Raw genomic sequence first — 72,089 nt, 5'->3', positions numbered from 1 at the left:
GGACAGTTTCAGTAGGATCATGTTTTCCATGATATGTGAAGCTCAGAGAAGTTTGCAAATCTGAGTTACTGTAGATGGAAGGGCATTGAAATGTGGAAAGGGACTCAGAAAAGAGAGGTCGGACAGAAAAAGCAAAGTTCCAAGCATTTTACACATTTGCTAAGCCTTACTAACTTACTTGTTCTGTTAAAAAAAAAAAAAAAGTGTTTCCTAAAGTATATAAGTTGCTCTGTAACCAAATATATTCACATTCAAATTAATCTTCTTAATACTGCAACGGATATTCCTGTTTTGAATATTAACAATACCCATTCACATAGTTAAGTTCATTCTATTAAGAAGCTTATTTCAAATTATTTATTTCAAATTTCTCAAATGTATTTGAATCACAACTTTTTATTTATCACAAAGGTTCAGACCAATAAATTATTACTTTTTGAAATACTTTTTAAAACCCTGTATTCGATCATAGGCCTCCTGTGATTAGGTACTTTTGTCTATAGAATCATGAACCATTAGTGTTGGAAGAAATTTGAGCACATTTAATCCAGTCTTGTGTCTAAGGCAAGGAATTTTTCTACAGGAGGAATTCCTCTTAACACATGAGCACTTAGGGTGTGCTTGAATATTTTTAAAAATCCTACCTTATGAGGCCAGAAGGCTAATGGAGGAAAGCTTCAATTTTTGGAAAGAGATTCAGACTGAGTGAAAATTTTGGTTTCTGATCATTTTTAGACAATGACTACACTTTCCCTTAGGACTCCTCCCCATTCCTTTACTTATTTATTTTAAAAATATATATATTTAAGGTATTTTTTTTGACAGGCATTGCTGTAGATATTGGGGATATTTCAGGGAGCAAGAATGACAAAGTCCATGCCCTCACTGAACTTACATTCATTAGTGAAATCAAATAGGAGGTAAGCAAGTATAGTAAGTCCCCTATGTACGAACCTTCAATTTGCAAACTTTCAAAGATGCGAACATGCGTTCCCATGTCCAATCACATAAGTTAGTTCACGTGTCTGGTGTACATTGTCACATGTGTGCATCCTCTACAAGTGGTTGTGCTCTTGTGTATTGATACTTTACAGTACAGTATAGAGTACAGTAGTAGTACAGTATCTTTATTTCAAGCTAGGTCTGCAAGAGGACAGCATCACTGAACTCCTTGCTGTGCAACACAAGGAACTTACTAATGAAGATGTGATGGAATTGGAGGCCCAGAGAAAAGACAAAGAGAGACAAGAGGAAGAAGAAGTAACTGCAGAGCCGAAGGGATCCACAATGCAGGAAATGACAAGGGGATTTTCTTTATTTGAGGAGTCACTCTTAGTTTTTGAGGCACAGGAACGGTACACGAAGGTTGCAGCAGCTGTTCAGAATGTGCTACCATGGCATCTATGATAAGAAAAAAAGAGCTACTACCCAGACCTCACTGTATAGTTTTTTCAAGAGGTTGATGGAATTGAATCTAGCAAGGAAGCAGAACCCGTGCCATCAACGTCAGGCGTAAGTGAAATTGCAGCTTGCCCTCTGTCTCCTACTGCTGGTGATCCTTCAGCTCTACCATCTCCCACCTCCTCTCCCTCCTCCAGTCAGTAACTCTTCTTGCCTGTTCACTCAATGCCAGCCCCTCTATGCCAGCTGTTGTACCATACTACTGTACTTTTCAAGGTACTGTACTGTGAGATTAAAAATGTTTTCTTCATATTTTGTATTTGCTTTTTATGTATTATTTGTGTGAAAAGTATTACAAACCTATTACAGTACAGTACTATATAGCTGATTGTGTTAATTGGGTACCTAGGCTAACTGTGTTGGACTCATGAACAAATTGGCCTTAAAAATGTGCTCGTGGAACAGAACTTGTTTGTATGTGGGAGACTTACTGTAAGTTGATAAGTAATATAACATCAAGAGATAGTAAATGATATGAAAATGTAATAAAAGAATTTTAGAGATAGAGAAAGAAGAGGGGAAAGAAGGAGCCTGTCTTTAGTAGTCTGGTTAGGAAAGTCCTCTCTGAGCAGGAGATGTTTGAAGACACTAAAAGGAAGTAAGAGGAGAGTGGGTTGAACAGCAGGAATGAAGAGCAAGTTCCAAAGGCGTGAATGAGCTGGGTGAGGTGGAGGAGTAGCAGAAAGGCCCTGAGTGGAAAAGGGAGGAGATGGAGATGAGGCTGGACAATTGTCAGAGACCAGACTGCAGACCTGTGGATAGGATACCAGGTAAGGCCTGTGGATTGTGTTCAAAATGGGATGGAAGCCACTGCAGGATCTGGAGACAATGAATGGTATTTTTAACCTTAAGTTTCCAAAGGGATCACTCTGTTTGGAGACTAGACCATAAGGTCAAGCAGGGAGCCAAGCACAGAGACCATTGCCAGGGTTGGATACTCTCCCCAGACCCCTTGTCCTTTGTGGTCTTTTGCCCATGTTCCTCTGCATGTCCTTGGACTATAGGTCCAGCAATTTTCAGTGGACTTGGTTGCTTACAAGCTCATCTCCACCACTCCTGATAAACCATCAACTCTGTAGAGGCAAGGACAATTAATTCTTCCTGTCCCTAGAACCAAGTCCAGTATTGGGCGTATGAACGCAAGTAAAGCCAGGCAGAATTTCGCTACTCCTTACAAGTGTCATCACTTAAAGATCTGCATTTAAAGGCAATCATGTCAATGTCTTTACCTAACAAGTCACTTTGAGTTCTGCCCCACCTGCCACATATCCACATACAGGTAAAGCCTACCCTATCTTATGAGGCTATCCATAACTTTACCTGTATTATCTGTGTTAACAAAGATTTCCCTACTTTGCTTACAGTTTCTTGTGTCAGTAATCAGACTTTTTTCATTGTTCTTTCCCAGAGTTTGTGGCCATAGAAAATGCATATATGCATCGCTTTATCCCCAGACCCTCAAGACTAACCCAAAAAGTGATTAAGCAACGCTTACCAAGAAAATGAATTTGAGAAATCGAGCAGTATGTACAATATCATATTATTAGGATCCTTTAATATAATAAAAAATTCTTCTATTTTTAAGAGCGGGAGTTAAATGATATTACACTGTTTTATAGTAGCTAAAAGGATTTGTATTATAAAAAAAATATGGGGGAGAATGGTCAATCTACCTAGATGAGAAGACAAAAGTATAACATGAGTTTCTTAGTATAACTAAGGTTTCCTGAAGGGAATGAAGAGAGAAAACACATTAGAAAATATTTAATAAATTTGATATAGCTTTGAAAATGCTCCTTCAAAATATAGTCATGTAGTCATATTGGACTGACTTAGTGGAGAGTAGTTCCAGAATCAGAGAATTATTTGACACAGATAAGTGGGAGTGTGACAAGTGAGGTCCAAAGTAAATCAGAGGTTACAAATAGTATTTGGTATTTTGAGAATTCTAAAGATTAGTAAAAAAAAAAAGAAGAAGAAAGAAAAAAACCCAAACTTCTAAAACATGGGTTCAAACATCAGTAGGGTTCAAACATCACTAAGATTTTTCATTCAGTAACTTAGCTTCATGAAATTCTTGACATTTAGTTCAAAAGCTAGAAGTTTTTGACAGGAAATTGATCATGTAAGTTAAAAGTAATATGGAATAATGTATCTATTAATAATATTTGTGGCTGCATTTAACTAGATTTCAAATCCACTGGCCGATTAACTCCAGCCATTTTTTTTTTTTTTTTTTTGATTTCTCAGGGTAGAAACCAGCTGAGCTTTTAAACCAGTCAAGGGAAAGTATATTATTTCTATCCTCTTTTTAAACACTCTATAAAGAACTCTTCCGTTCATAATAGCTTTGTTTACTGCATAGTACAGCATGTTCTAATTATCACCCCTGCCTCACTAACCACACGGCTTATGTTCCCACACTCATTAGTTATTTTTATACCTCCTGCAGAAATGAAGAGAACATTAATAAGAATAATACTTGGGGGATAACATTTTTGATAAAATTAGAAACAAATATGCCTGATAGTACAGGAAATCAGAGCATTTCAGTTAAACTAAAAAGACCCATTACTAAGAGCTTACTTTCTTTTCTGTTTTCATTTGTGATTTGCCTCAGTCCCTAATCTGATTCTTTCCCTCTTTTCTCTAATAATTTATTTGGTTATTATTTGATTTTTCCATTTATTTTTCCCTGTCAGAGTGTGCTTCACTCTTTTCTCACCTTTAACTTGAGTATGTCTTCTATCTTTCCTGTACTCTGTATTTGGGAATTTTCTCTTACTTCCATTTTCTTTTACTTTATATTCTTCTCATTTTCTCCTTTGCTTTTTTTATCTCCCTCTTTCCCCCCTCACCTTCTATCTTCTACTTATAATAACTTCTCTAATATATGCACAAGAAGTATCTTTTTATACCCTTGACTGGCAAAAATGTATATACATATATATTGATATGGGAATTAATAAATTTTCAACACAAGAAATGGGACCAGCAGGAATGTCAAATGGCACACTAAAACATTTTAAAATCACCACATAAGCTGAGTAAGGCTTAAATAATATTTGCATGACAAAGAGTCTAAATAAAGGAGCAGGAACAACTAAGTAATAGAAAGGAAAATGGATATAAAAAAGATTATTTCAAAAAATAATAGATTCACACAGAATCGAAAAAAATCTTTCCAATCTGCAAAATGTGGAGTCAATATGCTTTTTTCACACAATCTTTCCTAAAATATCTATGTGCTCAAATATTTCATAGGAGACTGAAGGGGCAACAGGTCTCACCTCATTAAGAACCACATTTGCTGTGCTGTTGATTTCACCATTCAAATAGCAGTTAATGTTTGTGGGAATCTTTTCTAGGATAGAAACTTTAAATGGATGGAAAAGAAAACATACATACACACACACACAAGCGGGGAAGATTGCTAATTAAAAGGGAAAGGAACAGCAAGGCGAGAATCAGTCTGTGGATATAAACATTTTCAGTGATGACTCAGGAACACTTTTGGATAGATTACGTCAACTCTTCCCTCAATAGTTGAATATAATCATCCCTGTGAATTGATTGAAGTTTGAAAAAATAGCAACTAAGATGTCTTTCACATGCTTATAATCAGCTTTTGTAAATGTCCCATTTTAGATAAAATGGTTACCAGGAGAACATTGGTATGATGCAGAAATACCCCAGTTGACTACATATGGATTAATAGCATTTAGGGCTGAACACCCCGAGAAGCCACTTATCCTAGTCCTTAAAGGTGGAACCACTTTGCTAGGGTGGAAATCATAGCTTTATATTGCCTCTGTCCTCTCCATCCACTGTCAGACCCAGCACAAATTTTAGCCCTGCTTCCCAAGGCTCACAGTATTTCTAGCCACTTGTTTCTCCATCTTAAGTGAACCTCCCATAAAGGTTAGTGTGATACAAATAAAAGAAGGGAGCAGCATCTCCCTTGTTCCTGGAATCTCCTTGACTTAAGACAGCCATCATCCTTCTTTGCTTCCAGAGCACATGTCCCAGAGGGGATGTCCTGTGGAGCTGAAGAAGGTACAATGTAGATGGACAGACCACAGACGGACAGTAGTCTCCCATCTCAATGCAAACAGTAGGTATGTTTAATGGATTTGGGACACAAAACTAACAAAAGCAATTCTGTGCTTTGTTTTACTTTCTGTGTTCTCTTAGGACAGGTGCATTAGGGTGTCTCAGCCATGATGATGTAAAGAAATAAGAGGGAGCTGAGGTTATCAGAAAGCCCACTCACCAGGTCACTAGCTAGAGTTGACTTCCAGGAGAGGTCATCTGCACCCACAGGACCCATGGAAAGTAAAACTCTCAGACCTTGCTCCCAATAACTCCATACACAGCAAAGCCCCCACACAGCAAAGCCATGCAACAGCCAATATTTAAGAAATGAGATTATCTCTCTCTACCTGCATTTATGCCTTGTCAGACATCTTTCAGTGGGGAGAGATGGAGTATCTGCCAGTGCTAGAGATGGTCATGCTCAATTCCTAGTTAGGAGGGGTAGTTTGAGAAACTGGGGCTGGGATAGGAGAGTATGGGGTAGAGCTAAACCAGCCCTATAGCTGAGGACAAAATTGAGTGAGGGGTTAATGACTGAGGTGATGATAAGTGTTCAGGGTTCCTGTGGAATCAGGACCTAATTGTCAGAAAGGAGAATTGGCATATGTTTGCTTAGGGAGAGGGACATTACAGAGATGGGGAATGTGAAGGGGGAAGGGGCTGAGAATAGCAGCTCTATCTGGGAACTTAGCTTTTGTGCCTGTGAGTGTCATTCCAGTTCCTACAGATTTAAGTCAGTGTAGAAACATGGGGGGCCAGTGTATGACAAAGACAAGAAGAAAAAATGCAGAAGTTCTCCAAGGTCCACCCTTGTAACATGTGGTATGAAAAGGACAAATTACATACCATAGCCAAAGCCTCCCCTTCCCTTCCCATCTTGAAACAGGAGTTCCTATCAGGTCCCATGCTATTTTTCCTGCCTTCTCCCAAATTAAGACACTAGAGAAGAAGCTTGTTGTTGCCATGGTTATGTAAAAGCTAGTGCATCCACACAGCCACATGCCTTTGAAAACATCCTCAGCTGCAGCACATCAGGTTGGTTTGCAGAGGAATCTATAGCACCTTAAAGACATTTATGGAGAAGAAAATGCTTGTGTGTTAAACTTGGTGATGAATTGTTGCTTTGCTCTGCTTTGTTTTGGCAAAGAAAATCATTTCCTGGTTGTATACATAGAAATAGAAGGTTTCTCTCACTATAAAATCCAAGCATTTGTCCAGCAGAGCTCAGCATACGTCCCTTTAGCCAGTAGATGGCATATTGAAGGAAGTACATGATATCGAAACAAAATCTGTTTGTTCCTGCCCACCCCCAATGGTTGAGACCATTAATGACATCATTACTCTCTTTCCCTTATTTTCTACCCAATCAAAATCAATTTTTGGCCTATAAGAGAGAACTTCTCATTCCACAGGAATGCTCTGGCAAGCAGTTCTCATGCTAAAAAGTCAAAGGATAATACATTCTGGTATTTTAAATTAAAGGGCTTATCAGGAAACATTTTCAGGGTTTATTTTTCAAAAGGAAATAAATGTATCCTCTGTAATTTCATATACTTTATAAAATATAAAGAAAAACCTTCAGTTCACTCTATCCATATGCAAGAACAGTCATTTGTAAGAAAATGTTTTTTCTCCTCTATTAAATACAGTTCAGTTGCTTTAGGTATTTTTTCCCTTTCTCTCCTCAGGTTTTGCTGTCAGCTGTTACTATCACCAATGATTAAACACAGCAAGCATTGTGATTCATCAAGAACTGATAGATTCATCACTGATATAAACATTCTTTAGTCCCAAGGTCAGATCAGGTAGGAAGTCAGGGCAACTTCACACACAGATCTATGAAGCTTACTTTATGAAAATTAATTTATTGTCATATCATCACTGAACAACGTGCAGGCACACACACACTTACATTGAAACCATCATTTGATGAAATACAGATTCTTGGAAAGGAATTATTCAGTTAGGTATAAAATTGTTTGTTTTCTAACTTCTTTTTTTTTTTTTTTTTTTTTTGCAGTACGCAGGCCTCTCACTGTTGTGGCCTCCCCCGTTGTGGAGCACAGGCTCCGGACACACAGGCTCAGCGGCCATGGCTCATGGGCCTAGCCGCTCCACGGCTTGTGGGATCTTCTCGGACCGGGGCACGAACCCATATGCCCTGCATCGGCAGGCGGACTGTCAACCACTGCACCACCAGGGAAGCCTGTTTTCTAACGTCTTGAAACTTCAGACAAAGACACCAAGAAACTAACAGTTTACCTGAGTAATTCAGCCTTCTATCTCACCAGCTTTCTGAAGCTGATACAGAAATCTTCCAGTGAGAGCACAATTATATTATATGCTGCCTCCAAATATGCATATGTAAAGCTTAAAGCTCAGCAAGATACATAGGAAACTATTTTCTCTTAAACGTCAGAGAACAGAAGAGAGTTGACCTTGGGACTATATATTGAAAACTTCTCTTTGGATCTGAGTAATGAATCCAAATCAGTTTAAAAGTCCTTAGAGTTGACCCCCTTCACCCTTCTGCATCTTGAAATTGCAATCTGAGATGTAAAGAATTTCTGTCTAGTTTTCAATCCTGGACATTCTTTTGAAACTCTCTCCTCCTTTAATTTCTATGACTCAACACTTCGGATTCTTCTTACTCCTTCTCAATCTTGCCTTTCTTCTCCTTCTACCATAATATTTTATATGCCCTGTGTACTAGGTTCCTATTGCTACTCTAAAATCTTACCACAAATTTAGTGGTTTAAAACAACAGGAATGAGGAGGAGTCAAGACGGTGGTGTGGAAAGATGCGGAGTTAGCGTCTCCCCACAACTAGCGTGCCTGCTGGCCACTGGTGGGGGACTCTGACTCCCAAGGAGATGGGAGGAACCCCAGAGTGTGGCCCACTCAGGGTGGGGAGCCTGTTGAGCTCCCAAGCTGGTTCAACCCCTCCCAAGCCTCATTCAGGCCACGTGGGTCCTGGGGGCATAAGAGGGAGGCTGGGGATATCAGGAGAGGAATGAGGGAGGGGTCCTCTGGGAGGAGCAGGAGAGGAACAGAGGGTGACTGCCCTGCCCACTCAGGCCTGGGGAGCCTGCTGAGCTCCCAGGCCAATCCCCTGACCTCCAAAGTCCCCACAGGTCACAGGTCCTTGTGGGCATAGGAAAGAGGTCAAGGGGAGAGCAGAACAGGCAGGTGAGAGGGGTCCACTGGGAAGAGTGGGAGAGGAGCAGAAGACAACTGCCTTACTCACTTGGACCCGGGGAGCCTGCTGAGCTCCCAGGCCGGCCCCCTGCCCTCCAAGGTTCCTCATTCTCCCAGGTTGCATTGGTCCTGAGGGCATAGGAATGAGGCTGGGGAGATCAGGAGAGCCAGGTGGGAAGGGCCCTCCCAGACCTCAGACTGGAGGAGCAGGAGAGGAGACAAGGGCATTTTCCCTGCCCACTAGAGACAGGAAGCCTGCTGGGCTCCCAGGTGAGGTCCGCTGCCCTCTGAGACCAGGCATGGGAGCCATGCCTGGGCGCCTTCTGTTCCTTGAGCCTAAGCCCCACCTCCCACAGCCCCCAGGACCTTTTCTAGCCCTGTGAGTCCTGAGAATTGGCCCCACCCACTGCCCAAACCTCGCTCTTGCTTAGGCCCTGCTCTCCACAGCCAGGGCTCCCGCCAACCTTTTTTTTTGTTTTTCTTTTCCCTCCTCTTCTTTTTTACTATTGTGGTACTGATGTACCTTCCAGTTGTTGATTCATCTATATTTTTATTTTTACATTCTTTCTAAAATATCTGTTAGTTTCCTAGTCTAATTTTATTTTTTACTTTGTTATTGTCCTCTTTTTTTTTTTTTTTTTTGCCACCCCATGCAGCCTGCAGGATCTTGATTTGCAAGCCCAGCATTGGGCAGAAGCTCCTGCGGTAGGAGCTCTGAGTACAAACCACAGGACTAACAGAGAACCTCAGACCCCAAGGAATATTCATTAGAGTGAGGTCTCACAGAGTTCTTCATTTCAGCACCAAAACCCAGCTCTACCCAATAGTCTACATACTACAGTGTTGGAAGCCTCAGGCCAGTAAAACAGGAACACAATCCCACTCATAAAAGAAAAAAAAAAAAAATTGAGATGGCAAAAATATAAGTCACAGATGAAGGAGCAAGGTAAAAACCTACAAGACCAAATAAATGAAGAGGAAATAGGCAATCTACTTAAAAAGGAATTAAGAGTAATGATAGTAAAGATAATCCAGAATCTTGGAAAAAGAATGGAAGCACTGATTGAGAAAATACAAGAAATGTTTAACAAAAATCTAGAAGAACTAAAGAACAAACAAACAGAGATGAACAGCACAATAACTGAAATGAAAAATACACTAGAAGGAATCAATAAGAGAATAATGGAGGCAGAAGAACGAATAAGTGAGCTGGAAGACAAAATGGTGGAAATAAATGCCAAGAGCGGAATAAAGAAAAAAGAATGAAACAAATTGAAGACAATCTCAGAGACCTCTGGGACAACACTAAATGCACTAACATTTGAATTATAGGGGTCCCAGAAGAAAAAGAAAGGGTCTGAGAAAAATTTTATAGAGATTTAAGAGATTACAGTGGAAAACTTTACTAACATGGGAAAGGAAATAGCACCCAAGTCCAGGAAGCACAGAGAGTCCCATACAGGATAAATTCTAGGGAAAACACACCAAGACACATATTAATCAAACTAACAAAAATTAAATTCAAAGAAAAAATATTAAAAGCAGTAAGGGAAAAATAAAAATAAAAAAAACATACAAAGGAATCCCCATAAGGTTATCAGCTGATTTTTCAGTGGAAACTCTGCAGGGCAGAAGGGAGTGTCAGGATACACTTAAAGTGATGAAAGAGAAAAACCTACAACCAAGATTACTCTACCCAGCAAGGATTTCATTCAGGTTTGATGAAGTCAAAAGCTTTTCAGACAAACAAAAGCTAAGAGAATTCAGCACTACCAAACCAGCTTTACAACAAATGCTAAAGAAACTTCTCTAAGAGAGAAATGCAAGAGAAGAAAAAGACCCATAAAAAAAAACCCAAAACAATCAAGAAAGTGGTAAAAGGAACAAAGATATAGATAATCTTGAATTTAAGTGGATTCAATGCCCCAACCAAAAGACACAGACTGCTGAATGAATACAAAAACAAGACCCATATATATGCTATATACAAGAGACCCGCTTCAAACCTAGGGACACATATAGACTGAAAGCTAAGGGATAGACAAAGATATTCCATGCAAATGGAAGTCAAAGGAAAGCTGGGGTAACAATGCTCATATCAGACAAAGTAAACTTTAAAATAAAAACTGTTAGAAGAGACAGGAAAGAACACTACATAATAATCAAGGGATCAATCCAAGAAGAAGATACAACAATTATAAATGTTTATGCACCTGACGTAAGAGCACCTCAATACATAAGGCAAACACTAACAACCATGAAAGGAGAAATTGACAATAACACAATAATAGTAGGGGAATTTAACAATCCACTTACATCAATGAACAGTTCATCCAAACAGATAATAAATAAGGAAACACAAGCTTTAAATGACACAATAGACCAGATACAACTAATTGATATTTATAGAACATTCCATCCAAAAGTGGCAGAATACACTTTCTTCTCAAGTGCACATGGAACATTCTCCAGGATAGATCACATTTTGGGTCACAAATCAAGCCTCGGAAAATTTAAGAAAATTGAAATCATATCAAGCATCTTTTCTGACCACAATGTTATGAACTATGTTCATATCATAGAACTACGTAGGAAATCAAGTACAGGAAAAGAAAAAAACTGTAAAAAAAAAAAATACATGGAGGCTAAACAGTGTGCTACTAAATAACCAAGAGAGCATTGAAGAAATCAAAGAAGAAATTTAAAAATATATAGAAACAAAGATAACGAAAACACGACAACCCAAAACCTATGGGATGCAGAGCAGAAATAAATGAAATAGAAATGAAGAAAATAGTAGCAAAGATCAATAAAACTAAAAGCTGGCTCTTTGAGAAGATAAACAAAATTGATAAACCCTTAGACAGACTCATCAAGAAAAAAAGGAAGAGGACACCAATCAATAAAATTAGAAATGAAAAAGGAGAAATCACAACTAACACCACGGAAATGCAAAGGTTTATAAGAGACTACTAAAAATAACTATATGCCAATAAAATGGACAACCACAAAGAAATTGAAAAATCTTGGAAAGGTACAATTTTCCAAAACTGAACCAGGAAGAACTAGAAAATATAAACAGACCTATCACATGTAATGAAATTGAAACCATAATTAAAAATCTTCTAACAAACAGAAGTCCAGGCCCAGATGGCTTCATAGGTGAATTCTATCAAATATTTAGAGAAGAGCTAACATCCATCCTTCTCAAATTCTTCCAAAATATTTCAGAGGGAGAAGCACTCCCAAATCCATTGCACAAAGCCACCATCACCCTGACACCAAAACCAGAAAAAGCTAACACAAAAAATGAAAATTATAGACCAATATCACTGATGAACATAGATGCAAGAATCCTCAACAAAATACTAGCAAACAGAATCCAACAGCACATTAAAATGATCATACACCATGATCAAGTGGGATTTATCCCAGGGATGCAAGAATTCTTCAATATACGCAAATCAATCAGTGTGATACACCACATTAACAAATTAAGGAATAAAAACCATATGATCATCTCAATAGATGCAGAAAAAGCTTTTGACAAAAGTCAACACTGATTTATGATAAAATCCCGCCAGAAATTGGACATAGAGGGAACCTACCTCAACATAATAAAGGCCATATATGACAAAACCACAGTCAATGTCATTCTCAATGGTGAGAAACTGAAAGCATTTTGACTAGGTTCAGGAACAAGACAAGGATGTCCACTCTTGTCACTCTTATTCAACATAGTTTGGAAGTCCTAGCCATAGCAATCAGAGAAGAAACAGGAATAAAAGGAATACAAATTGGAAAAGAAGGAGAAAAACTGTCACTATTTGCCGATGACATGTTACTCTACATAGAAAATCTTAAAATGTCACCAGAAAACTACTAGAACTAATCAATGAATTTGATATAGTTGAAGGATACAAAATTAATGCATGGAAATCTCTGGCATTCCTAAACAACAACAATGAAAAATCAGAGAGAGAGTTAAGGAAACACTCCCATTTACCATTGCAACAAAAAGAATAAAACACCTAGGAATAAACCTGCATAAGGAGGCAAAAGACTTGTACTCAGAAAACTATAAAACACTGTTGAAAGAAATCAAAGATGACATAAACAGATGGAGAAATATACCATGTTCTTGGATTGGAAGAATCAACATTGTGAAAAGGGCTATACTACCCAAAGCATTCTACAGATTCAATGCAATCCCTATCAAACTACCAATGGCATTCTTCACAGAATTAGAACAAAAAAGTCTTACAATTCATATGGAAACACAAAAGACCCCAAATAGCCAAAGCAATCTTGAGAAAGGAAAATGGAGGAATCAGGCTCCCTGACATCAAACTATACCACAAAGCTACAGTAGTAAACACAGTATTGTACTGGCACAAAAACAGAAATATAGGTCAATGGCACAGGATAGATTGCCCAGAGATAAACCCCCACACATATGGGAACCTAATTTATGACAAAGGAGGCAAGAACATACAATGGAGAAAGGACAGCCTCTTCAATAAGTGGTGCTGGGAAAACTGGACAGCTACATGTAAAAGAATGAAATTAGAACACTACCTAACATCATACACAAAAATAAACTCCAAATGGATTAAAAACTTTAATGTTTGACCAGACACTATAAAACTTTTAGGGTAAAACATAGGAAAAATACCCTTTGACATAAACCACAGCAAGATCTTTTTTAACCCACCTTCTAGAGTAACAAAAACAAAAATAAACAAATGAGACTTAAAAGCTTTTGCACAGCAAAGGAAACCATAAACAAGGCAAAAAGACAACACTCAGAATGGGAGAAAATACTTGCAAATGAAAAAACAGACAAAGGATTCATCTTCAAAATATACAAACAGCTTATGGAGCTCAATATCAAAAAGCAAACAATCCAGTTAAAAAATTTGCAGAAGGCCTAAATAGACATTTCACCAAGGAAGATATGCAGATAGTCAAGAGGCACATGAAAAGATGCTCAACATCACTAATTATTAGAGAAATGAAAATCAAAACTACAATTAGGGATCACCTCATGCATGTCAGAATGACCATTATCAAAAAAGCTAGAACCAATAAATGCTGGAAAGGGTATGGTAAAAAGGGAACCCTCCTACACTGTTGGTGAGAATGTAAATTGATACAATCACTATGGAAAACAATATGGAGTTTCCTTAAAAAAATAAAAGTAGAGCTACCATATGACCCGGCAATCCCACTACTGGGCATATACCCTGAGAAAACCATAATTCAAAAAGAGACATGCACCACATTTTTCATTGCAACACTATTTACAATAGCCAGGACATGGAACCAATTTAAATATCCATTGGCAGATGAATGGATAAAGAAGATGTGGCACATATATACAATGGAATATTACTCAGCCATAAAAAGAAACGAAATTGAGTTATTTGTAGTGAGGTGGAAGGACATAGAGTCTGTCATACAGAGTGAAGTATGTCAGAATGAGAAAAAACAAGTACCATATGTTAACACATATATTTGGAATCTAAAACAAAAAAAGAAAAAAAATGGTACTGATAAACCCTAGTTGCAAGGCAGGAATAAAGAGGTAGACATAGAGAATGGTCTTGATGACATGGAGTGTGAGGGCAAAGTGAGAGTAGTATCGACATATATACACTACTGAATGTAAAATAGTTAGCTGGTGGGAAGAAGCAGCAGAGCACAGGGAGATCAGCTTGGTGCTTTGTGATGAACTAGAGGGGTGGGATAGGGAGGATGGGAGGGAGGCTCAAGAGGTAGGGGATATGGGGACATGTGTATGCATATGGTTGATTCATTTTGTTGTGCAACAGAAACTAACATGGTATTGTGAAGCAATTATACTCCAATAAAGTTCTATTAAAAAAAAATAAAGCAAGAAGAATTTATTCTCCTGTAGATCTGGAGGCCAGAATTTGGAAATCAGTTCTCACTGGTTTAAATTCAAGATGTCAGCAGGGCTGGTTCTTTCCAGAGGTTTTGGGAGATATTTTGTTCTTTGATTCTTCCATGTTCTAGAGGCTGTGGGCATTTCCCAGCTTGTGGCTGCATCTCTCCAATCTTTGCTTTCATTGTTACACAGCCATCTCTTCTGTAGTCAAATCTTCTTTTGCCTCTCTCTGAGAACAGTCATGATTACATTTACAGTACACCAAGATAATCTCCCATTTGCAAGAACCTTAAGTTAATCAAATTTGCAAAGGCCTTTGCCATAGATAGTAACATTTGTGGGTTCCAAGCCTCAGAATATGGATATCATTGGGGGCCTTTATTCAGCCTACCACACCCTGCTTTCTCTGCTGTTTTGTTTTCTACCTTCTTGTGGTAATATTTGCTCTACCTGATTGCCTTCTTTATTCAGGGAACTTCTATTCTAAATGTGTTGTGTAGAGCTTTGCTTTACCACTCAAACTTGACACTCCAAGTAGCTGTTATACATTTCCAAGCAGACGGTGTGCTTAAAACAAACAGAAAATACCTAGAATTTAACTCAAAGAGTCCTTCCTCTCTTCTCCACAGAGATAAAAAGGTATCTATCATTGTCATTATTAACTGTATTCGAACCTAGAATAATATTGACTTAGACCTTTCTTTTCTCCCCGTATAACTTCTCTCTCCTATAGTCTAGTCTTCCTTTGATGTACTCTTGTGTTCTCTGTCTTGTCTTTCCAATGTCTATCATGCTTGAAAGCTCTCTTGTGTTAAAACTTACATTATTTTAACAATCTTTTAATAAATTTTCCTTCCCCAGTTTCTCCCCATTCTGGTTTATCAATACATTTTGCTTCCAAGAGTTGTCCTTCCAAACTACTTTGATTGGTGTCATTCTCTTCCTCAAAGTATTCAGTGGGCTTTTCAATGACCCGAGTCCAAACAGTTAAGTCTTCATCCAGCTAAAGTGGACCCAACCATTTTCAGATGCACATGAGTTTCTCCTAATGATCATCTGTATGTATGAGAATCAAGTCTCCTAGTTTCCCATTTTGTGAATTTACTGATGTCATTCTTTCGCCTTGACATGCCCTCTTACAGCCCCTTCCTTTGGAGAGCACCTCAAATGCCTCCTCATCCATTATGCCATGCTTGATCACTCAAGTCAGTTACCTCTTTCTTAAAGTCAAAATTATTTTATGACACACTCTCCTATGCCCGTTTATATGAATGTTAGGTATTCAGAACATACTTGTTATGTAGATTAACCAGCTTTTCATAGAGAAGGAAAACACGTAAGATATGATTCACAAAACCTTTACTATTGCAAAAGTGTGTAATGTGTATTTTTTGAAGACAGGTATAATTTTCTTACAGGAATATTTAAAAATTCTCTCACATGACTTTTTAAAATTATATCTTAACTTTCTTGGGCAACAGTTTCTCAACTTACCTTCATCCTGCATTTCAGAAGCAGGACAGAAACTTCAAAAAAAAAATCAAACTTCTTTCTTTTCTTTTGCACATTATTTGAGTTTGATGGATACCAAGAGACATATATCAGATCCTGAACAGGATCCCATTGAGAGTTCCCATGGCACTTCAGTCACTTAGTCATGATCTATGCTCTCAACAGTTGAAGATAATGACTTCAGGAACAATCTTTCATGGGTTTCATATTAAATGAGACGAAAGTGCAGGCACGGCATTAGAGCACCTTGTTATTTGCAGAGTAACCTTAAATATGGAGTTGATCAAATTTCATAACCTTTAGTTTTAATTCTTCCATCGTATCTTCTTGTACAATTCCTATTTTTAATAAAGATGTGCGTGTGTATGTGTGTGTGCATGTGTGTGTTTCTGCCTAAATTAACCCAGACACTTAATACAACATTAACACTTTAGAGTTAAATACAGAGCCAGGGAATTAAAATATAAATATGCTTATTTTTATGGTAAGCTTATCTATATTACCTTCGGGACTGTATACTTTAAAGAGACTATTATTTTTAAAGTGTGCTAGGGGCACATTATAATGCTAAGAGCCTCCATCTTTGATTTTCTTTATGCTGATTTGCATATTTCAATTTAGAATAAAATGTAGAGCTCATTAAGTTCTATTTTTGACAAGATGTTTTCTTTTAACATTAGTCCTAATAGAAAGCTCTCCTCTCCAACAATGAAATAACTTTCTCCAGAGTATAAAATAGTCCCCAAAAGATGGTGGAAGAATTTGAAAAGAATAGAGCCTAGGGGAATGAATATATGCATATTTTCCCAGAAAGAACCATAAATCCTTGTTAAAATTCATAAACATGAAGCAAATAACCACAGATAACTTCTGATACACTAATATTCATAGGTGCACTTAGAATCACCAGGAGAAGGTATCATGTCATGCACCTGAGGAAACTAATATTCCTCAAGCTCTATTCCCAGTGAAATCTGGGGAATGTGAATTTCCCCAGGAAAATACTGGAATAAATAACATCTTGTGTTTGAAGACCTCTCTGACTAACTCAACCTAATTTCATAGAACTTACATGCTGCCTGCTGAAAGTGGGTCCTACAATAGCACTTTAGTTTGCAGAAAGTGTCAGTGAATTAAAAAGAGACAGAGAAAGAGACAGCAGTAAACCTGAGTTGACCTAAATAATAAATAATTTCTTAATCCACCCAAAGTGGAAACTAGTTTGGCTGCCTTCTTGGCTTTTCAATTAAGATTCAAGAAAAGGTCAAATGTCTAATTATTTTTGTAAATCTGGCTCATCGTTTGCCCTTCATTTATGCTACTTCCAAAGATAACCCGCTGTAGTTGCTTTATCACCAGGCTTCCCCTAAGCAGATGAATGGTAGGAAAGCATAGGCTGTGGGTACTCACTTATGAAGCAGCTGTGGTCTGAGAGACATTCAAATCTGTTCAGCTCTATATGGACCCTTTATTAATGTCCCTCAGCAGTTTGCTCTTAATTTTTTCACATTTGTTTATATATTTATCTCAGTGTTTTTATGTCCTTTTCATATTTATTTTCTTATCTTTCTATTAAAAATGTAAGTTCCTTGAGGGAAATCATTGTATCCCACATTCCTTTTGTTATTTGGGGCTTTATCAATAAAGGGTAGAATAAATATATCATTTGCATGCAGTGAATGTTGCTGACTGACTGGCAAGCATTTATTTCCTGAATAAAAATGTCACATTCAGAAACAAATTTTGAAAGACTCTGAAGATTACTCCCGAAACTTAGCAACTCCTCCAAGCGAATACAGTCACATCTATAGAACTACAGGTACACAGCTAATAAACTGCCCGACTCCTGTGCTTCGATTTAAAGATCTTCCAAAGACTGGTTCTCTTTGGGTCACCACACTTGCCAGTTTGGACTTTTGAAACCTACTAATATGGGCTGACATAACAAATTAGCAACAAGAAAAGTTCACGGAAGGACAAGTGTGAGAAAGTGTGCCAAATATATTAGCATTCGTTTTGCAACCCTGTCTCCAGTTTGTGAGAAGTTGATGGTTGGAGGTTACGCTTTCATTAAAAATTGACAACATTTTAAATGCTAATCAAAACTGCTTGTCCTTTCTACTTCTATTTATCTTGGAAGGGGAAAGATAGAGAGAGATAGAGAAAGGGAAAAAAAAAGGACAGCTTGCTTTGAGCTGCAACAAATATTCTCCCATTGCCCCCAGACCTCTTTGCTTACTCCTGTGTAGGGCAGATAAGAGCTATGCAGATTGAGTGTCAGGACCTCTGCCAGAAGTGTGAAGGGACCACCATATAAGTTAGAGATGTGCGTTCAGGAGGAGGACAGAGAAGATGTGTGTGTGTGCCTGTGTGTGTGAGTGTGTGTTTAGGGGTGGTCTTTCACGTGAGTTGTTTTAATGAATGTTAGGAAAGAATTGTGGAGGTGTCGATTTGACAGTGGGTAGAGAAAAGATATATTTTCATAAAAAAAGGAGCCATTTGGTAAAGAAATAACCATAAGAAACTATAAAATTAAAAAGAAGAAAAAAACCTCTTTTAAGCATGGCTAGCAAAACATGACTGGCCATGAACCTTCAGAGACAGTACATTTCATTTTAGACCATTCTTAGGAAGAGCTGAAGAGGGTGGAGGAAAATGCTTGGCTCAAACTCCTTTTTGTTCCAACTTTATTAAGATGTAATTGATGCATAACATTGTGTACGTTTAAGCTGTACAATATCTTGATTTGATACATTTATATATTGCAAAGTGATTACCGCCATAGCATTAGCTAACACTTCCATCCCATCACAGAATTATCATTTATTTTTCTGTGGTGAGAACATTTGAGATCTATTATTTTAGTAACATTCAAATATATGACACAGTATTATTAGCTAAAATCACCATTTTGTCCATTAGATCCCTATAATTTCTTATCTTATTAGAAGTTTGTACCCTTTAACCAATATGTCCCCATTTCTCCCATGCCCCAGTCCCTGGTAACCATCACTCTACTTTTGCTCTGATTTTGGCTTTTTAAAGATTCCACATGTAAGTGATATCATACAGTGTTTTTCTTTTTGTGTCTGACATTTCACTTAGTATAATGTCCTCAAGTGTCATCAAGTTGTTGTAAATGGCAAGACCTCTTTCTTTGTCATAGCTGAATATTTCATTATATATCTTCTTTATCCTTTCACCAGTTACAGATACTTATGTTGTTTCCATATTATGGCTATTGAGAATAGTGCTGCAGTGAACATGGGAGTACAGATATAAGCTGAGTGTACACAGAGATGTGTTTTCCAATGTTTGATATGGAATTACTTTCTTCCTACTCATTGTTTTCTGGCTTTTCAGGAAGAGGGTAAAAACATGAGCCAAAGAAGAAACTAGCTCAGATTTTAGTATATACTAAAAGATAGCCTGTATTTATAAACAAAATTACTCAATCAGTTCAGCTGTTGCCTAGTCAAATCAACTTACATTTAATTTCTCACCAAATTGAAGACTCATTTGACCAAGAGCTGAAGTATGTTTTTGTGTGTTGTCCATATGTGTCTATGTATAAATGCATGCATTTCTTTGTGTGTGTATGTCAATAGAGCTCAGTAATCTATAACTGAGAAGATTATGTATGGAATACATACATAATGGAATAGTTTTCTTTGATGCAGATCTATGCTCTAAATCTGTGTTTCTTAAAATGAGGCCCCATTGCATTCTTTTTTTTTTTTAACATCTTCATTGGAGTATAATTGCTTTACAATGGTGTGTTAATTTCTGCTTTATAACAAAGTGAATCAGTTATACATATACATATAACCCCATATCTCCTCCCTCTTGCATCTCTCTCCCTCCCACCCTCCCTATCCCACCCCACTAGGTGGACACAAAGCACCGAGAGCTGATCTCCCTGTGCTATGCGGCTTCTGCCCACTAGCTATCTATTTTACATTTGGTAGTGTATATATGTCCATGCCACTCTCTCACTTTGTCCCAGCTTACCCTTCCCCCTCTCCATGTCCTCAAGTACATTCTCTACGTCTGTGTCTTCATTCCTATCCTGGTCCTAGGTTTATCAGAACCACTTTTATTTAGATTCCATATATATATATGTTTTAGCATACAGTATTTGTTTTTCTCTTTCTGACTTACTTCACTCTGTATGACAGACTCTAAGAGTATAATTCATTGTTGAGTAGACTGTCTTGCAAATGTCAGAAATATCCTGTTTAAGATTCAGCTGAAAATGGCAAACTGGAAAGATTTTATCATCCTTCTTCTTCTTGTTCTTCTTAGTCTTCATATTCATTTGTCTTATTCATTTTCTTTGTCTTCATCTTTGTCTCCTTCAGCCCTTTCATCTTCATGATCATCACATGCTACCATGAAGTTAACATTCATCATCTCATTTAATCATTCCCAAAACCCTAACATGTAAATATTATTATTATTTCTATGACAAAATGCAAAGAGGGGCTTTGAAAATTAAGTCCTCTTTCCAGTAAGGGTTGTGCTGGAATTTGAAATCAGGTATGGATGACAATAATGGAAAGGCTCCCAACCATTAAACTAAACCTGAACCTTCCTCAGGAACACATCACTGATCTGTATTCAGAAATGAATCTTTGTCTGAATCTATTTATATTTTTAATGAATAGTGAAAGTTGGGATAATGAGTTCTGTAAGTTTATCCCCCACTGTGTTAAAAAAATGGTTCTCTCTATTTATCCTAAATCCTCCTTTTTCAAGCTTCAGAGGGGGCCCTCTGTTCTGGAACTTGATGAATAGGTCCATCTCAAACCTCTCTATTCTTTTCAATTTTAGAGACTTGTAGATTTTTAGTCAATTCATCTCTGGTTTATACAGTCTGAAGAACCTGATGTCCCTAAAGACAATATTTCCCTTCATTTGGTCGTTGCTATATTCTCTAAATTTTTTCTCTAACTATCTTTGAAACAAAACACAGTTGAAACTTAACACAACCAAGCAAAGCATGGCTAATTTCTGAGTTGAAGCCTGGCCAACTGGGCTTGGCTGAGCTTCCATCTAAGCTTTCCAATGATGCAATAGGATAGCTGACCTAACATACGAGGCTCAATTCATGACAGCACATGGAGAATGTTTTAAAATGAATGGGAATTATCCAGTGCTCCATTCTTTTCCTCTAGGTTTTGAAATCTGGTTTAAAAGATCTATTTATTTCAATAGATCTTTTGTAATGACCCATGAGAAGGACAATGTATCATGGTTTGGTTTTGTTTTCATTATTAAAACCTCAACATGATTTCAGATTCCTGGAACTAGGGTCCTGAGTTGTATTATAGTCTGGAGACAGGGCGGGAAAACTGAATGGGAGAAAAGACTTCTCTGGCTCTTTTGGAAATGAGATAGTGGCTCAAAGTCATTAAATCTAACAGGCAGTGGAAGGTGTGCCAGGCCTAGGGTAAGAGCCAGTAAAGGTAAACGTAAAGGCAGAGTCCACTTGAGGCTAACATTATCGCTCCCTCTAAGGCAGCTGAAGGTGTAAATATTCCTTGTAGATTTGCTTCTGTCTTTTTATGCTGCAGTTCACTGTGCTAGGCTTGAAATCCCCTAAGCTTGAGTTTTCTTAGCTTAAAGACCATCTGATACCTGGATTTGTGTGAGGAAAACAGCTTGGAAAAATTACTGAGAGGTGCTTTGCATCAATAAATGCAAATTATATGCTAAATAATCACATCAAATAGATAAAGCCTCTTTCCAGTTTCTCAATTCTATTATAGCATTTAAATTTCAGAACCAAAATATAGTGAAATATACTTTTTAGCAGTTGGTAAAAAGGGGGCCTTAGAAACATTACGTGGATTCTCTCCTAACATGATAATTGCAACAACAAGCTTGTGCTGTTATAATCACCTTTTACCCTTCTCAATGACATAGGACATGCTATCATTTCATTAATATAATTTTATAGATAGAGAAACTCAGGATACTGAGAGGTGAAGTCATTTCCCCAGGGTCACACTGTGAGTGCTGGGAGTAGAGCTAAGCAAAGACAACTAATTCTTAATTCAAAGAATACTATTTAAGCTGATGGGATATTCCTGTGATTGATAAAATGGGGGCCCACACCAAATGTGGACAGCCGGAGTGTCACACCAAGATATAAGTGAGAGACGCAGTGGCAGGAATATCCTGCAGCTTGTGAAAATAATGGAGGTCAACATCAGCATATTCTGTAACTGGAAACTGCTCAATTAAGTATTCATTTCATTTCACAGTCATTTTTGAAAAATAAATCTGTGTTTCTTTATACCTTTAAGCTCAGTAGTTTTATGCATTAAGTTGATGTGCATAACAAAATGTGGACTATTCTTTAAATTGCCAGATAAGAGCTACCATTTATATATTGAAGTTGTAACAATCACGTGCTTTTAATTCATTTCACCTTCGAATATCCGAATGTTTCCACTTTGTAATATACTGCAGGATGTATTAGATGCACTGAGTCCATCTGATTCAAAGCTTTCTAATTGCTATTTAGAGTTTACACCAAGCAGAAAATCAATGTATTCAAAATGTAGTAGCTCTGTTGTTAACTCTAGTCATTTGCTTAAAGAGTAATGTCAAGCTGATAATTGAAATATGGCTTAAAACCAAACCATGCATTTTAATTCAAAATAAAAAATGTTTGAAATATTACTCATTTGATCTTTCCCTACTCCACATGCAAAGGGCAGAGTTTGCTTACCTAGCTCAGCAGTTGCACTCAGGGATAGCTAGGACTTGCAGAAATGTTTGCTGATGGCAGGGTCCGGATTTCACCCCTGTCTCAGGGATAATTTGGCCTTACTGAAAAGCTGTGGGGCTTCCAGAAAACCTTGTGATATGTCTCTCAGTAAGTTCTGGTTTATATTCTCCTCATGGGTGGGAAGTAGCTGTGCTGATTTTATAGACGTGGGTTCCACCCTCTGCAACTATACTTTGTTGCCTTGCTGTATTAAGGAACACAGAGACATTTGCTGTCAGATGAGAACTGCGGTCTTGTGATCTAATCTAAACACCCTGCATTCAGAAACTTAACATGACCTTTGAATTATGACCTCTATGTAGGGCACTGAGTCATGTCATTCGACAAACAGTTGGTGTCAGGAAAGATTTTAACTTATAAATATGTTTAGGGTATGACAAACACAACAACTGTGTTCCAATTTGTTTAAAGTTTTTTACTTATATGAGGGATTTGGCTTATTTTATGAAGTACAATATAAATAAAGTTTGAAAATTTTGCAGAGAGAACTGTCATACAAGAAAGAAAGAACTTTCTAACAATTTAAATGATATGAAAGATGAAATAGGATACCAAAGAGATAATCCTTTCCTTGAGGTAATGCTTTCCTTAATAAAATGGATGCCCAGGGTGTTACCAAAAGCAAGCTCCTGAGCCCTATGCACAGTGAGGCCAAACAAACCAAAACATCAGAATTTGGAGCAGAAAAGGTTTATTGCAGGGCCATAGAAGGAGACTAGTGGCTCGTGCCCAAAATAACACAAACTCCTGGAAAGGTTTTAGCAAAACACGTTTAAAGGCAAGTTGAGGGAGGGGTGTATTTAGTTGTTGAAAACTTCTTGGTGTTGGTTGGAATCCTTGTCAGGTCAAGATGTTCCTGTAAACCTCCAATAAAACAAATGTTATTCTCTGTTATGCAGGTTTTCTTATCTCTACATGAATGTACTCTTAAAGGTCAGAGCCTTGAAAATAGGCTATCCTTTATATTTCAGGCTATAGGCAACGTTCTTTTACAAAAGGTGAAGACCCAGCATGACTAAGAACAGGTGACAAAGCACAAGGGTTACAGATCTACTATGCAGTCAGATTTGTTCTTCACTTTTGCAAGGGGTTGTTTCAAAGACTTGATCCAAATGCAGTATGATGAAGCACAGGGGACAGCTGATATTCAATGTCTCTTCTCACCTTTAGAATAGGGAAGGTGGGGCCTGTGCCCTCTACTCTCCCACTGTCTTGTGCTTGTTCTGAACCTGTCCCTTACCATCATTTATTGAAAATTTTGGTGCCTAGTGTAGTGCATTGTACACAGGAGGCACACAATAAATGTTTATTGACCTGATGATTGGAATACAGTGGGTGGAAAGGCAGATGCCATTGGTAACCAGAAAAAGAATAAAGTCCTGGAGAGACTATGAGCTACTTCATAACTCATCTTTAGGTAAGTGATTGCTGCTGTTATAGCAGATGAGTCTAAGAAAAATTGGTTATTGCTAGACTCTGCCCAGATTTGTGTCAGTTCTTTCAAATGTTGAATCCCAGCTATCTCTATAATCAGACAGGAAGCTACTTAATGTGTCAAAAATATGTGTTCGGGGCTTCCCTGGTGGCGCAGTGGTTGAGAGTCCGCCTGCCAATCCAGGGAATGTGGGTTCGTGACCTGATGCCGCGGAGCAGCTGGGCCCGTGAGCCATGGACGCTGAGCCTGCGCGTCCAGAGCCTGTGCTCCGCAACGGGAGAGGCCACAACAATGAGAGGCCCACCTACGGCTGTATATGTATATATATATATATATATATATATATATGTGTGTGTGTGTGTGTGTGTGTGTGTGTGTGTTCGTTGCTGAAAAGCAAAGGAAAAAAAAATGTATCCTGTTGAATTTTCAGGAAGAAAGCCAAAAATAATAGAACATAATTATCACATATGCAATATGGTCAAAATGTTAAAATGAAAATGTCCACTCTTGTTCAGAGGGTCACCAGATACCTGTAACAGGGATTAAGTGAAAAGGAAGTCACCTTCCTGGCTCTCTCGGGGCTTTAAGTGTATCTCTTCCAAAGTCCTACTTTTCTTTTAGGAGAGAGAAAGGACATAACAAAGAAGCAATGTGAGCCAATCAAGAAAAGAGCTTTGGGCTTCCCTGGTGGCGCAGTGGTTGGAAGTCCACCTGCCGATGCAGGGGACACAGGTCCGTGCCCCGGTCCGGGAAGATCCCACATGCCGCGCAGCGGCTGGGCCCGTGATCCATGGCCGCTGAGCCTGCGCATCCGGAGCCTGTGCTCTGCAACGGGAGAGGCCACAACAGTAAGAAGCCCGCGTATTGCAAAAAAAAAAAAAAAAAAAGAAAAGAAAAGAAAAGAGCTTTTCTTGCAGACTTGATTTACAATGGTTCTCAACAAGGGCTGATTTTGCCTTCAGGAGATATTTGTCAATATCTGAACATGCCATTGATTGTTAAGGCTGAGGGTGGGCATGGTATTTGCATCTAGTGCACACAAAACAGGAATGTTGTTTAACATCCTACAATGCACAGGACAGCTCCTTTCAAAATGAAATTATCCACCATAAAATCTCAGTAAAATCAGTACTGAGGGTGAAAATTCCTGGATTATAACTATGAATGTATTTATAAAGTGAAGAAGCAGACAGGACACAATCAATATAATTCAAGTGACCAAATTACTTTATTTCTGGAGAAAAAAGAAGCATATAGTAAGTTAACTAAGGACTTTTAGTTTATAGTACCTGGGTGTGTGTCCTATTTTGATTTTTACTTATCTTTGGTGCCGAAAATAAACTAAAGTGAAATAGAAGAGAAGAAATGGGTAATAAATCATAGGAGAGAAGTGGACAAAGAGACAGTGGGGGGCGGGAGTATATAAAGGAGGAATGGAGAAGCAAAAGGAGTAGAAAAAGGAGAAAAAAGAGTGAAAGAAAGAAGTGGAGGAGATGGGCTGACAGTGTAAATCAGAATTATACTTTTATTATAATGAATTTTATGGATAATCTTTAATTATTAAGAGAGCACTCTAATTCTCCTTTTCTCTCACTTCTATGAATCCCTCAGAGGAGCCAATTACCACATGTGTAAAGAGGAATGAGAAGAGATCTTCCTATATTCAAAGTTATAAAAGTGCAGTGCCAACATATACTAATAATAGGGACTCATTCAATGTAACCTCATAAGAGCAAGTCATCCCCGTGCCCTGTATCTAGAATGGCAGCCCATCTCCATCAACACCTCTGCTTGAAACTCCACCCTGTCTGACATGTTCTTTATGTGTTGACTTTAAAAGCAAAGCAGCTTCATTGAGATGTAATGCACATACCATAAAATTCATCCATTTAAAGTATGCAATTCAGTAGCTTTTAGTATATTCACAGTATGTACGAACATTACCACAATAAATTTTACAACATTTTCTACATCTCAAAAAAAACAAAAACCAAAAAACCCTCTAGCCTTCAGCTATCACACTTCTATTTCCCCAATCTCCCCGTTCCAGTCATAAGCAACCAGTAAACTACTTTGTCTAGATAGAATTGCCTATTTTGGACCTATGTTATCTTCTGAGAGTTTTATAGTTTAGTACTTACACTTAGGTCTTTGATCCATTTTGAGTTAATTTTTTGCATATGGTGTGAAGGTTTCAACTTCATTCTTTCACATGTGGGTATTCAATTGTCCTGGCAACATTTATTGAAAAGACTATTTTTTCTGTTGTTTTTTCTATTCTATATTTTATTAATATCCATTCAAATTGTTACTATTTCCTTCCATCTTCTTCTTTAGGCTTATTTTGTTATTTCCACATCTTAGGGTGCAAATATAGGTTATTATTTTGAGGTCTTCTTTGTTTTAATATTGGCATTTACAGCTATAAATTTTCTTGGGTGCACTGCTTTGGCTGCAGCCCACAGGTTTGGTATTTTGTGTCTTCATTTTTATTCATTTAAAAATATTTTCTAATATATTTGTTTTTTTTTTTTCTTTGACCATTAGTTATTTAGGAATGTATTGTTTAATTTCCACATTTTTTTTTTAATTTTCCAAAATTTGTTTCTGTTACAGATTTCTAATTTTATTCCATTGTGGCCAGAGAACAAGCTTGTTTCCATACTTAAAAATATATTGAGGTTTACTTTGTAACTTAGCATATAGCCCAACTTAACAGAAGCTTAATGTGCACTTAAGAAGAGTATACTGTATTTCACTGTCATTGGACAGTGCTCTGTAGAAGTCTGTTAGGTATAGTTGGCTGTAGGGTTGCTTAAATCTTCTATTTCTTTTTTGACTTTCTACGCACTTGTTCTATCCACTATTGAAAGCCATTACTATCAAATTTTCTATTTCTGTCAGTTTTTGTTTGGGTATTTTTACTTGTTTTGTCTGTCTTCTCTATGAGGTAAATAATGTATTTGTTTTATTCAATGCTATATTTTTAACATCTAGAACAATGTATGTCATAGAGTAGGTTATCATTAAATAATTCACACATTAATATTTTTTCTAATTGTATTGTAGGCTTTATAAATAAAGGAAGGGATAATGGCAAATTTGAGTTCAGTTTTGAAACTTACATCAGCCCTTACCCAGAAGCTTACATATCAAATTTTGGCCATCCATCTACTCAATGAATGTTATTGATCATAAAGAGGCCAAGCACAAGAGAGTGGAAAGCTCCACACCACCAGTCCACTACTTACTGGAGTGACAGAAGCAGGAAAACCATGGGGCAAGTACTGGGATTGTCTGTGGTTGTAAGGACAATGTGGATTTCAGTGTCAACCTTGAATGTTTAAGATCATTGGGAATGCTGAGAAGAAGACAATCAAGGATCAGAAGTTTTTTTTTGAAGCTGGATGATAATAAATGTTCTAAAATAAGGTATAAACCTCCAAATTTGCTTAATTGTACAATATTATACCAGGAGGGGAGTTTCCTTCCTGACCTCAGCTGGTGATCAGTTTATGCCCTGATATACACGATTTAATGGTCTGTATCATTTTTATCATGTCACTGCAGATGTTATTCTTAATCCTATGAATGCTTAATCCTCTTGTTGACTACTTATCCCTGCTAATTATTTCTGCTGAGTCTGAAGTAAGCCACTCACAGCCAAGGCTTAAGAATGGGAGTGTCTCCTCTGTGGAGCCAGAACAGAAAAAAAAAAAAAAAAATCCTCAAAGTTTATGGTAGAATATACTTTCGCTTACTGTATAGAAACTAAAGATAGCAGTTTGGTAAAGGTGATGTAGTTTTATTTAAAAAGGATACTTTCCTTGTTTATTTTTCTATCACTTTGCTTATACTATCTCAAGAGAGAGAGAAACCACAATTTAATTTCTCAAGAGACTGAAATCAAATGAGAAAAACTTTGGCCATTAAAAAAAGGAAAAAAAAAAAAGCAAAGAAATATACCGACATGTCACTTCCCAAGAAGGTCAACAGACATATTTAATGCCCTTTCATACACATAGACTCTGTGAACCCTCCCATAACAGAAGCAAAGAATGGAGCACTGAGGACTGGTTAAGACTAAACTAAACAAAAATAGCGATTTAAATATTTGACATGCACCTCTAGAGCCAATGGATAACCCAACATTGTGCTTGCCCTTTACATACAAGCATGAAATGATGGTTCCATGCTCTGCAGGCAAGTTTGTAGGAAAAGTCCCTCCACCTCTTCAGGGCTCAGAGGTCCCTCAGTTATAAAAGAAGATTTTCTTCCACCTCAAGGCCAATGTCTCTGGCATGATTATAGCCATGGGAAACACAGTGAATAATACATCCTTTCAGTTCCCAAGGAGATTTAACTTAGTGGGTCAGACCAAACTTTAACAAAGTTCCCCTCTTACTCTAGGTGTCAAGGAAACATTACCATAGAATCTCAGCTATGAAGGGAAGTTAGAACTCATCTAGTTCAAAGTTGTCATTTATTTATGAGTCTCTATTCTAATATTCTCAGAAGTGGGTGAGATCATCCTGGGAACCTCCTCAGAGGTGGGCAATATTCAGTCTCACTAGGCAGCTCTTTCCAATATGTCAAAACACTGCCAGTAGAACTCAGTTTTAAGAATGTCATTCAGGAACAAATAATAAACCTACGACAAAGTCTCAGGTAAATGAGGAGCAGCAGCTGAGATCTAGTGGGAAGCAGATAGGAACACAAATTGAAAAATGTAGTTTTTAGTGGAAAGTGAGGAAATTAACACATTTTGAGGGGTTTTTTTTTTGGGTGCCAGACACTGTAGTAAGTCCTTTGCTGACAGCAGGCGAGTGAGCCAGATAGGACTTGCCCACTCTACATATAAGAAAACTAAGCCCCAGAGGTGAGGTAGCTTGACCATTGTCAGAGGATTGTAGGCAGCAGAAGCAAGGTTAATTCCTTGTCTCTCTGAATCTCCTGAACACAGTACATAACGCTGCCTCCCTCTGCTTATTTTGTCCCTATCTGCTTGCCTAATTTTGCTGAGTAATTTGGGGCCACTCATTTAACCTCATGGGGACTCATTTTCCAATAGCTCAAAACTGTTGACATTCCCCTAGCACAAAATTATAATGTATACAGTAAACTTCAAGTCTATTAGCTATACAGTTTTTACCACCTCAAGAGTCCATTTCTCAGAAGAGGTGCTGACCATGTATAATGGCATGCCTTGATGAAATTCCCATTCTTGGCAGGGATGATGGGATGATTTACCACAGCCTAATAATGTGAGGCCAAGATATAACCACAGATAACCACACATGAGGTATTGGCCCAACAGATACAAAATGGATGATGCCTATCATTTATTCAATACCAGTGGCCAGTTTATTATGCTTTAAGACTAATGCTAGATAAAGTAAAATGTTTAAAAAGTGGTAATTACAAATTTGAGACCAGTTATCACACAGTATAGTAATTTACACTCTGGCATGTTTAAACAATCTTCATGCATTGTGAGGCCTGCTTCTATGGTTTTTAAACCATATAACACAACTAATAAAACTGCTTTATAAAAATAAGCTTTACTACCTAACTTCCATAATTAAATATGTTTATTATAATAAGGATACAATTTACTGGAGCTCTGAATGCTCATCTATATAATTAATAATGAAACATGTTTTAATGAACATTTATTAGCAGTATGAAATGCAAATATCTGGTAGATCAGCCACCATCTAGTAAAACTTCATTTACTCCTTGAGATTAAAAAAAACCTGTGTTACCAGTATCAGTGTTTTGGTCTTGATAGCTCAACAATCTTCTCTGTAAAACTCATCAATTTGAATCCACACTGATACGGACACTGTGATAATTCAGAAGGTGGTGGGACTGAAGTTTGCCTTTGTACCATCAATGAAAAACAGTTTGCTAAATAAATTCATCGTGTAAGTAAATCATATAAAGGTCTATTTAGCCACTTAAAATAATTTTCTTTCCAATATCTTAGCACCGAGCATTTGCATACACATGATTAATATGCCAGTTACAGATGAGTCTTATTTATTAATTCAAAGGAATTCAGTCCCTTGCTTACCAAAAAAATGACTGAATAAGTATTAAGAATCTACTAAATATAAGGTGATGTATTAAGAACTTGAACAGATACAAAGATATTTAGGAAATGAACAGTTCTCCCAAGAATCTTGTATTCTAATCCAGTGATTCCTAACACTGGCTCCATATCAGAAACATCTGGGAAAAGTTTTTAAAATATTAATGCATAGCCTCCACACCTAAGAATTCTGGTTTAATGAATCTGAGTTGAGGCCCAGGCAAACATTAGAAAATGATTATTTGGAGTTAAGCATTACAGTTCTTCAAATAGAGTCTTTTAAAATGCAAAAGCTCCCGTGAGTATTAATGTATGAAGTTGTTGTCAGTCTTCTTGTCTTCCTGAGCAGCATTGTCAAGACTGCTTTTTTCTAGTCTCCTGGTTCTGGGGCTGGCAAGGGCCTATAAGTATGACCTGTACTATCCTAAGGTGAGCATATGTTCTTGGTGGCCCAGGATAGTCCTGGTTTATACCTGTCATTCTGACATGATTATTAGTGGTAGAGATTCCATGGGTTCTCAAAAGTGTCTTGGTTTGGATGTTAAATTATGTGTTACCCAAACTCTCCTATCAATCTCTAAGCCCCTCTTAATCATCTCTAGGGCCCACCTCTTCCTGTCTATACCCACAAACGCCCTTCTAATTCAGGACCATTTTAACTCTTGCATCCAGCCTCATCAATTCCCAGTACCTCACCACAGAATCCTCACCTTCCAGCTGGTCAAATTGTCACAACTGTCATTAAAATAAATCTCACACTCTTAGCATGACAGGCCTCCATGACTTGTTCCCTGCCCATTTTCAGACCTTGTCTCTAGCTCCTCTGCCCTTCTGCAGTCCTATGGACCCCTTTATTTGTTCCTCTGTGGATCCAGGCATGCTGTTCTCTTTATCCAGATTCACTTTACCCACATCTTCAGCTAGCAATCCCATACACCCTGGAGCACTAAACACATAAATCACACTCTTAATGAAGCATTCTCTCACTTTCCAGGGAACAATCATTGTGGAGTGGCTTCTTTGCACACAGTTCTCTTATGGTTGTGATCACGTTGCTCTATATTTGTTCATTTGTTTTTTTTTTTTTCTTTTATTTTTGTATGCTTATATTGACAGTCTGTATTGAAGAGTAGAACTTGCATTTTTGTTTCTTCAACCTCTATCTCAGGGTCTTCACTTAGTAAATATACTCCTCAATTGGAGATAAATTCAAAATACTTATCTAACACAAAGGAATGTGTTGAGATAACCACTGTGCATCTCTGGATCCTCTGGGTCTGACTGTGCATGAAGTTCCTAACATTATACAGTGACCTGAAATAAATAACTTGCCCAGCATCCAGGTTTAAATAACTAAACCTGAAACTTTACTGTGGTTCATGTTCTTCCATAATGCAGTAGGGGTATATTCATTATAGACTGTTTTGAAGATGATTAATTCTATAGATATAATAGTTATCATAAATATTGTAAGGAATATAACCATTATTTCTAGTTCCCATAAGATCCTAAGTAAAATAGGAATAATGAGATAAAAGATACACGTGTTCACATGCATACGCGAATGAATCATAGCTCTCATTCCAAAATACACACTGATTAGTGATAATGAGATATGTCTTTCAGGCAATAAATTTAAACTTTCATTCTGACTGATGGCCTGTCCTAAGATTTGTGAAAAATATCTTTATTGAAATAATTATAAAATCAATTCTGTTAAAACCAGAACTAACCTTGGCTTCAAGTCAAGAAATTCCAAGCTCAAATGTTGAGGTCTGTTGAGAAAATTAAAATTTAATTGACTTTATTTGACTGGCCTTATCAGAAGCCTATTTCATTTAGGTTTACTGTGTCTACTTAAAGCCAAGTTTTAAATGAAGAGTGACTTCCAAAAAATAAATAAATAAATAAAAGTAGATTATGGTAATTATGTAAATTTAGTTAAATGTTGTATTTACTTTTATAAAAGGTGTATGTGCTTGTGAGTGTGTGAGAGAGAGAGAGAGTGAGAAAGAGATTAAGAAATAATGAAAATCTGTTTTTTCTAATACAAGATACCCTATGTAACATTGTAGACTGCAAAATTTACAATGAAAAACCGGTTTCATAAAGCCTAAGGTGGTTCTTTAAGCAGTCACTTATTGAAATATTATTAGGATATTAAAAACTGAAACCTTTGATAATCACTAATATTTGAGGCACAGATTTTGCTATGAGACTATAAATGCCTATAAGAAGAATCTGGAATTTAGCAAGGAATAGAGAAAGCAGTGAGTTAATAATCACTGTACTTGGAAAAAAACAAAAGCTAATGATTGAGTTAACTGTGTATGCCTAAGAGGAGACAAGTAGGTGATTTCATTGGAAATACAGACCACAATGAGATAGAATCTTCAGTTTCTGTCTATAACTTGGACCAAAAATATACAGATCATCATAAAATTTCAAATTAAACTCTTGGTCTAGGTCTCGAGGAAATTGGCAGGAGGTTGTTAATTTTTGCGACAATCATCTTGAGGGCTCATATTTCCCCATCTTCATACTGTGAGGTAAATTTACTTTCTTGGTTGAGGACTATCAGAATGCATCAATAATGAGACAGGAGATAAAAGTTATGAATCAAAAGCAGGTAAACACCCTTAAGTGAAGAAGCAAATTTTATACAAAATTTATTAACTACACTAGAATGGGATTTCAGGGGCACTGAGAATATCTCTCCTGAATTACTCTCCTCTTTCATAAGCCTGGACATCCTCTCCTTTAAAATGTGAACTCAGCAGGACAGATGTGTTGCTTGATGTTTTATCAGTCCCAGAAATTGTGGCAAATAAAGAATGAGAGAAAAGATGGCCAAGAGAGGGAATGAGCTGGAGAGCATAAAATGTCACACAACTACTGAAATAGGAAAGATCTGAGAGCTATCAAAAGGACACACATTAGTGAGTGGAATGGAAAGACAACTTTGCCAACTTCAAAATTTTGATGTGTTAATAAACTCATAGAATGATAATGCCTGTAACCAGAGGCTTTGTTTAAAATAAATAAACACCCTACTTCAAACTCTACCAAATTGCCAGGCTTAATAAATTGGGACAACTACCATTTTGCTCTACATGTGACTTTTATAAATAGCAAACATTCTGTGGTTTATTCCTGTCTGGAAAGATGATGGTGTGACTGAGACTGTGAAAGGCAAGCATTATCTATTTCCTGAACCACTCCCTCCCTCCCTCTCCTCAAGCCAACCATGCACCTAAGGAATGTCAGACAAACCACACTTTAGCTTCCACATATGGACAGTTCCATTTTGAGTGAAGGAGAGAAGTGGAAGCCCAAACGGTTGACATCCTTCAAAATATAGGACTTATGAATTTTCCATCAACAAGGCATTGAATTAGGGAACCTGGCCCTTGTCTACCTCCAGTTAACAATAGTACAGGATTAACTCCAAAGCCTGCCTAGATGATTCTTTACCTTGAGGTATAGTGCAAAACTAAAATTTCTTGTGTTAAACAATGTAAGCTGTGGACCACATAGACATAGATATAGTGTCTATTCAGTGTCATAATGAAATTTTCTGTCTCCATATGACTTCATCCATAACAAGTCATTTGTTCTGTGAGTTTAAAAGAAGCTTTTGAGGGACTGGACACATATTTTAAAGCTAGTAAGCTGCTGATCCATTTATGCAGAAATTATCTATAGCATAGCCACACTTGCAATCATCAAAAGTAGCACTGCAGGAAGCAATTTAAGTTAACAGAAAGAAAATCAACCCACATTACATTTTCAGATTACAGATGGCAACAGAATGCACAGGAAACTGTGGTCTTGGGCCAATCACAAACTCTAGAGTGAGAAGAAGGAGCCTTTCTCTGCCCATATCTGAGATACCTCAGCCATGTCCTTTGCTACATGTCCTGCTTCCTGTGTGGCTCTGTCAATGTATCTCCTGCTAATTTCTTCACTAATACTCCAGTGAAAGGTAACCTAAATCCTTGAAAAAACAGATACTCCTTGCCCTCAATCCCCTCACTGGAACTTCTCTAGTAGGTTCACCTCTAACATTCTGGATCATATTTCTCAGTTCCTGTGCCCTGAAGAATGGAGTTGGAGGCTGCCTTGTCATACTTGTAAATCCAATAATGGCAGGTAACCTTTATTATTCTTGCACAAAAGCCGATAGAAGAAAGGAGGGATAAAACCCTGCCTCCTGCAGCAACTCACTTCACAAATTTAATAACATTTTCTCTATTAAAGTATTTACTAATTTGAGAAACATTACACCTTTGAGCTGTCAAGTGCTTATAATTCTGCCACTATCTTCAGTTGGTAGTTGTGTGCTGTTATCATTCAAAAAGTATGAACAAAACCCCATTTAAGGTATAAGTAGGCAATCATTCCAAATTTATACCCAGTTTCCAAATTATTTCTGATCTCAGAGTTCCTTTTATTCTTAGATAAAATTTTTTCACTGTGGTTCTGAAATTGGTCTTGCTACTTCAAGATCTGGACCTGTCATAGACTTATAATTAACATCCATAAAATTCTCTCCAGATTCCCGAAAGTTGACTTCCATACATATCTCTTGAGCCAGAATTTTAGTCCATTTCAGGATCAAACTAATAAGGTCAGCTTCACCCATCCAACCTCCCCTAGAGGTGAAGATGAGCATTCCCTCTAAGTGAGGAAGAAGAGAGATGCAGGCTTCTAGGTGGGTGTGCAGTGGTACCTGTTACAGACAGTTGGACATACAATGAGGTATGCTTTGGTTTGACCTTTACAATACAAGGATGTCATACAGACCTTTATTTTATCAGGTAGGGCCCTGAACTTATTACCCTCAAAAGGCAATAAATATCTATCCTGACTCTACATTCACTTCCACCCCTACCCAACTTAAGAGGAAGGTAGCACTGGGATTTTCTCAAATGAAAGAATTTGGGTGAGCCTAAACCGAGAAAGAGGTATTCTGTAGGAAATGGGAACTTAAAAGATATTTGTTCTATCCACAACCTATATCAATTCTATGAATTTAATCATATTTCAGACCCAAATAATTTTGGTCATGTAAGAAAATAGTCACAGATCCAGTCAGTAAGTTATCTATTGCCCAAGTACTGCACTCAGCTAGTTAGCAGGCCTTCAGTCCCCCGCTTTTCCTGAGAGCTTTTGCAGGAGACCCAGCTGTCTCTTTCTTTGCTGTAAACTAGTCAGTTTAAAAGCAATCCTAGGAATGAGACCTGTTCAAGAAAGAATGGATTTTATGCCTTGCTTATTGCCTTCCAAATGCCAGGAGCTTTTCAGAGTAATAGCAACTGGTGTAAAAAAAAAGAATTTGAAATAAAAGAAGCTTTTACTGCCCCAGAAAGAGGCTGCACATAAACTTTCCACCTGCCTTAACCACTGGGGAATGTGTATGTGTGTGTACATATCAACAATTTCTGGCCAATGAGAATTTACCTTTCCTGTTAGCCTCATATCCTCCGGAATAATGTACATGATAAAAACAGAGCAGGAAAACAGGATCAAACCTCTTTAATTGCAGTTGTCAAATGTATTCTAGCCTAACACTTCACACATTCTGTCATCAAGAAGACATTTTACTGCTGGCACTGATGCTTTACCCTTGTGCAAAACCTTTCATCTTGGAATATCAAAGATTTCTGCAAATACTAATTCATTAATTAAGCCTCTTGATGACGGTTCAGAGAAAGAGAGAAGAAAAATGTATTTCAAAAAGAAAGAGATTTAAAATTTGTGTTGTTTGGGTGGCAGCATCAGTGAACAAAGAATGCCATTTCACTTCTGCCGTTGTGACCCCTCACAACTCAGTCACTGAATCCATAATAGACCTTTCTATGAGAATGTAAACATTGCTCAGGTGAATGATTCTTAGGTTTGTCATTAGTTTCTAATAAACCTTCGTCATGGCATTGGGTCATACCTTTTGTCTCTGATTCTGTTGTTCTCTGTTCTCCTTTTCTAATAGAATGTGAACCCTTGTGAACTTGATGAGATTTATTGGTTTACTTCAGAGTTGCAGTAGAAAATTGTGGTGTTAAAACCCCACCCCTAGGGAGAGGGAAACCTATCTTGGATTTAAGCCAGGTTTTCAAGAAACTGTCCTCAAATGCAAAGCCAATGAAAATATTTGACTCTTTTGGTCTTAATTAGTTGAAATGCTGAAACTCAAAATAAATCAATATAAAACATTATCACCCCAAGTCAATATATAAATAAAAGAGACTGGAGAATATTTCTACTCTTTCTACCACCCAACGGGTGTAATTTAAGTAACTCATAGCCAAAACAGAGCAAGTTTGTTGCTGTTTCTTAGACTGTTTGAAGTGTAGTTTATTTTACTACAGGTCCTCATCTGCTTTGAAAGACAGGATTAGGAAGTGGTATATAGAAAATGTTAGGAATGTGTGCCCAGAGTCACATGGCCACCCTTCTACACAGAATCACTTATATAAGGCTAATCATTACATTTTCTTAATCCATCCAAATGCATCTGAGGGTTACCAGTATAATCACTGGTAGTGTCAGGAAGAATCTAATTAATTGGCCATTACTCCAGGAAGTAGTTTGCTAACCCATACTTAGAGCTACCAAACAATATTTAGTAAGTGGTACAGGCACTGTGTTGGTAACACATTTGATACTTTCAAGGTTCTTAGAAATTAAAACCTGTATCTACAAAACACATACAACTTCTATTAATAAATTGATAATTTAACTCTCTATCTTCTCAACTCTCTCCCAACAATGACCAATGAATTTTGTGGAAAATCAGAGGATGTTCTGCTAGGCAGGATGGATAAGCAAAACACATTTTGGTTCCTTTAAACTTTACATCAAGTAAAGCAATCAGGATTCTTCAGGGAAGATGGCGGAAGACTAAGACACAGATATCACCTTCCTCCCCACAGATACACCAGAAATACATCTACACGTGGAACAACTCCTACAGAACGCCTACTGAACGCTGGCAGAAACCTCAGACCTCCCAAAAGGCAAGAAAGACCCCAGGTACCTGGGTACGGCAAAAGAAAAATGAATAATCAGAGACAAAAGAATTGGGACAGGACCTGCACCAGTGGGAGGGAGCTGTGAAGGAGGAAAGGTTTCCACACACTAGGAAGTCCCTTCGCGGGTGGAGACTGCGGATGGCAGAGGGGGAAAGCTTCAGAACCGTGGAGGAGAGCACAGCAACAGGGGTGCGGGGAGCAAAGCGGAGAGATTCACGCACAGAGGATCGGTGCCGACTGGCACTCACCAGCCCGAGAGGCTTGTCTGCTCACCCGCCGGGGCGGGCGGGGCTGGGAGCTGAGGCTCGGGCTTTGGTCGGAGCGCAGGGAGAGAACTGGGGTTGGAAGCGTGAACAGAGACTGCAGGGGTTAGTGCACCACAGCTAGCCGGGAGGGAGTCCGGGGAAAAGTCTGGACCTGCTGAAGAGGCAAGAGACTTTTACTTCCCTCTTTGTTTCCTGGTGTTCGAGGAGAGGGGATTAAGAGCGCTGCTTAAAGGAGCTCCAGAGATGGGCGCGAGCCGCGGCTAAAAGCGCGGACCCCAGAGACGGGCATGAGATGCTAAGGCTGCTGCTGCCGCCACCAAGAAACCTGTGTGGGAGCACAGGTCACTATCCACACCACCCTTCCAGGGAACCTGTGCAGCCCACCACTGCCAGGGTCCCGGGATCCAGGGACAATTTCCTCAGGAGAATGCACGGCGCACCTCAGGCTGATGCAACGTCACGCTGGGCTCTGCCGCCGCAGGATCGCCCTGCATCCTCACCCCTCCCTCCTCCCAGCCTGAGTGAGCCGGAGTCCCCGAAGCAGCTGCTCCTTTAACCCCGTCCTGTCTGAGTGAAGAACAGATGCCCTCCTGCGACCTACACGCAGAGGCAGGGCCAAATCCAAAGCTGAGCCCCAGGAGCTGTGCAAACAAAGAAGAGAAAGGGAAATCTCTCACAGCAGCCTCAGAAGCAGCGGATTAAAGCTCCACAATCAACTTGATGTACCCTGCATCTGTGAAATACATGAATAGACAATGAATCATCCCACATTGAGAATGTGGACTTTGAGAGCAAGATTTATGATTTTTTTCCCCTTTTCCTCTTTTTGTGAGTGTGTATGTGTATACTTCTGTGTGAGATTTGTCTGTAGAGCTTTGCTTCCACCATATGTCCTAGGGTTCTATCAGTCCGTTTTTTGTTTATTTCTCCTTTTCAAAAATAAATTTCTTCTTAATAATTATTTTTATTTTAATAACTATTTTATTTTATCTTATTTTATTTTATTTTATCTACTTTGTTTCTTTGTTTGTTTCTTTCCTTCCTTCCCTCCCTCCCTCCCTCACTCCCACCCTCCCACCCTTCTTTCTTTCTTCTTCTCTTTCTTTCTTTCTTTCCTTCTTTCTTTCTTTCCACTTTTTCTCCCTTTTATTCTCAGCCAAGTGGATGAAAGGCTCTTGGTGATGCAACCAGGGGCAGTGCTGTGCCTCTGAGGTGGGAAAGCCAACTTCAGGACACTGGTCCACAAGAGACCTCCCAGCTCCACATAATATCAAATGGCAAAAATCTCCCAGAGACCTCCATCTTAACACCAGCACCCAGCTTCACTCAATGACCAGCAAGCTACAGTGCTGGACAACCTATGCCAAACAACTAGCAAAACAGGAACACAACCCCACCCATTAGCAGAGAGGCTGCCTAAAATCATAATAAGGCCACAGACACCCCAAAACACACCACCAGACGTGAACCTGCCCACTAGAGAGACAAGATCCAGCCTCATCCACCAGAACACACGCACTAGTCCCCTCTACCAGGAAGCCTACACAACCCACTGAACCAACCTTAGCCACTGGAGACAGACATCAAAAACAGCGGGAACTACGAACCTGCAGCCTGCAAAAAGGAGACTCCAAACACAGTAAGATAAGCAAAATGAGAAGACAGAAAAACACACAGCAGATAAAGGAGTAAGATAAAAATGCACCAGACCTAACAAATGAAGAGGAAAAAGGCAGTCTACCTGAAAAAGAATTCGGAATAATGATAGTAAGGATGATCCGAAATCCTGGAAATAGAATGGACAAAATGCAAGAAACAGTTAACAAGGAACTAGAAGAAATAAAGATGAAACAAGCAACGATGAACAACACAATAAATGAAACTAAAAATACTCTAGATGGGATCAATAGCAGAATAACTGAGGCAGAAGAACGGATAAGTGACCTGGAAGATAAAATTGTGGAAATAACTACTGCAGAGCAGAATAAAGAAAAAAAAGAATGAAAAGAACTGATGACAGTCTCAGACACATCTGAGAGAACATTAAATGCACCAACATTCAAATTATAAGGGTTGCAGAAGAAGAAGAGAAAGAGAAAGGGACTGAGAAAATATTTGAAGAGATAATAGTTGAAAACTCCCTAACATGGGAAAGGAAATAGTTAATCAAGTGCAGGAAGCACAGAGAATCCCATACAGGATAATTCCAAGGAGAAAGACACCAAGACACATATTAATCAAACTGTCAAAAATTAAATACAATTAAATACATATTAAAAGCAGCAAGGGAAAAACAACAAATAACACACAAGGGAATCCCCATAAGGTTAACAGCTGATCTTTCAGCAGAAACTCTGCAAGCCAGAAGGGACTGGCAGGACATATTTAAAGTGATGAAGGAGAAAAACCTACAACCAAGATTACTATACCCAGCAAGGTTCTCATTCAGATTTGATGGAGAAATTCAAACATTTACAGATAAGCAAAAGCTGAGAGGGTTCAGCACCACAAATCCAGCTTTACAACAAATGCTAAAGGAACTTCTCTAAGCAAGAAACACAAGAGAAGGAAAAGACCTACAATAGCAAACCCACAACAATTAAGAAAATGGGAATAAGCACATACATATCGATAATAACCTTAAATGTAAATGGAATAAATGCTCCCACCAAAAGACACAGACTGGCTCAATGGATACAAAAACAAGACCCATGTATATGCTGTCTGCAAGAGACCCACTTCAGACCTAGAGACACATACAGACTGAAAGTAAGGGGATGGAAAAAGATATTCCATGCAAATGGAAACCAAAAGAAAGCTGGAGTAGCAATTCTCATATCAGACAAAATAGACTTTAAAATAAGGGCTATTAGAAGAGACAAAGAAGGACACTACATAATGATCAAGGGATCAATCCAAGAAGAAGATATAAGAATTGTAAATATTTATGCACCCAACATAGGAGCACTTCAATATATAAGGAAAATACTAACAGCCATAAAAGGGGAAATCAACAGTAAAACATTCATAGTAGGGGACTTTAAAACCCCAATTTCACCACGGGACACATCATCCAAAATGAAAATAAATAAGGAAACACAAGCTTTAAATGATACATTAAAAAAGAATAACTTAACTGATATTTATAGGACATTCCATCAAAAAACAACAGAATACACATTTTTCTCAAGTGCTCATGGAACATTCTCCAGGATAGATCATATCTTGGGTCACAAATCAAGCCTTGGTAAATATAAGAAAAATGAAATTGTATCAAGTATCTATTCCGACCACAATGCTATGAGACTAAATATCAATTACAGGAAAAGATCTGTAAAAAATACAAACACATGGAGGCTAAACAATACACTACTGAATAACAAAGTGATCACTGAAGAAATAAAAGAGGAAATCAAAAAATACCTAGAAACAAATTAAAATGGAGACAGGACAACCCTAAACCTATGGGATGCAGCAAAAGCAGTTCTAAGAGGGAAGTTTATAGCAATACAATCCTACCTTAAGAAACAGGAAACATCTCGAATAAAGAACCTCACCTTGCACCTCAAGCAATTAGAGAAAAAAGAACAAAAATAAACCCAAAGTTAGCAGAAGGAAAGAAATCATAAAGATAAGATCAGAAATAAATGAAAAATAAATGAAAGAAATGATAGCAAAGATCAATATAACTAAAAGCTGGTCCTTTGAGAAGATAAACAAAATTGATAAACCATTAGCCAGACTCATCAAGAAAATAAGAGAGAAGACTCAAATCAATAGAATTAGAAATGAAAAAGGAGAAGTAACAACTGACACTGCAGATATACAAAAGATCATGAGAGATTACTACAAGAAACTCTATGCCAATAAAATGGACAACCTGGGAGAAATGGACAAATTCTTAGAAATGCACAATGTACCAAGACTAAATCAGGAAGAAATAGAAATTATGAACTGACCAATCACAAGCACTGAAATTGAAGCTGTGATTAAAAATCTTCCAACAAACAAAAGCCCATGACCAAATGGCTTCACATGCAATTCTATCAAACATTTAGAGAAGAGCTAACACCTATCCTTCTCAAACTTTTCCAAAATATAGCAGAGGGAGGACCACTCCCAAACTCATTCTGTGAGGCCACCATCATTCTGATACCAAAACCAGACAAGGGTATCACAAAGAAAGAAAACTATAGGCCAATATCACTGATGAATATAGATGCAAAAATCCTCAACAAAATACTAGCAAACAGAATCCAAGAGCACATTAAAAGGATCATACACCATGACCAAGTGGGGTTTATTCCAATATACACAAATCATTCAACGTGATACAATATATTAACAAATTGAAGGAGAAAAAACATATATGATCCTCTCAATAGATGCAGAGAAAGCTTTTGACAATATTCAACACCCATTTATGATAAAAACCCTGCAGAAAGTAGGCATAGAGGGAACATTCCTCAATATAATAAAGGCCATATATGACAAACCCACAGCCAACATCATCCTCAATGGTGAAAAACTGAAAGCATTTCCACTAAGATCAGGAACAAGACAAGGTTGCCCACTCTCACCACTCTTATTCAACATAGTTTTGGAAGTTTTAGCCACAGAAATCAGAGAAGAAAAGGAAATAAAAGGAATCCAAATCGGAAAAGAAGAAGTAAAGCTGTCACTGTTTGCAGATGACATGATACTATACATAGAGAATCCTAAAGATGCTACCAGAAAACTACTAGAGATAATCAATGAATTTGGTAAAGTAGCAGGATATAAAATTAATGCACAGAGATCTCTGGCATTCCTATACACTAATGATGAAAAATCTGAAAGTGAAATCAAGAAAACACTCCCATTTACCATTGCAACAAAAAGAATAAAATATCTAGGAATAAACCTACCTAAGGAGACAAAAGACCTGTATACAGAAAATTTTAAGACACTGATGAAAGAAATGAAAGATGGTACAAATAGATGGAGAGATATACCATGTTCTTGGATTGGAAGAATCAAACTTGTGAAAATGACTCTACTACCCGAAGCAATCTACAGATTCAATGCAATCCCTATCAAACTACCACTGGCTTTTTTCACAGAACTGGAACAAAATATTTCACAATTTGTATGGAAACACAAAAGAACCCGAATAGCCAAAGCAATCTTGAGAATGAAAAATGGAGCTGGAGGAATAAGGCTCCCTGACTTCAGACTATACTACAAAGTTACAGTAATCAAGACAGTATGGTACTGGCACAAAAACAGAAATATAGATCAATGGAACAGATATAAAGCACAGAGATAAACCCTTGCATATATGGTCACCTTATCCATGATAAAGGAGGCAAGAATGTACAGTGGAGAAAGGACAGCCTCTTCAATAAGTGGTGCTGGGAAAACTGGACAGGTACATGTAAAAGTATGAGATTAGATCACTCCCTAACACCATACCCCAAAATAAGCTCAAAACGGATTAAAGGCCTAAATGTAAGGCCAGAAACTATCAAACTCTTAGAGGAAAACATAGGCAGAACACTCTATGACATAAATCACAGCAAGATCCTTTTTGACCCACCTCCTAGAGAAATGGAAATAAAAACAAAGATAAACAAATGGGACCTAATGAAACTTCAAAGCTTTTTCACAGCAAAGGAAATCGTAAACGAGACCAAAAGACAACCCTCAGAATGGGAGAAAATATTTGCAAATGAAGCAACTGTCAAAGGATTAATCTCCAAAATTTACAAACAGCTCATGCAGGTCAAAAACAAAAAAAAACAAACAACCAAATCCAAAAATGGGCAGAAGATCTAAATAGCCATTTCTCCAAAGAAGATATACAGACTGCCAACCAACACATGAAAGAATGTTCAACATCATTAATTGTTAGAGAAATGCAAATCAAAGCTACAATGTGATATCTCACAACAGTCAGAATGGCCATCATCAAAAAATCTAGAAACAATAAATGCTGGAGATGGTGTAGAGAAAAGGGTACCCTCTTGCACTGCTGGTGGGAATGTGAATTGGTACAGCCACTATGGAGAAAAGTATGGAGGTTCCTTCAAACACTACAAATAGAGCTACCATATGACCCAGCAATCCCACTACTGGGCATATACCCTGAGAAAACCATAATTTGGAAATAGTCATGTACCGGGATGTTCACTGCAGCTCTATTTACAATAGCCAGGAGATGGAGACAACCTAGGTGTCCATCATCAGATGAATAGATAAAGAAGATGTGGCACATATATACAATGGAATATTACTCAGCCATAAAAGGAAACGAAATCGAGTTATTTGTAATGAAGTGGATGGACCTAGAGTCTGTCATACAGAATGAAGTGAGTCAGAAGGAGAAAGACAAATACCGTATGATAACACATATATATGGAATTTAAGAAAAAAAAAGTGTCATGGAGAACCTAGAGGTAAGACAGGAATAAAGATACAGACCTACTAGAAAATGGACTTGAGGATATGGGGAGGGGGAAGGGTAAGCTGTGACAAAGCGAGAGAGTGGCATCGACGTATATACACTACCAAACGCAAAATAGATAACTAGTGGGAAGCAGCCGCATGGCACAGGCAGATCAGCTCGGCGCTTTGTGACCACCTAGAGGGGTGGGATATGGAGAGTGGGAGGGAGGGAGATGCAAGATGGAAGAGATATGGGAACATATGTATATGTATAACTGATTCACTTTGTTATAAAGCAGAAACTAACACACCATTGTGGAGCAATTGTACTCCAATAAAGATAAAAAAACAAAAACAACAACAACAACAAAAAACCCAATCACAGTCTGTTGAAGAGATTTGCAAAATTTGCATGAGATAATTAGGAAAATAATAAAAGACTTTGACTGCAAGATAATATGAACCAATGATGAGGTATGTGATTATTTAAAGACTAACAAAATTTGACTTACATTAGTAGAAGTATGGTGTCTTGAAAGCAAGAAAGTAATAGACCATGGTTAAAGAACTGCACTTAATTCTAGATATCACGTTTTAGTTACAAACCAAATCCATCAGAAATGAATCCAGGCAAGATATTGAACTAGAAACTAGTTTAATAAGCAACTAGAAACTCTGTCTTATGAGGAATGGTTGAGATGTTTACGTGAAAATAGATGTCTCAAAATATTTTGACTTTTGCATGTGGAAGAGGAGTATATAGAGTGAGCACTCTCAAGGAGAGTAGAAGGAGGGCACTGAGGAAATCTATTAGACTTCCATTCTCAATACAAAATAATTTCTATTACGTAGAGCCACATAAAGTGAGAGGTGATGATGATGTCTTCGCTAGAAATATTACAGCTGAATTAGATGACCATATTTTTCTGTGCCATACAAGGACTTCGTATTAGCTGGGAAATTGCACTCTATGAACCCAAAGGTCTTTCCAACAATACAATTTTATTAATATTTTAATCTATTCATCAAACTATGCTCAGACAAATGATACTCCTCTGCACAATATCTCAATCAGATGCTAAATTGTGGGGATGATTTCCACAAGAGACACATGCTACAGGAATATTAGGGATCTCTCCATTAGAAAACTTCTATTTGTATTGGAAGACATTTTCCATGGTTCTCCACTTCTAAAAGACAATTTCTGAATTTGAACCCAAATCAAGACAAAGTTTTCAACCATGCTGCCTAGTACATGTTTTCAAAGAAGGTAGAAGTTTGTAAAATATAATTACTTCTCTGTCTATGCACCTTTATGACAATGAGATTACACAATGGAGTTTTATGTCAACTATTTATAAATAAAATATTTCTTTTTATACCATTCATAAGACTTCCTAATCGTTTTTGAACTTGTTAGCTTAACCCTAACAACTTCAAATTCAAATGTTTTTTTATCATTATTAAAAATAAAAACACCTATTTGTGAATTGGATAATCATAATGGCTATATGTGGTTCTGAAGTTATTGCATTAATATAAAGTAATTAACGCAAAAGCAAATGACCCAAGGCTGCTAGTATGAGTTTAATAAAGGAGCAGAATAAACCCATCCGGTCTGCGGATGTTTAAATTGTCACGCACGCACAGATTGAAATTTCCATACACCAATTGGTTTCTGGTGCACAATTCTGCATCTTTTACATGCCATTTTACAGGTAAAATTTCCCGGTTTCTATTTCTTCCACTTTTATCTTCCTTATGAAGGAGTTGGCTTATGTTTCTATGAATTAAGTTGTGCTGGTTTTTTTCCAGCTCATATGGTGACCTATAGAAAGAAAATAGTTGAGTTATTTGCATGACCTTTTATATTCATTTTGCATGAAATTAAATCATGTGCATTCCTTGTAAAGATACTAATGCCACTCAGCAGTGTATAGGGTTAATTGTTATTTTAATGAGAGTGACATGCAGCGCTGGGTAAGAATATGATTTTAAAAGCTACAAGCTATAAAGGTCACATATCAGTGGAGTGGCAAGTTTTTATGGCATATTGCTAGGAAACTGGTCCATTCTATGCTCACAATCATGTTATTCTTTGCCTAGTGAAGGCCATATGCTTTGATAGTGTACTAGAAGTTTTTATTGGAAAACATTGTGTTTTAAAATCTCTCCAAATAACTCAATGTTTTCCCATGGGATTATGTGATTAGAACAACCTTAGATGTAGATGGAATATCAAAGATTAATAGTTAAACTAATAAAGTTATAATCCAATGATAGAAATTCAAATCAGATTTCATTAAATATCTACAGAGATAATGCCATTGGGTAATCCCCATTGTCTGTGTACTCACAATTCCAAATCGCATGCGTGCTATAATGGCACAGTCTATACGACTACGTCACAGGTAGAATGACACTTAAGTGTGTGATCAGAGAAGGCTTCCCTAGGGCTTCCCTGGTGGCGCAGTGGTTGAGAGTCTGCCTGCCGTTACAGGTGCAGGGGACACGGGTTCCTGCCCCGGTCCGGGAGGATCCCACATACTGTGGAACGGCTGGGCCTGTGAGCCATGACCACTGAGCCTGTGCATCCGGAGCCTGTGCTCCACAACGGGAGAGGCCACAACAGTGAGAGGCCTGCATACTGAAAAAAAAAAAAAGGCTTCCCTGAAGAGACAGCATTTGAACTAAAACTTCCATGGTACCAAGGAGCCAGAAAGGTTAAGTTCAGGCAGAAAGAATAGCAAGTGCAAGGCTCAAGCATGGAACTAAAGCGTTGCATTGAAAAAAATATAAACAGGGCCAGGGAGAGTAGAATAATAGAAAAGGCAGAGAGTTGCTCATCTGAGACCTGAAAGGCCACCAACATGGATATGGAGTTGGATTTCATTCTAAGGGAAATAGGAAGTCATTGGCGAGGTTCAGGCATGAATGTGACATAATTTTAAGTAACTGCTGCTATAGAGAAAGGATAATATTCAAGAGGGGGACCTGTGGGAAGGGTCTTGGTGCTGTCCAGCTGAGAGGTGATGGAAGCTAAATTGAGCTTCAGCAGAGGTAAAGAGAAGTAGACAGATCTGGAGAAAATTCTGTAGATAGAGCAGAAAAGACAGTGGCTGCATTGCCCAAATAAATGCACCCCTTGCAAAATGAAATTCAGTGTCTTTTCCTTGGATTTATCTTTTTCTTCATTGTTAGTCTCTCAGCTACTTTGACCTCATGGACAAACTTCTTAGAGATAAGAAGGTATGACTTAGAATCAACATATTTCCCTCTGTCTTCAAACAAGATACAAACAGAATCACTCCAGAAAAATAGGTGCTCTATTTTATCCCAAGAATGAGTTTGCTTTGGGAATCATTTCCACAGGAACTGTTGTTTTAAATGTCTCACTTTCATAAATTTTAAATTAACAATTGGTGAGCTTGCTTATCACTGGAATTTGTACTTGAAGATCTTTGGGGAGATGAGTTTTGCAGAAACACACCTAGGAATTGGCATATATTCTATAGGAACTGATAGAATATAAAAATAAGAGGTAGTTTAGTCACTGCTGATGGGATGAAAAAAGGGCCTTTAGTGAGGGTGTGGTCCTTCATTTGCTAAAGGCCAGGGGTTCAGAGAAGTCACCTGGCTTTTCTCAGGTACCAAAAGAGGTTGAGACTGTAAATCTGGGTAAAAGGTACAACAACCATGAGAAAAGACTGATTGGGGCTCAGGCAACTGGTACAGAATTCTTGGCTGCTTGTTATGTAAGGATAATTTCATCTGCCTTTAGGCTATAAAGGAGAAAATCAGTCTCTGCTTCATGACTGGCCAGTCTTTCTTCTGCACAGTCTGCTTGGTTGTTGTCTCGCCATAGGAGTCTGGAGCATGTGTGAAAAATCAGCCATTGCTGGTCCTTTCTGGATAGTGACATTATCTTTTCCACACAGAGACTGTCACTGGCTTCTAACAGAGTTCTGTGGATGCTGGAGATAGGAGACTATTGGGCCAAGGACCTTGTTTCTTTTAATTATTTTTTTTCACAAATGATTAAAGATGTTTCCTTTTTCCTTAAGAGATAGAACCCAGAGAATTTCTAATACATACATCTGACATTTTCCCTCTTGTTTTCCCATCTTTTCCCTGAATCCTTAACATCTTGTGTTATACTTCTCCTGTACATCTCCTTCCAATAATACTATTAATAATATCATTCTCAGATCATGGATCACCAAACATTTTCCAGAGCTTACAAATATAAAATGATGAGACTGGTTAGGTGTACACTGGGATTTCCGTTCTCAAAGACTATATACAATATTTAGGGGAAAGAATAATGTCTATGTATCCCTACTAGTTTTTGTTTCTTACCTAAAATTCAGAGAAAGAGAAAACCTCCTCCAGTGTAAAAGTCAGAACTGAACATCTCAAGGAGTTCAACTAATGCTGTTTGCAAGAACATGCTATCATAAATAACCTTACTGGACCAGCCACTGAGGCTTTTCTCTTATCACCATTGTCACTCAGACATATGCCTAAATTCTCTAACAATGTTTCTTCAGGAGTTGAGTAAGGAGTTGTCATTAGGGACAAGAGATGTGGTCAAACACACAATCTCCACCTCGTCAGTAGGGTAGTTGACAATACTATCCTCATCCACATGGTTAGGGAGTCCGTGGACTGAGGGATCATATGAGAATTTAACCTGAAAAGTAAAGGAATAGCACTGGACTATTAATAGCACTAGACTAGATAAAATTGGTCAACTGCTAACAGTACTGGAAAGAATAGTTCTTTTATACCAAGAATGGGAGGGCTGGTCCCCTGCTCAGAACTGGAATACATGGCCTCAGTCTTTTTGAATGCTCATATACTCAACCTCATAGAGGTATTTTCTCCTGCTGTTTCTAGAGATCATTCTTCACCAAGCAGGCTTGACACAAGCTACTTTATATGACCTTTGAAGTGCCAGAATCTGAAGCAGAGCAAGTGCAGTGACTTCTGGAATGAGATTTGCTTAGACATTCAAGATGCATGTTGGAACCAAATGGTCATGAGCAAAGAGCTGGAGCATATGCCTATGCACACACATACCCATGTGTGTGCACGTTCACATGCATACAAACATACATGTGCAAATGCAGATACATAGCTACATAGACATGCAAAAGCCGGTCAGCATCTGGGACCCTTACTGAGAGCTGGATGTCTAAGGTAAGGGCACACATAGGAAATAGAAGTAGGGGAGCATTATTGATTCCAACATATTCAAGTTGACTTCCCAGAATTCAGCTGGATGATTGTAATAATATCTGAGATCTGTAAAGGCTTCTTAAGCAGTTTATTTTTCCTGTGGGAATTTGCCCAAAGCATGTGTTTATAATGGATAGTTCTAGCCTCTACAGGCATTATAACACCCTAGTGTATATTTTTGATTCCTCACCTTCAGTGTGACAGTCCTTGTCTCAATCCATAGGCCTTTAAGTGTCTGTTTCTAGAAATAAAGCTCTCTTTAGGGAGTGAGGAGGGGCCTGGGATGAAGGAAGACTTTCCTGACCTCAGGGTTTGGTTAGACTTCCCTTCTGTTTTCCAGGAGTACCTGTGTCTTCTCTCATCAGAGCACTGACCTCAAGTCATTGTGATGTGTGTCTCTCCCACTGGTCTGGAGGCTCCTGGAAAGCAGGGGTTTTCTTACCTTTGCTACCTAATAAGGCTTTGCACACTGCCTGGTATGTAGTAGGTTCTCAATAATTGCTACAATTCGCTGCTTTAATTAAATCTGAATTCATATTCTTAAAGACAGATCTATTTATTCACCAAAACTTATTAGCACTTGACATTTATGCTTGGTTATTCAGAGGGAAAAGAAAAAGAGAGAAAAAAACAAACAGTTGGTCTTGAAAGGTTTATTTACAAAGACGGTGTTTGTGTGTGTGTGCATGTGTGTGCACGCTTGTGCATGCAAAAAGCATGTGGAGACTAGGTCTAGATGGATCTTAACTAATTGCTAAGATTTTATGCATTTTTTACTGTAATAAAATTTATAATATACTTTAATCTATGTTAATTTGAACAATATGGTGTGCTTTCTAGACTCTGATTTTTATCATCACCCCCAAAAGAGAAGTTCTTACAACATTTTTGTTTCTAATAACGTAAATTCATTATCTCATTATTGGGTGGAAGACAGGTAGAATATATTGAAAACTGACTTAGACCTTTTTAAAAGAAAGCTGCATGGTTATAGATGCTGCTTGTTTGTGTTTTCCCATTTTATGCATCTTGCTCATCCCTGGTCCCTGCAGGCAGCTGGAATGAAAGGTCAGGTTACTGTCAACTGTGAGAAAGGCCGTTTCAGAAATGTTTCCAGCTGAGATCTCTCAGAAGGTGTCACACCTTGACGTGTGGAATAAGGTTTTAGGGAGATGCCTTTAAAATTCATATGTAAATATTATTCCATGTGATTATATGCATGTGTATGTTATGTTTGTATGAGTATATGAAAGTATGCATATGTTATGTATGTGGGAGCATATAAATGTGTGCATGTTGTATATGTGTATTTTTTGTGTATGTTCATGTTTGTTGTGTATAGTGTTCATGCTTGTGTGTGTTGCATTGTAAGTGTGTGTTGCATGTGTGTGCATTGTATGTATGTGTTTAGTTGTACATTTGTTGTATATGTAAGGAAGTATATATGTGCTGTGTGTGTGCCTCTGTGTGACAGTTTTGCATTTTTTTCCATATATACTCATGAAGTGAAAGAGAAAATGTGTCATTATCTGTGGAGAATACAGCCTCAAATTAAATAGATTAAAAACGACCTTTCCTAGGATGTCAGAGAAAATGTTGAAGGGTTTTCAAAAAGGGAAGGAACTCTCTTGGGCAACCATATCTATATTTGCATTGCTTGTTTCAGAATAAAGACAAAAAAACCCAAACACATCCACACCACACGCTCCTGACACAGAGTCATATTTTGAAAAGTGCCGGTTGGTAGCACCTCCGTGATGTGCCTGTCTGTGACATTTTAAGTTCACAAATTGCTGCTAGGAAACACTCCTTCTTTTCATATTTACATTTAAAAAACCTTTTCTTCTTAATGGTTAATTAGGTCAGTAATCAAAAGAAGCTCTTAAGAGGAAAATGAAATGTTGATATTTTGCAATTATTTGCTACTGTGAATAATACATAAACATACTACTTATGTAGAAAGTGGCTTTCAACCTCTTTTTCTGTCATAAAATCTCCTGTTGACAGTAGAATTTCTGTGCCTTGGGTCACAGACTACCACACTGCCTCCTTCTCTCCTTCTATTCACTTTGGGTCAGTTATGTGTCATTTTACTGCGCTTTTCTCAAATGCAGAATCACTGGCTAAGTGTGTATGAGTGTGTGTGTAAAGAACAGTGTTCTTGTCTATTTCCAATTACATCATTAGTGTTAATACACTGGCACACCATGAACTAATTTTAGTGGAAACTCCTTTAGAAATCATTTTAATCAGAAATAGATGGTGTTCTAATAATTTAGTCCTGCAGCACTTCCTGAGTTCTTCAGCACCAGTATTGTGACAAGCACTAGGAACATGAAGATGGCTGGGACATGGTGTCTGCCCTTACGGTGCTGAGGGGGAGGTGACATGCAACCCCCAGCTACACTCAGGGACTACCTTAGAAGCATATAAAAAATGTTTGGCTTCTTATTTTGTGTTTCCTGCATTTCAAATGATCTTTCTTTCACCTTGCCTCAAGTATCTAATACATTGTCAAAACCACCACCAATGACTTCACCCCCACAAAGTCTCCATCGCTAGCATCCCTCTCTCTAAATCCAGCCTTCTATGATTGCAGCTTACTCATCCCCAATATTATCACCAGCATGTTGTGAAAGCCAGAGTCCCACACTTCTTGCCACCTCCACCACTACCCGGCTGGATCCATCCACCATCATCTTCTTTCTGGATTACTATGTAGTCTTCTCTCTGGTTCTCTGGTCTCCAGCTTTGTTCTCTTGCTGTTGTATGACCTTTTGAAAAATGTAAATTAGGTCACATCAATTACCTCCACAAATGGTTGTGGAAAGAAAAACATAAATTCTTTAACTCCATTCACTTGAGTTGTCTCAATTGCTCCCATGCTAGTCTAGGCTTATGTCATCAGGAAACGTGGGCAAAGACCCCTGCCTCTTAGTAGTTGTATTAATTTCCTTTTGTTGCTGTCACAAATTACCATAAGCTGAGTGGCTTCAACCCACAGAACTTTATTCTCTCAGTGCTCTGGAGGCCAGAAGTCTGAAATCAAGGTGTCAGCAGGGCATGCCCTCTCTGAAGGCTTCTAGGAAAGGATCTTTCCTTGCCTCTTCCTACCTTCTGATGGTAGCTGGAAATCCAAGGGTTCCTTAGCTTGTAGCTGCATGACTCCAATCTCTGCCTCTGTCATCACATGGTCTTCTTCCCTGTGTGTCTGTGCATCTGTGTGTTCTTTCCTATTCTTATAAGGTAGTAGTTATTAAATTTACAAGCCCACCCTTACCTAGCGTGACCTCTTCTTTACTGAAATAATTACACCTGCAAAATCTCTATTTCCAAATGAGGTCACATTGTGAACTTCTAAACGGGTGTGAATTTTTTGTGAGGACACTATTCAACCCATTACAGTAATGATTGAGTCCTGAGGAAGACAAATGCTTTCACAAACATGAGCTCATTCAAACTCTCAAACATTATGTGTTTTCATCTTCAAAAGGGACATTGTACACACCTACCTTCCTCTTTGAGTGGCTGTGAACATCTGAATGAAACATTGATGGAGAATGGTTGCACACTACAAAGGTCTACACACATATGTCAAACGATTTTACTATAAAGAAAGCATATTGAGATATATAATTTTTGGAATATATTCTTAAATGCAGAAGTACAAAGTGAAATGAAATACTCCTGCATGTAAAACTCTGAATGCAATTGATTATCCTAAATTGCACATTCAATTTCTAGTATGTTTTCAAATATATATTAATTACCAGTGTTTTATAAAATTGGAAGAGTTTTGATGATTATCTCTTATACTGCCACATTTTAAAGATGGGGCTAATGAGCACAGAAAAAATAAGTTATATGTCCAAGTTTGTCCAGCTCATTGGTTGCAGAATGAGAACCCATTTTTTTCTTACTCCTGAGTGAAACGAGCAGCTCATATAAGAAGTCAAATTATCTGATTGGCTTATGGCCCTCAGTCTCTCCTTCTTGCAAACATTCTTCTGGGAATGATATCTTTAATACAGGAGGAAGCAGGTAGACATTGAAATTTAAAAGGCTGATTTGACATAGAGAACAGACTTGTGGTTGCCAAGGTGGAGAGGGGTGAGAGAGGCATGGAGTGGGAGTTTGGAGTTAATAGATGCAAACTATTATATATAGAATGGATAAACAACAAAGTCCTACTGTATAGCACAGGGAACTATATTCATTACCCTATGATAAAACATAATGGACAGAATATTAAAAAATATAATGTATATATGTATAACTGAATCATTTTGCTGTAGAGCAGAAATGAACACAACATTGCAAGTGAACTATACTTCAATAAAAAAAATAAACTACTTTTTTTAAAAAAGGGCTGATTGAATTCAACTGAGATATTGACTCATCACTTAATACTGCTTTTGTTTCTCAGTCTCTCTCACATTTGGTTTCCTAAACTGTAAAATGAGAAGAACAATATTTACTGATAGAATTAATGTAAATATTATTTGTTTAAAGTTATGAATCACATTTATTAACTATGCATACATAAAGGAGATTAACTATACATACACACGTTTAGTATATTTTTTATACATACACATACATGCACACATGTATGCAAAAGTCACACTTGACAAAGGAGAGATGAAGGTGATGATGATATGACCAAAATAACAGAGAAAAACTTGTGTTTTGGGGAAGCAAATATTATTTTTTTCTCAAGGGACTAACAGAATGCACTTAATTTGACCCTGCAAGGTCTTTTGCTTATGTCATTTTATAAAATTTTCTCAATAACACTAGATAACAAAGATCACAATTTTACAGAAGAGAAAATTAAGGATCAAAACATTTAAGTAAGTTGCCCAAAGACACCAACTTAATTATGTGCTAAAGACGGATTTCAAATAGATATCTGTCTAAGGGCAAAAGTTAGGATCTGTCTCGGAGCTGATATACGCAGACTGTGAAATATTTAGGGATGCAGCAACTAGAATTGTAGTATTAGCTAGAGCAGTTATTTACAAAGCACTGTTGATACCCAGGCATTGATGGACGAGTCAGTAAATGTGTGCTTCTGTACCTGGCAGTTTCCAAGCTCAGATTCTGCCTTCGCTCTGCCTCTCTGGATGACGGCTTGATTAATGAGATTTCATTCATAAAGTCTTCTGATGAGAAATGTGCATGGCTGTAAGTGATAAGTCATATCATTGTTTGGATTGGCATTGAGACATGTCGGCAAAATCTCTCCCCCTGTGGCTAGGGAAATGGAGAGATGATAAAATCAAATCTGTGGATTCACACTCGGCAAGTCTGTAGGCTTATCATAGGGGTTACTTTGAGTAGAAGTCAGTTGAATTCCTGGCTAGATGTTATGTGTTCAAATTCTCTATGTTTATTAAGTATTTTCAAGATTATATCTTAACCTAATCCTTTCTGAGACTTTGGAATTCATTCTAGTTTAGCTCACAGATGAATAAAACACAGCAGAAGTTTTTTTTAAAAAAAGCCCATATATTGGTTTTCTCTGAATATTTTGATTTGGGGTAGAATCTAAGAATGAAGAATAAATTTAAAGTATCATTGAGAGATATAGAAAAAAACTATAGAAAAATTTAGACATAACCACTAGGGTCTGAGCTTCAGTGAAGAACTTACAAAGGAATATTGTATATTTGTTAGGTTTTCAGCATCTCAGGGTATATATCTGAGGGGACACAGTTTTTATTTGCCTGCCAATCTGACTGAAATCTCTGAGTGTGTCTACACAACTGGAAATATATATATATTTTTTTAAAGTTTTAGTCAAATTTTTTTTTTGGTAGAGTGCTAAACAATTTCTTTGATTTTTGTTTTTCTGAAATAAACTTTTGTTTTATAGGGCAGTACAGTAGACACAGTCCAAATGAAAGCTGGCTATTGGTCCCTTCCAGGTTTATATTTCTATGGGTCGATATTTTTAATTATTCAGGAACTTTTCAATAACCTTCAAACGATGCACAACTCATAGTTTCCAAAGAAAGACTCAGAAGTATTTTTTAAAGTAAGATAGGTTAGCTTACAAGGCCAGTTGTAAAATTTGCCCATTCATTCAAAAACATTTATGGAGCAACTATCATATGTGAGCAGTGGTGGTAAGACTAGTGGGACTGCAAGAAGTAAAAATCCAGAGATGATTCAGCCTTGACTATAGGAGTTTCTTTAGAGACATACATGCAGGCACATTCTTATTTCATTGTCTGATAGGCTGCATATAACAGGTGCCATGTGAATAGGACTCACAAAACATACACTTAAAAAAGGTAAACGATTCACTAAATGATGTCATGGTTTGATATTTTAGTCCTCATGTTTCTTGTGTACTACTTGTCTCAGTGTGTAAAATGCCACCATAAGCAAATTGCTATTATTTTAATCTTAAAGAAGGTCTAGCCTATAAGATAATTTAAAATTAAAGTGCAGATACCTTCTTCACAAAGTAGAATAAACAGGGACTAAGCTCCCTTCAGCACACTAAACCCTGGTGATACACACATAAAATGCACACTTCCTGAGAATATATTTATGAAGTTGTCAAAAATACACAATACTTGGTAAATACGGAGGGAAGAAAAGCAATACCACAGTGCAGCTGCTTGTTGGGCCTCACATTAATCAAGTGATCAAAGTGAGCATCATCAGTAATGGGACAAAATCTTGGCATGCACATGTGGAAGGACGTAACAAGAAGCGCTGTGTTCATCCTTGAGAGTCCTACCAAAGATGTATAACCTGTATCTAATCACAAGGAAACATCAGAAAAATCCAAATTTGTGGTCATTCTACCAATATCTGGCCTATAATCTTCAAAAGTATCAAGGTCATGAAATCCAAGGAATGGCTTTCAGGAAGCCATTTCAGATTGAATGTGAGTCAAGAGATGTGGCAACTGAATACAACACGGTATTCCGAACTGAAACCTTAAAGGAGATTTCTGGGGCAATTGTAAACTTGACTGATGTCTGAGATTACATGATAGTAATATAGCAATGCTAATCTCCTGTTTTTGTTTGTTTGTTTGTTTGTTTTTTGCGGTACGCGGGCCTCTTACTGTTGTGGCCTCTCCCCTTGCGGAGCACAGGCTCCGGACGCACAGGCTCAGCGGCCATGGCGCACAGGCCCAGCCACTCCGCGGCATGTGGGATCCTCCCGGACCGGGGCACAAACCCGTGTCTCCTGCAACGGCAGGCGGACTGTCAACCACTGCGCCACCAGGGAAGCCCTAATGTCCTGTTTTGATGGTAGTATTATGATTATACAAGACAAGGACTGGCAAACGTTTCCGATAAAGTTCAGGAAAGGGCATGGTTTGGGCTTTATGACCCAAAACACCCAACTACTCAATTCCGACATTATAGGAGGAAAGCAATCTTACACAATATGTAAACAAGTAAGTGTGGCCGTGTCCCAATAAAACTTTATTTACCAAAACAGGCAACAGATGGGATATGGCCCAAGAACAATAGTTTGCTGACTCCTGATTTCTTCATAGGGAATACACAAGAAAATTTCCAGTGGTGTGGGGGCATTGAATCAACAAATTACTATGAAGTGATTCAGGAAAAGAAAAATTTTACACTGCAAATTGCTTGCAACAATTTGAGATTTTCTCAAAATGAAAATATGTATATACAGAAAAATACTATGTTTCAAACATATCAGACATCCATAAAGATGATTGGCCTTAAAAAATTTAAGTAACCATTGATTTAATATGTACCTGTAATGAAGATGATAATGTTAATGTCAAAGTTAACCAGGAGTAGTTTAAATTAAAATGATTCATATAATTTGAGAATACAAAACTGCAATATTTCCAAATATTGCACACACACTTTAAAGTATGTATCATTAGATACACATGTGATACTGTTTAAGTCAATTAAACAGTTTTAATTAGACATTTAAATATTTCAGCTACTGCCCTAAATGTTACATTTAATGATTAAAGCTGGGCAAAATGTTTTATTTGGCTTTTTTTCATTGAGAAAACAGGGAATTATGATCATATTCAAGTTTGTCTACTATCACTGTGCATGCTATCTCCCACTCTGCTTTCTGTAGAGTTCTTGCCCTTAAACTGAAACAATCTGGTGGAGCAGAAAAGTCAAGCTTTGTAACTCTGAGCAACTTTTAACTCTGAGTTCCAGTTTCATCAGCAACAAAATTAAATTATGACATGTATGTAAATAAATGGTCACTTTTTTCTGATGTATAGTATATGCTCAACTAATATTAGCTTCCTTCTACCTCTGTTTCTTACATTATTTAAACTTAATTGAATGCTCTCTATCAGTATCAATACAATAAAAATGCTATAGATTTTTGAAGGTAGAAACTTTTTGTATTTCTTCCTAGCAACCCACTTGATATGAACTACAGAGATAAATGTCAAAGTGGGCAACTGGTAAATATTTGGTGATAGATTGACCCAATGAGTTTTCTGAATTTTTTTTTCATTATCCTTTTCAATATGTTTCAATATGTCCCTTTTTATGTTGTCATTATCCCATCCTGCATATTTGACCACTTCAGGAAAGTACTAGGAAGGCAGATTAATTTTATTTTAATAAATTAACTTTATTTCCTTTAAGTCCTAGGCCTTGGGGTACAGTACAATAATAAAATAACAACCTCTTCTTAGGTATGTGCCTTTACCAAAATCCATGCTGGCCTGCTCACAGCAACATATACAGTACCTCTTACTATAAAGCTACTTCAAATTAAAATAAAACACCATTCAATGTTATAACCACAGACACACACACACACACACACACACACACACACACATGCACACACACACACACACACAGTAGAAAAGTTGTGCTCATTGAAACACATCAATTCTATAAATTATGTAGCCTACTACTTCATAGTTATAGCGCAATTAGGCTCTTAATTCTGTTCCTTACACCAGAACACTGTCTATTGCTTCTATTGAAATAACTGAGACATTTCTGCTGGGAAGATTTTCTTAAAGGAGAACATCTGATAATTCAAATTCATTTCATTAAGATACAGTAGCAATGGACTTCAGTAGTCATAAAGGTTAATTGATTGACATTTTCATTAAAACTATTAGCTTTTAAAGGAGCTATATGAAGCACTGATCACATTTTGCAGTATGTGTCCAAAAAATAAAGTGACATTTCAAAAATTAATGTAGCAAATCTTTTAGCTAATTGTACATCTATTTTGTGGTCAAATATGGAGGTCCAATGAGTTCTGTTTAGAAATTATAGCTGTCTCAAGGAGCACGATTAACAAACACAAAAGCAGCTACAACACAAAGTAATCCATGATTAAGGTCTTGTGAATTGCACAGCGTACTCAAGGACTTCAGAGGATGAAGATAATCTTGTTTAATGGGGGTGACTGCAAAAGCCTCAAGGAGGAGGTGGCCTCTGAGTAGGAATAACAAGCAAAGGTAGGATTTCAAAAGAGCAGAATCAAGAACAATGGGCTCTGTGAGTCTGTAGGTCTGTATTTATTCTGGTTTCCTGCCAATAATTTGATTTCCTTCAGACATGGGGAATTTACAAGGGGTTTGCCCACATTCTTGAAAGTGTAGACTTGTGTTTTGGGAAATGTCTCTTATCAAAACAAAGAGGTTAACTTTTCACTCTCCAATATGTTAGAAATAATCCTATGTGAGTGATTCTAAGTGTCTACATTCAAGTCTACATAGTCAGGCAACGATGCTGTGTATAAAATTTTAACTTTTATTCAAGAAACATATATATATATATAGATATAGATATATATAGATAGATAGATAGATAGATAGATTACTTCCTTTCGTCTTGTCTGGAGAGTTTTGGGAGTAATTCAAGTAACACCAATCATTGCATTCTTTCACAATTTTGCTCTCTCTCTCTCTCTTGCTCTCTCTCTTTTCCCTTTCTCTCTTAGTCTCTGTTGCCACTTGAAACGATCATCTTTCCCCACTGACTTCCCCTCCTAGTGGAGGGCACAGCAAACTGTCCTCTACCTGAGTCAGAAACAAAAACTTCACCCCGGTTGCCCACCTTTACAGCACTTCTGACATACAGTCAGTCAGGAACTCCTCCCAGTTCTACTTTCTCAATTATCTCCAAATACTATTCACTTTTCTCCCTTCTCGGCTACCACCATTTTGGTCAGACCATCCCCATGTATTTTTCTGATTATGAATTATTTCCTCCAACTGGCCTCCTTACTTCTAGGCTTGCCTACTTCTAAATCAGCTCATATACCTTGGTGAGGACAATATTTCTACAGCGGTAAAGTATTTCTGAAGCTTGTAATAGACCATAGACTTCGGCGTAACTTTCACGTTTGATATGATGTAGGCTGCTCTTCACTGTCTAGTCCTACCCAACGGACACAACTTTCCTCCCTGCGCATTGTACTCTGGCCTTGCTGAAATACCTTTTGTTTTCTAAGTGTCTGTCTCTTCCCTTTAGTCTTTGCCCATGATGTTTCCTCTGCTGGAATGAGCAGCAGTCCTGCACACCTGTGAGTATAGGTCTTCTTTTCCAGAAATCCTCCTCCAGCTTTTCTGTCTGATTGGGATCTATATCCTTTCTTCAGGTTCTTTTGAAGCCCCCTCTATATTTCTATCAGATCATTAACTGCAATGCACTGTAATTGTCTATTTGTATCTCTGTTTTCTTAAAAGACTTTAGGCTCTTTAAGGGAAGTAATTAGCCTTTTTATTTTTTTAATGTGAATAGATGGGCCAGTGCAGAAACTCTCTGAGGCTTCACAAAACCTTCATAGAGCTTGACACATAGAGGAATTCAATAAATGTTTAGAGGAGATGCTAGTATTTTAATCAATGTTCTCAATACAGAGAGACTCTAATGGTACACTTTATGATAATATGAATTCTGATTTTAAAAGAGAAAAGTAAGGAATATTCAAAACTAAACTTCATCTGAGCATATTTTATTATAGTTTTGCATGCATGCATTCTTAATTATTCCCAAATACACTGTCTCCTCCCAGAGTAAGACTTCTATCATACCAGGACAGTTGACATTCATTAAATGTATTAAATGAGTAGCCACTAAGTGTGGAATGCAAAAACAGAATTCTATTAATCTTTATCTCATTTTTTTCTGTTGATTTATGTTGTCTTTTTGGCTCTGACCAGAAGAAAAACAAACAAACAAAAAAACTTGCTAGCTAGTTGTGCAAACTTAACCTACAATGTTAAATTCACAGATAAGGTAAACACTGAGTTAATGCAAACTACAGTTTGAAATGAAGTCAAGAACTGATGCAACCTCCCATAATCGTTTAAAAATCCTGGATGCACAGTCTAGCTGCAAAGTTCAAAGATCACTCATCTCTACTTCCTCAGGGGAAAGAATATGGACATAGACCTCCCAAGGATATGAATGAATGTGAGCAGGCCTGTGTTCACCAGAGGGAACTGGGGAAATCTAGGACTCTGGGTATCTCTCCTAGAGAAAGGGGTAAAAAGCTAATAACAAAACATGTTGGGTTTGAGTCTCAGATTCACTGCTTATTAACTCTTTCATCCTTATGACTTTCAGTTGGGAATATGAAAAGACAAAAATTTCATGGGCTTATTTATCATGATAAACAAAAGAATGTATATGAAAACACATTTATAAAAATTAAAATGCTAGGAGCTTCCCTGGTGGTGCAGTGGTTGAGAATCTGCCTGCCAATGCAGGGGACACGGGTTCGAGCCCTGGTCTGGGAAGATCCTGCATGCTGCGGAGCAACTGGTCCCGTGAGCCACAACTGCTGAGCCTGCATGTCTGGAGCCTGTGCTCCACAACAAGAGAGGCCACTACAGTGAGAGGTCCTCACACCGCAATGAAGAGTGGCCCCCGCTAGCTGCAACTAGAGAAAGCCCTCGCCCAGAAACGAAGATCCAACACAGCCAAAAATAAATAAATAAACTTATTTAAAAAAAAATTAAAATGCTATACATGTATTAAAGTTGTATTCTACAATGTAATAATATGCCATTCTAAACCATCTCCAGTAGAGTAGCTCTTGGTGTTGCTTATTTGCTTTTCTAATACATAAGACATATTTATAGTGCCTATTTACTTGAGGGCAGAACTAACAGCTCTTAATCACTGGAAAATTCATTGGACCACAATTTAGGGATTTTGAATTCTCTTGTAATCAATGGTAGACAACTAGGTGACTTTGGACATGTCACTCAACCTACACGAAAGCACTCACTAGCAGAAAAGTTGCAACAGCTAGGCAGTAGCAGCTGTTCTGAAAAAACAAATAAGCAAACCAACAAACACCAAAAAAACTAGAGAAATGCTTCTTTCTTAATTACTTTTGCTAATAAAGTATTAATTTCAAAATATAGCTAGACAGAGCTGGGTGAAGAAATTTTCCCTTAATTGGAAGGTTTTCAGGGGGCTAGAAAAAGGGACACTTGGAACTCCACAAATACCAGTTAATTAAAAACAAACCAAAACAAGTTCTTATCTCATGTTAAAAGCTAGTTAGTGAACAGCAACAAAAGTCACAAAATTCAAAAATAGTTACTAAACAAAATTCATATACTGAATGCCCCAGAAATACAAGGTGCTGGGGGTAACATAAAGAGCTCTGAGATAACATGTCATCCAAACAAGTTTATAATGCAGGTGAAAAGAAAGAGATGCACATAGATATTCTGAACTAGATCGGAGGACCATGACCTCTTTCATTCTTCCTTGGCTGGATTTTGTAAGCTGCCACATCTTTGACCAAGATATGGTACATGCAGAACTGGCAGGTCTTGATTAACTCAGAGTTGCCTCACTCCTTTACTTCTGTGTGTGTGTTTTCAGCCAAACGGAGTTCACCCAGATACAAAGCAGCCCCCATGGGAGTCTGTATTCCTTTCAGCTTGGGTCTGAATGTGCCTTATTTTCATACACTCTTAGGACTCCTTCTTTGGGGCCAGAGGCAGGGTTGAGGGAGGAAGGAAGAGCTGGAGGAAAGAAGAGAAATGGGTCCTGATTATCCCCGTGTCGCCCTTTTCATTGACATTATCTTGTTTCCCTGATCACAGCCTTGTTCTGCCAGATATGTTTCATTTTCTGCATAACTTCATCTGGGTGGGCATTTCAAGCTGTGATTTCCAAGTTTGATCTCCTATTGTAGATCCTGTTATCACTGAAAAAGAAGCTTTAAAGTTCAAAGTGACTTAAAATGAGCAATGCCTTAAAAGTTGGTATCTTTCTGATCCTCTCTACTGTTGGCTGTTTCAAAGAATGTCAAATTATTGTACATTGTATTGCAAATATCTCCAATTGGCATTCTTTAAAAATGCACTCAGGAAATCAGTCTTCCAGCTCAGAGGTTTGATGGTGCAACCTCTTGTTGTTGATGTGAAAAACTGGCTCTATGAGAGGAACTTCAGCCTCATACATTTCTCCCTTATGGCTCCCAGCTCATCATTCTTGTCCTCAAATAGTGACTGAGGTGATCTGATTGTTTCCAGATTATTTGAGGGAACAATTGGGCTCTTCTATCCACACACAGTGTATTCCCCACCACCTTGAGATACCAAAATGCCCCAAAGATGCTTTTGTATGACCTCCTTATTCAATCCTAGGCATGTCTTTAAAGCAAATGAAACAATTAAATCTTCTTTAGCAAAGCATACATATTAACCAGCTCTTACTCTTCCAGAATTCTAACCACAAGCCATTCTTGAGGGAACAGTCAGTTTCCTTGGATTTGAGCTAAATAGATAAGTGCTAAATTCCCAGATAAATATTTTTATATAATTCGGTGAACAATCGCATTCTACCATTTTAGGACTCTAAAAACTGCACTTCAGAGAGTTTGAAAATACATGCAAAAAGGAAAGTGTTTGGTTATACGATTAAAATACTCTTTTTTTTTATATAACTTACATTGTATTAAGTATTTAAATAAAGAGTGCTGCACTGAATGTAATTTATCACCAACTTCAACATTCAATATCATATTATGATTTGCATAAAAAGTTAAGTTTCCTAATAGGAAAAAATGCTGAAATTAGAAACCGATATAAGCAAAAGCAAACAAACAAGAAAGAAGAAATAAAAATATGCCTAAAGTAGATGGGTAGAGAAACCTCACTACTGTGTACCTAACATATGTTAAACATATGATTGCATAGACACTGACTAGGCTGAAATCAGTCATTGCAATACCTATCGATAAAACCATGTATTTTTCAATGCAGTTAAATAATATGGCTAAAGTGAAGGGAAAATGGCTACCTCCTAAAAAGATAATTGTTTCAGGTATTTAGAAAATCATTGATACTATATTGTTTTTGAATGTTTTTTGAATGAACTTTATTTTTGAATGTTGGCACAAGTAAAGTGCTTGTTATAAATATTTATTTTCTATCCTTATAGTAGGCTCTTCAAGGACTGCTTGGCAAATACAAAAGCAAACTGACTCATGCAAAAATGAGTACAATGTTCTATAGTGCTCTGAGCTAAGTAAATTATTTAGTTATTTTGATTTAGTCCCAAATGTATAAAATCATTAAACAGTAGTTGTGAACACTAAGTATTCCTCTATTATTTTGGAATAATTAACTTAGCTTTTGTTTGTTTGTTTTGTTTTCTAAAATGTTTTATTGTTGCATTAATAGTACATTGTTCAGAGTCTCACCAGTTTTTTTTCCCCCAGACTAAACTGCACCCATGCTGCAACTTTTGTAAATCACAGGTAAACTTTACAACTCCATTTCAATGTTTGTGCTGAGAAAATTCACTCTCATTTTAGTATTTTCTTTAATATATTACTCATTTCCTTTTCTTGCTGTGGACTTATTTACAAATGTATGAAAAAGGCCCTCCTTCCTTCTAGGATATATAAAAATATACAAAATTCCCCTTCTTTCTCCCAGGTCCAATTATGTTTAGGGTTCCTTTATCCCAGGAAAATACTCACACTTTTTTGTATTTCTCAATATTATTAAAAAAATGTAAATGCAGGCATGAAAATCCTCAAAATTACACTGATTATAGGTATGATTGAAATAATACTGTTGAGTTATCTGCAGGGTGATGGAGCTGGTGCTTCTAGGAGAAGACGATGATACCAGCTAGGGATGAAGTTGGGTTTTCAGAGCCTGAAAGGACAAAGAGATGGTGGGTTCTGTGACTGGCCATGATGCTCATGAAGGATAGAAAAGGTGCCCAGTCATAGATACTTGGGCAATAGGCATTAAGCATCACGACCTTGGAAGCTTCAGTGAAAGAGGTGGATGCTTCCACTTTCTAACAGACCCTGGGAGCTAGAAGAAAAGAACAGAGACAAATAAATACATACATACATACATACATAAAACCTTATGCTTCTAAAAGAGGTCTCAGATCTGGATATGATTCCATTCCAAAAGGTAAATAAATGTGACATTTTTTTCATTCTACACATAGTGAAGAAAAATATACCTCATAAAAAATATAATAAAATAAGAATCTGAAATATAAAAGTTCTCTTCGTTAGAAAATATACACCAGTATTTGGGAAAGATTCTTAGTTTATTATAACAAGGTTCTATTGATTTATTAAGGATAGGATTAGTGCATGGAAAGTATTACAGTTTGGGGATTAGTGCCTGGAGAGTATTACAGTTTTGCGATATAGTTTTAAAATGCTGTCCTGACCCAGTTTTGAGGCCTTGGTTAGGACTGGTTGTTCCCCTCTTTGAGTATCCCATTAAATCCACACCCCCAAATCACCTCCTATGTTGGGATCTCACACACTGGGCCAGTATATATCCAACTTACTCATCCCAAGGTGAGGTATCAGATAAACAGAGATAAACTTTATGCCCCAGAGCCTACTGAAATCATAAAAATTGCCAATCCTAAACCTGCTTAGCCTGCCTTATCCATTCCTTCCCATGGAAACCACAAAGAAAATGCTTACCCACAGTCCCCATTTTCCCTCTGCCTTATGACCAACTCCAGTGCTTCCCCTGAGTGACCCTGGGTGGCTATAGTCTCCCCAAGGAACTCTGAGTAATGAAACTATAAAACATTTTCTGTATTTCTCTCTAGATGTGCATCTGGCTTCACCATCCCTCACCCAAGGTAATATGGTTAAAACAGTTTCTCAAGTACGTTCACATTCATTACCAGAGCCCGTGTGCACCTGAGGTTGGGAAGTAGGGTCAGTGGCCTTTTTGCTGGGTCCCAGTATGGCTCCCAAATGATGGTTTCTTCTCATAAATGAAGTCCTTCTCTTTTGATGCTCTTGCCATTAGAGTTGACTATTCTCTATCTTACCTTAGTTAAGACACTGCAACCAGGTGTGTTCTTGGTTCACTCCTTCATGCCCTGTCATTATTCTGGGTGAATTCAATGCGTATTTGTCCATTTATTCCACACTATAGCATGTTGCTTCATATATGTTGTTTGACCTGTTTGTCTACTGATCTTGACCTTTGTTCATCTTCAACTTCTTGGTCCCCCAGGCACACTTGGATGTCCTTCACTTCTAAAATCATTTCTGGTCAGAAGTCCAAAATCAGTCTCATAGAGCTAAAATCAAGGTGTCACAGGCCTGGCTTCTTCTAGAAAAAAAATATATTTCCTTGCCTTTGCCAGCTTTTAGAGACCAAATTATTCTTTGACCATGGTCTCTTCCTTAATCTTCAAAGCCAACAGTATAGAATTGTCACATTCTGCCACTGACTCTACTTCTGTCATCATACTGCCTTCTCTCTACCTTGCCTTTAAAATAATTTAATTTGGGGGTTCTAGTTCTGGGGAAATTGAAGTAAACATATCACCCATGCTGTCTCTCCTACTGAGTACAACTATCAATCCTAGATCAATTTCATGAAGCAGTTATCTGAGGACTTCTAAAGGAAATAATAACACTCCAGATGGAGAAGGAAACTGAAATTCAAATTTCCACTGAACTGGTGGTGAGCATTTGATATCACTCCACATGATCTCAAAAACAGCCTGAAACCGAGAAGTGTGCAATAGGTGTGGACAAAGAGAATTTCAAAATAAGCACTTACTTTTGGCCTGAGGAGTTGGAAAACTGTTCCAACTGGTAAACAAAGTTAAAAAGCGTTTGGGGGACAAAGGGAGAAATCATTTGTTTAGCACTATTTTATTGTTGTTGTTATTTTTCTTAATAATGGCTGCAGTGGACTTTCCTGGTGGTGCATGGGACACAGGTTCGATCCCTGATCCAGGAAGATCCCACGGGTGGAGCAACTAAGCCCATGTGCCACAACTACTGAGCCCGCATGTCACAAGTACTGAAGCCCACATGCCTAGAGCCCATGCTCAGCAACAAGACAAGCCACAGCAATGAGAAGCCCTCACACCACAATAAAGAGTAGCCCCTGCTTGCCACAACTAGAGAAAGCCTGCACACAGCAATGAAGACCCAACACAGCCAAAAATAAATAAATAAAAATTAATTAATTAAAAAAATATAATGGCAGCAGCAGCCAGTGGGGCATCTTAAACTTAGAGGAAAGAGAAATGTTATTTCTGTTGAGAGGAAATGTGCTCCTCTAGAGCACAGATCAAAGTTCCCATTTAGTTTTCTTCCTCTGTCAATTTATCACTTAGACCTGGATTCAGATACAGTCTCAGGAAATACAGGACAGAATAAGGAAACTAAGCCCCTGATTTCTGGCTGGAAAACTGGGAAGAAAATACTCAGGAAGCCAGAAAATTTCAGGAAGAGTACAGTGAAGAGGAAAATCAAAAAGATGATCACAAAATGTTTCACATGAATACATGGATTAATCTCTGAGTTGTTCATGCAAGAATTTGACTATAAATAGCCTACCACAGGCACTGAGATTCAAATTCAATGCAAATGCTAAAAAAAAACCCTGAAATGACATGGGAACCAAGCCCATAAAAGTTACATCAGAACTTGCATCTTGAGTGTAACATGGCCAAATGCATGCTAAAACAAAACAAAGCAAATCAAAAGAACGATACTCGTCATAGGATTAAGACCCAGACTTTTGCATTGTAATTGTCAAAAGGTTTAGTAAGCAATTATATTGCTTGGCATACAAAGGATGACGAAAATCTCAACTCAAAAATGAAAATACAGGGGCTTCCCTCGTGGCACAGTGGTTGACAGTCCGCCTGCCAATGCAGGGGACACAAGTTCGTGCCCTGGTCTGGGAAGATCCCACATTCCATGGAGCGGCTGAGCCCGTAAGCCATGGCTGCTGAGCCTGTGCGTCTGGAGCCTGTGCTCCACAACGGGAGAGGCCACAACAGTGAGAGGCCCGTGTAAGGCAAAAAAAAAAAAAAAAAAAGACAAATGAGAGATACCAATCCAGCAATAACACAGTTGTAGAAATTATCAGAAAAAATTTTTAAAGCAGCTTTTATAACCATACTCCAGCAAATAAAGAAAGACATTCTTTAAATAAACAGGAAGACGGGCTCAGCAAAGAAATAGATGACATAAAGAAGAACTAAATTAAAATTCTAAAAGTGAAAAATAAAACAAAGAAAAAAAAATTCCTGAGATGAGCTCAATAACATAGTGGGAATGACAAAGAGTCAATTAACTTGAAGATATATCAATAAAATGTATCCAATCTAACAACAGAGATAAAAATTGAAAAAAGTAAACAGAGCCTCAGTGACTTGTTGGACAATACCAGAAGGTCTAACATTTATGTCACTGAAGTCCCAGAAGAGAGGGAAAAGAGTATGAAGAATAAAACACATTTAAAGAAATAATGACTAAGAATTTCCCAAATTTGATGAGAGAAATAAACAGAGTCCAAATGCTCATCAACTCCAAGCAGGATCAACTCTAAGAAATCTATTCCTAGATGCATTGGAATCAAATTCCTGAAAAGTAAAGAGAAATAAAAGTACTGAAGGCAACCAGAGAAAAATAACATTTCATGTAGGGGAGCAATGATTCAAATAACTGTGGACTTTTCATCAGAAACCATGGATGCCATAAGAAATGGAATAAAATTTATAAACTATAGAAATAAAAGAATTATCAACTAGTTTTCTAGATCCAGGGGAAATAAACTTTAGAACTGAAGGTAAAATAAAAGTACTTTGAGATAAAAGAAAACTAAGAAAATTAATTATCTAGCAGATACACTCTAAAAGATATGCTAAAGGCTTTTTATATAGAAGGTAAATGACCTAGAGGGAAATTTAGGACATTAGGAATAAAGGAAGCATAGTATAAATTACAGCTGCTTGGATAAATATATTGGAGTATTCTTCACCTCTTAAATTCTTTAATATAATGACTGAAAGAAAAATATGTAACATTACCTGAGGATTTTTCAATGTAAGTAGATGTAACACAAAAAACAATTACTACATGGAAGGTGGGGGGTGGAGATAAAGAGGAATAGATGGTGGCAAGTTCTCTACATTTTATTTGAAGTGGTTAAATATCAATCTCAAGTAGACTCTAAACACTAAGTATACATATTTTAATCCTGAGCAATCACTAAAATATTATACAGAGATGTGGGAAGAAATCAATACATTCATTTAAAAACAGTATTAAACTATTCAAATTATCTAAATCTGCAAGAAAAGGGAAATAAAATAATTAACAAAAAAGGGGGAAAGAAACAGAAAACACAAAATAAAATGATAGTCTTGAATTCACACAAATCAATAATAATATTAATATAAATTGATCTAGGCACATAAATTTAAAAACTGAGATCATAAGAATAGAATTTTAAAAAGACCCAAGTATCTGCTGTCTACATTTAACCACTGTAAATAAAATTATATAAGTAGATTGAAAGTAAAAGGATGGAAATTAAAACAACATGCAAACTCTCATCAAAAGAAAATTTGAATGAAACTATTAATATAAGACAAATTAGACTTCAGAGCAGAGGAAATAACAGGGATAAAGAGGGGTTTTACATAAAATATAACAATCTACCAAGAAGTTCTAGCAATCCAAAATATGTATGCACCAAAGTAGAAAGCTTCAAAATGCATAAAGGATAAAACGATAGAACCTAAAGGAGAAATAGAATAATCCACAATTATATTTTGAGACTTCAGTACCCTTTTCTCAACAACTGTTAAAACTACTAGTGAAAAAAATCAGCAAGGATATAGAAGAACTATATCCAACAAATTGGATCCAATTGATATTGATAGGACATTCTACACAACAACAGCATAATATATGTCCTTTCTAAGTGCCCACAAAACATTAACCAAAATGGACAATATCTAAAGGTCATAAAATAAACCTCAACAAAATTAAAATAGTTGAAATCATCAGTGTGTTCTCTGATTATAATGCAATTAAATTACACATTGATAACATGAAGATAATTGGAAAATCTCCAGCACTTGGAAACTAAACAACACACTTCAAAATAATTCTTCTTTTGAAAAATAAATCTCAAGAGAAATTATAAAATATTTCAAACTGATTGAAAATGAAAATGCAACATATAAAAATTTATATGGTGGAGTCAAATAGTGTTTAGAGAAAAATTTACAGCATTAAATATTTATACTAGTAAAGAAGAAATACTTCAAATAAACTATTTAAGCTTCTACCTAAAGAAATAAACAAATTTAAAAAATCATGATAAACCTAAAGGAAGTAGAAGGAAGGAAATAATAAAGGGCAGAAATCAATAAAACTGAAATAAAATGAACCAAAGACCACTTTTTAGAAGATCAATGCAATTAATAAACATTTAGCCACACCAAAAATTTAAAAAAAGACATAAATCATTAGTATCAAAAACTAAAGAGGGATATCACTAGAGATTGCATAGACATTAAAATGATAATAAAGGAAAATGCCATGTAACTCAATGAAAATAAATACAATTTAGATGAACTATACCAATTCTTTGGAAATCATAAATTGTCAAAATTCACCCAAGAAGAAATAGATAACATGAATAGTTCTATTTTATTAAAGAAATTGAATTTATTGTGAAAAGACTTTGGAGAAAAGAAATCTCCAGACCTAGAAAGTTTCATTGATTAATTCTACCAAACTTTTAAAGAGTAAATAACAACAAGCCCACAAAATTTCTTTCAAGAAATATAGGAGGGAACACTTCCCAAATCATTTTATAAGGCTAGAATTACTCTGACACCAAGGCCACACACAAACAGTACAAAAACAAACAAAAGTAAAAAATCCTATAGATCAAGTTCTCCCATGAACATAGGCACAAATATGTTTAATAAAATTCTAGTAAGTCAAACCCAGCAATACATAAAAGCACAATACACCATGAACAAGTGACATTTATTCTGGGAATGCAAGGATAGTTCAAAATTTAGAAATTAAGCAATGTAATCTACTTACTATATTACAGACTAAGGATGAAAAAACACATGATCATATCAACTGATGCTCAAAGAAGTATTTGACAAAATTCAAACTACACATATGATAAACAAAACTCAGCAAATGAGGAATTGAAGCAAACTTCCTTCACATGGTAGAGATCATCTACAGGAAATCTACAGTTCACAATATTACAAATAAAAAAAAAAAAAATTACTTACTTCTTCCAAAGACCAGGAATAATGTCAAAATGCCCACTGTTACCACTCCTATGCATCATACTGAATTTCCTAGTCAGTGCAATAAGTCAAGAAAAATGATTCTCTAAGACATACAGTTTGCAAAGGAAAAATAAAACTCTCCATTTGTAAATTATGCCATTGTCTATATAGAAAATTTCATAATATCTACTGAAAAGGAAACTGGAAGCCCAAATTAGAAAATGATACCATTTACAAAAGCTTCAAATGAATAAAATACATAGGTATAAATCTAAACTAACAGGTGTAGTTTTTTGTATTCTGAAAATTATAAACATTGATTAAAGATATTGAAGAAGCCTTCAATAAATGGAGATACATATTATGTTTATTATTTGGAAGATTTCATATAGTTAACAAGTTAATATTCTCCAAATTGATCCAAAGATCTAACACAATTCTGCATAAAATCCCAGAATTTTTTCTATGTATACAGACAAACTGATTCTAAAATGTATACATAAAAGCAAAGGACTTGCAACAACCAAAACAATTTTGATGAAAAAGAACAAAAATAGAGGACTCACACTATTTAATTAAAAAAAATATAATATACAATGGGACTTCCCTGGTGGCACAGTGGTTAGAAGTCCACCTGCCAATGCAACGGATGCGGGTTTGTGCCCTGGTCTGGGAGGGTACCGCATACTGTGGAGAGGCTGGACCCATGTGCCACAACTACTGAGCTTGCGCTCTGGAGTCCACAAGCCACAAAAAAAAAAAAAAAAAAAAAAAAATTAATATACAATGGCAGAAATCAAGGTAGTGTGATTTTGGTGAAGGTACAGTCACATTAATCAATGGAACAGAACAGAGTCAAAGAACAGACCGCCTCCGCAAATATGGCAAATTGATTTTTGACAAAGATAAAAGCAATTCAATTGACAAAGGATTGTCTTCTTAAAAATAGTATCAGATTAATTATACCTCCATATATTAGTAAATAAACAAACAGACAAACTAGGCTACCTTAATTTAAACCTCACATCTTACATGGATCATGGATTTAAACATA

The sequence above is a fragment of the Monodon monoceros genome, unplaced genomic scaffold, assembly GCF_005190385.1.
Source record: "Monodon monoceros isolate NGI ecotype Baffin Bay Population unplaced genomic scaffold, NGI_Narwhal_1 Super_Scaffold_1, whole genome shotgun sequence".
Taxonomy (NCBI): domain Eukaryota; kingdom Metazoa; phylum Chordata; class Mammalia; order Artiodactyla; family Monodontidae; genus Monodon; species Monodon monoceros.
The sequence above is the reverse complement of the archived record's forward strand: the minus strand, read 5'-3'. Positions refer to the sequence as shown.